Source organism: Cetorhinus maximus, chromosome 3 (assembly GCF_964194155.1).
Source record: "Cetorhinus maximus chromosome 3, sCetMax3.hap1.1, whole genome shotgun sequence".
NCBI lineage: Eukaryota > Metazoa > Chordata > Chondrichthyes > Lamniformes > Cetorhinidae > Cetorhinus > Cetorhinus maximus.
Genome location: NC_135881.1, coordinates 118,723,092 through 118,795,180, shown reverse-complemented (window position 1 = coordinate 118,795,180; position 72,089 = coordinate 118,723,092). Strand labels below are relative to the sequence as shown.

The 72,089-nt window shown below is 43.7% G+C and overlaps 1 long non-coding RNA gene across 1 annotated transcript; it reads right to left on the bottom strand.

The window, feature by feature from the left end:
* Positions 1–33,221: 33,221 nt before the first annotated feature.
* LOC144673100 (uncharacterized) lies at positions 33,222–56,502 on the bottom strand. Its single transcript, XR_013574257.1, has 3 exons — positions 56,437–56,502; positions 33,356–33,444; positions 33,222–33,263 (listed from the first exon to the last, which is right to left on the bottom strand). It is a non-coding gene; the product is annotated as an uncharacterized LOC144673100 (long non-coding RNA).
* Positions 56,503–72,089: the final 15,587 nt, after the last annotated feature.

Sequence of the window (72,089 nt, the reverse complement as noted above, 5' to 3'; positions counted from 1 at the left end):
TGCCATTCAATAAGATCATGGCTTATCTTCTTGTGTTTTGATTTCCACATTCCCATCTAACACCGATAACCTTTGATTCACTTGCCCAATAAGAACCTATCTACCTCTGCCTTAAAAATATTCAATGACTCCGCCTCCACTGCCTTCTGAGGCTGAGAATTCCAAAGTCACACAACCCTCTGAGAGAAAAATATCTCCTCAGCTCTGTCCTAAAAGGGTGACCCCTAATTTTAAAACAGTGCCCTGGGAGGTGCGCGCAAAAGTTGGAAGCGTGCCCACCGACAATTAAAAGGCCTATTAAGGTCATTAATGGCACAACTGTGTTTAATTTTACATTGCCCGTCCAACCTTGCAGTTGGCGGATGGGCAAATCAGCCAGGCAGCCTTTACATTTTTCATGAAACCTCATCCAAGAGTGGGATGATGTTTCCATGATGAAATAAAATAAAAGTATAGATTGGTGGATAGCATTTTCGTCATGTATATTTTCAGGTGCCTGTTTGGGGTGCTTGGACATTTTTTCTCTGCTTTTCAAAACTTTATTTCTGATTTTTCAGGTCTTCAGCTCCCTGAAGAGGCTCTCTGCCTTCAGGGAGCTTTGTCTCAGCGCTGGCCCACACCCGCGTTGACGTCAGTGCCCGACCCCTTCCTGCCCCCACCCCGGCAGCGCCGAGGGGGTCGATCGTGGTCGGCGGTCCATTCCCCGGCTGATCCCAGGCCTGCCAATCACACCTGCACCCCCCACCCCCGACCTAAAAATTCTGCCCACACCTTTCAAAGAAAATACATGGAGTTCTTCTTGTGTCAGTGTCAACAGTTACCCCTCAACCAACATCACCAACACAGATAATTTAGTCACATCTCATTACTGTTTGAGGGACCTTGTGTGTTAATTGGCTGACATGTTCCCATACAAAACTACACTTCAAAAAGGACTTCATTTTTTTGAAAAATATTTGAGTATGTCCTAGGTCTTCAAAGCTGCTTTGAGAATGTATTTTTTCTTTCTTTACAGCAGGCTTCTTGTTGAAATATACGGTGTTACATTTCACGTCAGCCTCTTAGATGGATGATTGTAAGTGATCCAGACTCTGCTGTCAGTTTCTTACATTTAAAAAGTTTACCTGGCAATGTCTTCAATTTTATGGGCTTTTTTTATAAAATATGGATCATTTTAATAATTTCATGGAGGCGTTATTGAAAGTATCTTATACTCAGTAAAACATTATCTTTTTTTCAATTCATTCACGGAATGTGGGCTTCGCTGGCGAGGCCAGCATTTATTCTCCATCCCTCACTGCCCTTGAGAAAGTGGTGGTGAGCTGCCTTCTTGAACCGCTGCAGCCCATGTGGTGTAGGAACACCCACTGTGCTGTTAGGAATGGAGTTCCAGGAATTTGACCCACAACAGTGAAGGGACGGTGATATATTCCAGGTCAGGACGGTATGTAGCTTGGAGGGGAATTTGCAGGCAATGGTGTTCCCATGTATCTGCTGCCCCTGTCATTCTAGGTGGTAATGATCGTGGATTTGGAAGATGCTGTTGAAGGAGCCTTGGTGAGTTGCTGCAGAGCATCGCTCAGATGGTACATACTGCTGCCAATGTGCATTCGTGGTGGAGGGAGTGAATATTGAAGGTGGTGGATGGGGTGTCAATTAAGTGGGCTGCTTTGTTCTGGCTGATGTTGAGTTTCTTGAGTGTTGTTGGAGCTGTACTCATCCAGGCAAGTGGAGAGTACTCTATCGCATTCCTGACTTGCGGCTTGCAGATGGTGGACAGGCTTTGGGGAGTCAGGAGGTGAGTTACTCTATGCAGAATTCCTAGCCTCTGACCTGCTCTTGTAGCCACGGTATTTATATGATTAGTTCACTTCAGTTTGTGGTCAATACTTTCACTGGTGTGTAGTGGCAGTAAAAGTGTGAATATAATTTTTTAACAACTGAAGTGCTGCTAGAAAAATAATTAAATAAGTTCTTACCTTTGGACCTAAGAACGTTAACATTGAGTGGCTTTGTACAAAATACGCTTGAAACAGTACATAGAAACAGTATTTTGCTGGCTTTGCTATAGCAACAGTTTTAATCCTTAAGGTAATCAAGTTTCACCCTCTTCTGTTAGTCTTTTAAACATTAAGACTCCTTCTATTCTTCCCTCAGACTTCAGTGCTAGGATACAGCTATTATTTTCCTCCATGGGATAGTCCATTCATTCAAACAAGCAATATCTTTTGCTGTTTACGCTCAAGTAAAGGGAGTTCAGAGGGTCACAGCTCAGAGTCTAATGCTGTTACAATGGTAAGAGCAAAGCAAAAAGTGGCAGTAGGCAAGAGGAGTTGAAATGAAAGTAAACTAGGGGGTTGTTGCTGCGTGCTTGTCCTATTAAAGTGTTTAATCCTATCTTTTAAAAATCTTTCCTGTTGGAGCACTGAATACATTTCTCGTTGAAGGCTAAGATAAGTTGTGACATAAATTTCTCCTACCTGTCACACAAAGCAATAGTTAATGCATATTTAGTGTACCTGCATTTAACTCTGTCCATATTAGTGTTTCATTTCATAGAGCACAACTGTAAGGCTTTCTCGATTTATATTTAACTCTATGTAAATACATATAACATCCAAATATTAATTTGATCCAAGCATTAAATTCCATTGTATTAAACCATTTCCTATTCATTCCCATTGCTTAGGATTCCTGACCCAAGCAAAACATTAAAATACAAAATCCTGATCCAAGCATAAAATGTTCCATAATTATCCAGTTTCTATATTTCAGCATATTAGCTATAGCCAACTTACTGCCAAATTTCATCTACAGACAGCGGCATCTTTTAAACCTTTATATTTATTAGGTGTTTACTATGTTTTGTTTGAGCCCAAGTTAACTAGCTTGTAGAACATTTTTGTCAATTGGCTATTTTAATATGCAATTGGCTTAACCTGGCCATCAAAACAAATTTGGGTTCCAAATACAACATCTCTTGACAGCGCAGAATTATAAGGGTGCAAATATGTCAGAAATGGGCCTCAATGTCTGATTTTCCAATCTGCACCAAGCTTCTTCTTAGAAAATTAGTCCAACATAGCTTTTCATGAATTAGTAACCAAGTAAGCCACCTAATTCAGCCAAGGCTTGCTGTATTAAACTTATCTAAATTAGAGAAAAGAAATACGAAATAGAACATAACGGAATTTGTTAAAATGTTGAGTGGCCTGGTTGACAAGGCTATAAACTTCCTATGTCACAGGTTATGGAAATTGAGATTAAGAAGATCAATGCTTGGTTGGGGATTGGTACAGGAAGGAAGGGCTCAAATTTGTGGGGCTTTGGAACAAGTTGTGGAACAGGGAAAGGCTATACTGAAGGCCCAGCCTTCACCAGTGCACTTGAGGAGAGGATAAATAGAGTAATGGGGTGGTGGGCGGGGGGAATGAAATTTATATGGCAAGGGGTGGAGAAAGTCTAGGTTTGAAACTGGAGAAATAGAGCAGGATTAATTAAGCTGTTGAATTTGAAGCAAAAGGCTTATCTTAAACAGACAATGAGAGCCAGACAGTGAGAACATATTTTCAGAAAAGACAGAGGCCATGAGCTAGTTAAAGATAAACAATAAGAATTTCCTCAAGGGCTCTCCTGCTCGACCGCTGTACCTATCTATGTGGTGTATCTGGAGTTCCTGCTCAAAGTATGGCAGCCGATTAGGTAAACCCCAGTGGAAATTCCTGGTGAGAAATGGTGTTATAGAAGGATGAAAGGATGCCTACAACTGAAATGAGAAAAACAGGAAAGAAAATGAGGTTCAAAGTTCAAAGAAATTTGAGTCAGTATTGAGTAGTGTATACAAAATATTTGTAATGCATTCCAAACTAATCTGGATTGTGAAAACAGTAATATCTGTGAGGGGATGAAAGCAATATGCTGCGGATGCTGGAAGTTTGAAATAAAAATAGAAAATGCTGGAAAAGCTCAAGGGGCAGAATTTTCCGGTTGGCATGCAGGGGCGGGCCCGACACGCTGACGCATAAAATAACGCGCGATGGCATTGGGCGTGCGTCCTGACGTCATTGCTCGCCATCGCAATATTTCGTTCGATGGGCGCGCGCCATTAAGAAATCAATTGAACCACTTGACGCTGCCCATCCAACCTTAATGTTGGCGGGCATGCGAAAGCCCAAGCGGCCTTCGCATTTTTCAGGCCTTTGAAGCCTTTATTAAATTAATTTTTTAAAATTAATTTTCATAAATATAAAAACATGCCCCCACTCATCTGACATGTTGATATAAATTTTTAAACCAATTCTTCAATTATTTTAATATCCATTCAACCTCCCTGAGGCAGCTCTGTACCTCAGAGAGAGTGCTGCACGTGCGCGAAAGAACGCTGGCCCCGACTCTCCCTCCTCCCCCCGCCCGCACAGGTAGCACTGAGCGTTACCAGCCACGTATTATACTGGGCAGGTCTTAATTGGCCCGCCTGTGTAAAATGACGACACAGAGCCGATCGCGGGCGGCGATCCCCGCTCGCAGGCGGCGATCCCCGCTCGCTCCCGCCCAGCCCTCCCACCATAGGAAAAATCCTGGCCAAGAGGTCTGGCATCTGTGGAGGGAGAAACAGAGTTAACATTTCAAGTCCATGTGACTCTGAAGAGATTGGAGCACCGAGCTAGGTTGGGTCACTCATCTCACTTAAACTTTAGCATACCACACATATCTCAAGATGTTACATATGTGCAATGCTATCTTGGTCACCTCGATCTGTATGCTATCAGCCACCATACAAGGAGGGCAGGAAAAACAATAGACCCTTACAGTCTCCAAACGTCCTCTGAGCTTTGCTCTCTTGCCCCTTGAATCATTAATGTCTTCAATGTTTCCTTTCAGAGAGAAGGTAAAAACACATATGGATCCAGGGCTCAATGCTGCCTTTGTCAAGGTCCTAATGCAATGGAGGAGGCGAAGGAGGGAGGGGCGACTCAGCACGCAGCCCCTGCAGGAGGGCCATGGTCAAGTGGAGCCACAGCATAACCAGGAGGGTCAGGAGGAGTGACCCAGACAATGGGGGCGACTCGCCAGACGAAGGGTTCATTGTCCAAGAGTCTCCTATTTACAAATGAGCGAGGGTCAATGTCGTGCACATCTGCACTTGTCCTGAGATCTGGTACATCACAAATGTCACATTCTTCGTGAAGACCTGATGCCACATGGAGTTGGAGGGTATCTCCTGACAGTGGCTTTGAAGGTGACTGCAGCACTCAATTTCTTAGCCTCTGGTTCTTTCCAAGGATCAACAGGCAACCTGTGCGATATCTCTCAGTCCACAACACATTGATGCATAAAGGAGGCCACAGATGCCCTTTATAGGAAGGCCCATCATTATGTCAGGTTTGTTCTGGACAAAGATAGCCAGGCTGCGAGATTCACTGGACTTGCCACCATCTCAGACTTCCCTAGAGTGCAGGGTGCAATAGACTGCATCTATGTGGCTATATGGGCTCCATAGCAGCAGCCCCTAATGTTTATAAACCGCAAGGGCTATCATTCCATCACAACTGGTGTGTGATCACTGGAAGCACGTTTGGTCACGGTACCCTGGGAGTTGCCATGACACCTACATCCTGAGTCACTCCCAGGTGCCTGAGATTTTTGAGGGGCCTTTATGTCTGCAGGTGTGACTGCTTGGGGATTACGGGTACGACTGAAATGCTGGCTGACGACACCGGTGCGTCACCCTCAGAGTTGTTCCGAGGAGAAGAACAACACTGCTCATAGCTCCACACGCTCTCTTATCAAGCAGACCATTGGGCTTTTGAAGATGCAATTCAGATGCTTGGACTGCTCAGGTGGCTCACTCCAATACACTCCCAATAGGGTTTCCTGCATCATCGCAATGTTTTGTGCCCTCCACAATCTGTCAATGCAAAGAGGTGAACCCCTGCCAGAGGATGAATTGGTGGAGGATGAGGGCTCATTACAGGATGAAGATCCGGAGGTCTAGGAACCTCAGGAGGCTGCTGAGGGTCAGTATGAGCGTGATCTCGCCATGGAGGAAGGACGAGATGGGAGACGGGCCTGTGATACTTTAATTTCTGACAGGTTCCAGGAACAGTAAAGTTAAATGAAGGAATATGGCCACATCTCTCCTAGCCCTCAATGCTATTTCCTTTCAACTCAGGGGATGTCCATCCACTTGCAGCGAGAACAAGTCCTGCATTCACATTGCCTCATGAATCACTAGGCCATGATCTTTGCTTTGGTCCGTGGAGACCTGTGAGTGAGCTCACTCAGAACTGAGAGCTCACTTAGGAACAAGATCAATGCGAGAGAAGGCTTGAAGCCTTCTAATCTAATCTAATGATGCAAACGCTGCTATGACTGAGATGTGGACATGCCTAGGGATCTCCTCCTCCTGTACATGTCTTTTCTTCTGCCACTACCACTGAGGAGACACAAATGCTGCTAGAATATCAATGCTGATGAGCTGCCCTCACTCAATGGTGTTCCTCGAGGAAAAAGGGTTAGAAACGCTTACATCACACATTTCCAATAAAGAATTAAACATATCTCCCTGACATCACACAAAGGGTGCAGAGATTAGTTCAACTGTGGTTGACATCACAGTAATGTGAATCTCACAGTGGGACACTATCACTGAATGGGTGAAAGGATAAACCTTGAAATAAGAAGGCTCCAAAGTACAAAATCGTAACAACTTCATTTGACAGGAACATTCACATCAAATGTATTAACAAAAGTGCAGTTTAGTTACATGCCTAGCACATCCATGACCCAAAAGTGATATGAATTTTTCTTAACTTTCCTATCTCTAGCGCTACACCTGGGTGCAGCCCCGACATCCGCAGCAGAGTTGGAGGCAGCCGCTGACTGCTACGTCCTGATGTCAGTGATGACCTTGGCGGACGTCCTCTGGTGGCCCAAGGCCTGGAGGGCCCCGGTCTGATAGCGGTCAACTGCGCAGGGGCATAAGACCAAAAGACGTAGGGGCAGAGGTAGGCCTTTCGGCCCATTGAATCTGCTCCGACATTCAATGAGATCATGGCTGATCTGATAATCCTCAACTTCACCTTCCTGCCTTTTACCCAAAACCCTTGATTCCCTTACTGATTAAAAATCTGTCTATCTCAGCCTTGAATATACTTAACGGCCCAGCCTCTATAGCCCTTTGCGGTAAAGAATTCCACAGATCGACTACCCTCTGAGAGAAGAAATTCCTCCTCATCTCTGTTTTAAATGGGCGACCCCTTACTCTGAGATTATGCCCTCTGGTCCTAGACTGTCCCACAAGGGGAAACAACCTCTCAGCATCTACCCTGTTACCTCTCATTCTTCTAAACTCTAATGAGTACAGGCCCAGCCAACTCAACCTCTCTTCATAAGAAACTCCCTCCATCCACGGGATCCACCTAGTGAACCTTCTTTGGACTGCCTCCAATGCTAGTATATCTTTCTTTAGATAAGGGGGCAAAAACTATTCACAGTATTCTAGGGTGTAGTCTAACTAGTGCCTTGTATAGTTTTAGCAAGACTTCCCTTTTTTTTAATACTCCATTCCCCTTGAAATAAGGGCCAACATTCCATTTGTCTTACCCAATACCGGCTGAACTTGTAAGCTAGCTTTTTGGGATTCATGCACGAGGACCCCCAAATCCCTCTGTGATGCAGCTTTCTTCAGTTTTTCTGCACTTAAATAATATTTAGCTCCTCTATTCTTCCTGCCAAAATGCATAACCTCACATTTTCCCACATTATATTCCATCTGCCCACTCACTTAACCTGCCTATATCCCTCTGTAGACTCTTTGTGCCACCCTCACCATTTCCCTTCCCACCTATTTTTGTGTCATCCGCAAACTTGGCGATAGTACATTCATTTCCCTCATCCAAGTCATTAATATATATTGTAAATAATTGTGGCCCCAGCACTGATCCCTGTGGCACTCCACTAGTTACAGCTTGCCATCCTGAAAATGCCCCCTGTATCCCAACTCTCTGTCATCTATTAGTTAGCCAGTCCTCTATCCATGCTAATATACTACCCCCAACACCATAGGCTCTTATCTTATTCAGTAGCCTTATGTGTGGTGCCTTATCGAACGACTTTTGGAAATCCAAATATATTACATCTACTGGTTCCCCTTTATCTATCCTGCTTGTTACCTCCTCAAAGAATTCTAATAAATTTGTCAGACATAATTTCCCCTTCATGAAGCCATGCCGATTCTGCTTGATTAGATTATGCATTTCTAAATGCTCTGTTATTACATCCTTTATAATAGACTCCAACATTTTCCCAATGACAGATGTTAAGCTAACTGGCCTATAGTTACCTATTTTTTGTCTCCCTCCCTTTTTGAATAAGGGTGTTACATTGGCAGTTTTCCAATCCTCTGGGACTTTTCCAGAATCTAAGGACTTTTGGGCAATTACTACCAGTGCATCCACTATCTCTGCAGCTATTTCCTTTAATATCCTAGGAAGTAACCCATCAGGTCCAGATGACTTATCGGTCTTTAGCCCCATTAGTTTCCCTTGTACTTTTTCGCTAGGGGTGGTTATTATATTTATTTCCACCCCTGCTTTTGCCCCATGATTATTTAGTATTGTTGGTATGCTATTAGTGTCTTCTACCATGAAGACTGATGCAAAGTATTTATTCAACTCCTCTGCCATTTCTTGGTTCCCCATTATTATTTCCCCAGCCTCATTTTCTAAGGGGCCGATATTGACTTTGGCCTCCCTCTTCCTTATTATATATTTAAAGAAGCACTTACTGTCCATTGTTATATTACTTGCTAGTTTACCCTCAAAGTTTACTTTCTCTCTCTTTATTATTTTTTTGGTCATCTTCAGTTGGTTTTTAAAACCTTCCCAATCCTCTGGCTTACTACTAATCTTTGCCACATTGTATGATTTTCTTTCACTTTGATACTATCCTTAACTTCCTTGGCTAACCATGTTTGGTTTATCCCCTTCCTACAATCCTTCTTCCTCACTGGGATATATCTTTGTTGTGAGTCATGAACTATTTTTTTTAAATGTCTGCCATTCTTCCTCAACCGTCTTTTCTGCTAAACTCCTTTCGCAGTCCACTTCAGCTAACTCTGCCCTCATTTCTTTGTACTTATTTAATTTTAGCATAGATGTTTCCAAACTAAGTTTGTCACTCTCAAACTGAATGCTAAATCCCACCATGTATTGGTCACTGTTTTCTAGGGGATCATTTACTCTGAGGTCATTTATTAAACCTGCTTTATTACACATTACCAGATCTAAAATAGCCTTGATTCCTGGTTGGATATTTCCTGATGTATTCTTTGTCCGACAGCATAGCTACAGTTAGGGGGCCTATAGACTACTCCCACCAGTGTCTTCTTCCCCTTGTTATTTCTTACCTCCACCCATATGGATCCCACGTCTTCCAATCCAAGATCATTTCTTGCAACCATACTTATTCCATCTCATACTAACAAAGCTACCCATCGCCCTTTCCTTCCTGCCTGTCCTTTCGAAAAGTGACATACCCCTGAATATTTTGTTCCCAGCTTTGATCTCCTTGTAACCATGTCTCCGTAATGGCGATAAGATCATACCCATTAATCTCTATGTGTGCCATTAATTCATTTATTTTCTTCTGAATACTACATGCATTTAAGTAAAGAGCCATTAATTGTGCTTTTTCACTATTTCTTCCGCCTTTGACCCTATTTGCTATTTTTTTTTATGTTTGTACAATCTATCCCTTCCTGTCACACTCTGGCTATCAATACCTAAGTAGCTGCCCTGCAACGCCACTGTATCCTTTTGCTTTGTAAGCCTACTTATCTCCTCTCCAGAACCCTCCCCACCTCCATTTAGTTTAAAGCCCTCTCTACAGCCCTAGTTTTTTGATTCACCAGGACACAGGTCCCAGCATGGCTCAAGCGAAGCCCATCCCACTGGAACAGCTCTTTTCTACAAGCGGCCTCAGTAGCCTGAGTAGCTGGAGTGGATGGGTCATAGGCAGGGGGGGTCTATGTAAGGCTGCACACCCTTGGGGTGACCTGAGAGGAGGCCCCCGGGGTGTCTGGCTGACATTCACCCTCCCTGTGGGTTCCCGAGGGCCCCGCCCTGACTCCTGCAGGAGATGGTGCACCTGGAGGGATGTCAAGGTGCCTCATCCCCATGTTGTGTACATCCTGATGGTGCCCACTAGGGTGTGTGGCCATGGACTGCAGGGCCGAGCGCAAATCCGACAAGACCTGCTGGACCAAGGTCTCCATGGTGGTTGCCAGTCTTCCCATAGTGACCCCGAGGCACGCGCATGTCAGAGCCACGATACCAGACAGAATGCGGATGGGCTCCTCCATCATTTGCTCTAGTCTGCTGAGTGACTGTTGAATCTCTGCCTGATGTTCCACTGCCTGTCGTTGCATCTCCAGCTTAGAGTCGGCGGCCGCTTCCAGAGACTCATCATCTGACTTGGACCAAGTGGGTGTCTGGTCTCTGCCTCCGACTGCTGCGGGGACATGTCAGTGAGGTGTTCCCCAGAAAGTGAGCCCGAGCCTAATCTACAGCTGTGCCCCACCGGCGTGTGTGTCTCTGAGCTGGTGGAGGGTGCGTGTGAGCACCGTGACGGTTCTTCCAGAGCTTCGTCCTCAGAAGAGATCCAGAGGCTCACACTGGTGGTGCTGGGATGGCTCGGGGGCCTCAATCTGCTGGTGCCTAGAAAATAGAAAAGAGAGTTTCAGTAAATGACTATGAGCTAGATAAGACTGCACGTGACTCACTGTGAGTGTCAGGATTTGATGAAGTGATGGAGCTGTGATCTGTACTGGGTTGGTGAGAGAGGATGATCTCCCCTTTCCCACAGGAGCGACCCCTGTCCTCCCCAGCCAGCTCATCTGGAGCTTCCCCAAACTCAGTGAGGGAAATGATATCGGCCATCCCTCCCCCGGTCGACGCTCTCTCACACCTGTTGTGCGCCAGCTTGGCCTGTATGAAGAATAAAGAAAGGCATGTGATGAGAAGGGATGGAGCAGAGGTTGGATGAGATGCATGTCCCCTGTGTGTGGTGAGCCCTCCCGAGAAGGGCCAGAGGTTGGAGTGTGAGCAACATGATAGATGGGATGGTGGTGATGTGAAAGTCTCGGTGAGAGAACGAGTGTTGATATGTGCCCCTGCTAATGGTTGTGTGAGATCCCTGAAGAGAGTAGCCATTTGAATGTATGATGCCATGATGAGAGTTTGATATTGGAGGGGGTTGAAGGATGACTTACCCTGGTGGAGCGGATGAGATCATTCATCCTCTTCCTGCACTGGGTGGCACTTTGGGCGCAGGTGTCAGCCACACTGACCTGCTCTGCTACGGTGTCCAAGGCCCAAGAGGTGAGGCTGCTATGCTTCCTGCAGCCATCTGTGGGGTAGAGCACGTGCAGACTTCTTGCACCCCTCTGGCCAAGGCCTGGAGGGCCTGGTGGGTGAAGCAGGGTGCAGGCTTCGTCTTGAGGCTCTCGGCCTTTCTCTTACGGGTTGCAGACATCTCTGGTGGGCTGGTGGGATTGAGATTGTGTGTTGGACTGGCGTTTAAATATAGAGCCTGGACCTTCAAACCCACCAGCTGACAGCGGCCGGATGAATCAAGTGATTCAGAGTGAAACGCATCTCTGCATAATTAATGAGGCTCCAAGCACAGAATTGGGCACGAGTTGCCGCCATTACAGGTGGCAGGCTGGGCATTGCCAAAACCACCTGCCACCACACTTAGTTTCCTTTTGGGAGAATTCCGCCCACTTACCCTGAATTAACTCAGTGTCACACACTTAGTCTTACACTTACACATGCACACACATGTGCACAAGCACACTCATACACACACACACACACACATACAAAGGTTCAATACAGATAACAATAGTACATTTTTACAGGTCACGCTTAATTCAATCTCCGATTTACAATTTCTGGCCTCCCTGGTGGCAGGTTTGTAGTTTCTTGAATGGATTCAATGATTTAAAGTTGAAGTGAGGGCCTTGTTAAGTGAAGGGTTCACAGCAAGTTGTGAGGTTTCTTGTAGTCGAATAACTAGGCGGTTGGTTCTCAGGTGATCTTTGAAACTGGTACAGGTTAAGCACTTTGGCTGCTTGATAACTTGCAGCTAGTTTCAGAGTCTGTTTCTCAGACTGGATGATGACTGGTGGTTCTTAAAAAGCAAAGATGACGCAGCCTTTCTCTGCAGCTGTTGTCTTCTTGGTGTTCTTCTGCAGTCTGCCCAGTTCTTCCTGTGTCTTGGAATAATAAACAATCTCAGTATCAGAAGTCAGTTTCAGTTGCATGGTCAACAGCCAACAACTTAAAGCTAAAAGGGCATATATATAATAGGAGATAGATGGTGGTCATTCTCATTTAACTAGTGGATACCTGGTCTCGTCAGCTTTCCTTTGTTGAACTGCAAACCTGGAAGCATAAAGTCTAAGAGTCCATTGACTCTGTGTTTCGAGTAAGCTTTAACATTGGCAGGTGTAAGTTCCATAAATAACATTTGTCTTGGTATGTGCGTTCCAGGAAGAGGCTCCCAACCATCGTCATCCAATCCAGAACTTTCCGGAAGCTTGATTTAATAAACGAAGGCCATCTGACCCCTTGGCGGCCATCATAACAATTTATCAGTGTTGATTTTAAACAAGTAAAAGATAGTTCCAGAAGTTGCCATAAGAGCTTAGTACATGTGTAAAGTTATGAATATGACATGCCGTGCTGGACATTACAGTCAACAAAGAGCTTCAGGTGTCCAGTACACAATTCACCAAAAGCTAATGCACAAAAATAATACAAAAAGTAATGAAAAAGTTTAAAAGAATGTTGTCCTTTAACTCACAGGGGGTTGGATCACAAAGAGACAGGAAGTTATGCTTCGGTTGTACAGATTCTTGGTCAGATCCCATCTGGAGCATTGCATTCACTTCTGACCACTGCACCTCAGGAATTCTATATTGGTTTCAGGATGTGTACAGTGCAAATTTACCAAAATGACACCAGAGTTTAGTGAGTTAAATTATGAGGACAGATGCATAAACCCCAGTTATATTTCCTTGAGCTCAGGAGATTGAGCAGTGATATAATCCAGCTGTTTAAAATGTTAAAAGGGTTCAATAGCTATTTCCTCTGATGGGGGAATCCAATATGAAATTAGAGCAAGACCATTCAGCAGTGAAAGCAAGAAGCTCTTCTTCACCAAGTGTAGCACAAGTACAGGTTTATTTCTATCAAGAAGCTCTGGATGCTTGGTCAATTGAAAACTTCAAGACTGAGATCAACAGTGTTTTATTAGTTAAGGGTAACAAGGAGTATGGTTCAAAGGCAGCTGAATGGAGTCAAGGCACAGATCAGCCATGATCTAATTGAATTGTGAACAGGCTTGAGGGGCTGAATAGTGCACTCCTGTTCCTATATTCCTACATGCAATGCTGCTTCCTAGATGGGTATGTTCATAATAGTACAATAAAGAAAGAAATTTGCTTTATCTCTGGGAAATGAAGTGAGAAAATAAAAGAAGCATGAGCAGGAGAAAAACTGGAAAATAAGAAAAACAACTGGTTCAGTGTAAGAATAGAAAACAAAATGAAGAATCAAAGAAAAAGGTTAACATTTTCTGCACTCAGCCCCTGTTAGAACAAAGGGACCACTTCTGGGTCAGGAACCCGATTCAGTAATTAACAAGCTTTGCTGATCCTCTTTCCCAGAGCAATGGCATTATCATCCCACCTCCGGGTTCTCCACCCAATCTGGGTGGACAGGTGGGATGAGGCATCCATTATGTCACAGAAAGGATTTTGAATTAAAAGGACCACAGCTTGGGTTACACGGGCTCAGGAGCCACTTAGTTTTGAGGCTGCAGCAACCACATCAAAGGAGAGGAGGCCTGGGAAGGCTAATCACTCTTACCTAGATTAGGCTGCGGAATCTGACGGACTGCAGTGAGGTGAGCTCTCCTCAAGGACATAAGGAAGAGGACAACCAAGCAAGTGTGGATGGAAGTGACAGAGAAAGTGAGCAGCTTGAGTGTGGTCCCTCCAAACTGGAGACAGTGCAGCAAGAGGGTCCATGACTTCAGGAAGGCAGGAAAGGTGAGTAGCATAACATTTTCAGGTGGCAAACACAACACTCTGACTTGCACAACATTCTCCAGAAGAGGTTGCCTCAGATCAACACATCTTGCAGCATCACTCATTATTCTCTCTGCAGGCACCTCATATCCCCATCTGAGCAGCCAAAACTCCCCTGCACCCTCACTCTGTTACCCTCCTACACCTATGCTTCTCAGTCATCATCCACAAAATCTTGTCCACCCCCCCTCTCCAGAAAAATTGATACGAGCACTCACATCTTCTCTGCTTTCTCTCTTTGCAGGAGAAGAGTGCACACAACTTGATGAGAGGCAGAGGCCTGAAGTGGGGTGGGGTAGGATGTGGCCCTCTAGAGATAGGCACATTATTAACCCTGGCAATGTGTGCCCACCCTGGCCTACTTGGAAGGTGGTCTTGTTCCAGGTGACTGCAGAAGTCAGTAATGGCCTGTCATGAGAGCCTGTGCCCTCTGGGACTCTGGTGCTCAGCCATGTTGAGAGAGATCGTGTTGGTGTCTTGCCTCCTTCCAACTGGATCTGTGTCCATCCCCCTGCCCTGTGGAATGGCATGCAGCTGAGGAGAAGACAGCTGGTGCTAGTGTTGTGCCTGCTAGTTCTGGGGCTGCTGTGGTGGTATTGCTTTTGCTCTTGCCCCTCATCAGAAGTGCAAAGTGGAGCTGTATAAGGTGCTCCCATGCCATGGTGAGGACTGGCAGCAGGGAATTGCAGTTGAAGATGAATGAAGTGCAAGATAGATGAAGTGCCTCACAAGAAGTCGTCAATCACCTGTCAAGCTGTGGTAGCACTCTGAGAGAAGAAGTGTTATGAACAACAGTTTATCATCTGGCCATGGCTGGAGCTCTGCAATTTCACTGCAAAAAGCCCCCAAGCTTGTCAGTTCACTAAAGAAGCCCTTCCCACTGTGCACTTACCTCAGTGACCCTGAAAAGTTGCTGACAGGGTCAGGCAACAATTGCCCTGGCTGAGAAATACAGAATTTAGGCTTAATTGGCTTCTTAACTATCTTAATAATATACCCAACAGATTAAAGGGTGTTCCACACTCACCTTCAATCCCACCCCACAAAAACCTGGAAGGGGGCAGGATGATATCAGGATCCTGACCCAAGGTAAATCTCAGGATATTCAACTGCACCCACACACCCAAATTCGTTTCCTTTTGTCTGGGAATATTCATTCCAAGGATGCTGTCTGGGAAAAATGTTCCATTAAATAAGAAGGAATTTGGCACAAATTAACTGGGTAAAAAAAGTGAACAAATTGCCTAACAAAACAGTAACCAATAATATAAGATAGAGTACAAAAGAAATATATTCCATTACAACTGATAATGGCATATCATATTCCTAACTTTTAAGATGCAAACCTTATTTAATTGAAATTGACTTATACTTTAAAAAGTGGACAATGTACTGCAAAGATGGCTGCCGAAGGTCAGATGACCTGGCTTGTGCATTTAAAGACTGCTTCACTGTCTCACAAAGACAAAGGGATACATTCCAGACCAAGAGGTATCAACTACACCCAGTCAGAGTCCATCTGAATTGAACTGAATGGATTTTTGCTGAAGCAAAGATGATTGTCTTAACCCCCTCAGGATTAATGTCTTCAAATAATAAACCAGGATTTGTCTAATCAACCCCGGACCACCACCATATTTGGAAAAGGAGCAGCCATTGTTAGGAGTCACAAGGTAAGGCAGCCATGTTTGTCCCTCGTAATATTTAAGTGCTATCTATAGAAAGACATAGCAGCAGAAAAGGCAATACATCTATGCTTTAAGAGCTGCAAGCTGTAACATCATAAGGTCTCCAAGCCCATTATTTTTGGGTCCACCAGTATAGCAGACTGACCTCTTGGTAACATGACTACAGGCAACTAACTTTGTAACCTTCAGAAAGTCCCTTTGAGAGAATCCTGAAACAACTTTGGTATAAGACTTTGGCTGTTGAATTCACCTAAACTACCCTTCAGGAGTGAAGTCTTTTCCATCAGGCCTGCAACATGTGTTTTCCAGAACAAGACGACCACATGAATTATGAATTGGTTCTTTTACTTATAACCTGTACATGTGAGCTATCCTCTTCAACTGTACTTTGCTTGACTGTGTTCGTGTGTGTGGGTGAACGCTGTAGCATTAGATTTTGGGGTGATGGTGTAAATAAACAACCCTCCTTAATTAAACCCACAAAAAGCTTGCTGCTGGTTATTCAAATTGTCCACACACTCAGAGATTAAAAACATACATATCTTCCTCTTAAAAGCTTACTGCTTATGGACAGTTTGGAAGGGAACAGGCATTTCACTGAGCTGTCTCTCACTCTGTCCATAAAAAATCCTATTCCCATAAGTAGTTACGGGATGCATTAAAAATAGAATTATGTAGATAGAGATTAAAACTAAATTGAGGCATAAGATAATCTTTTGGCTGAAATACTAAAGACATTTTGTGAGAAATGAGTAGATGAAAAGAGACATTAAAAGTGATCACTGAAAATATGAAAAGGCTAAAATATAATGGAAAAGGAATAATAAAGTATTTGTAAAAAAGGGAGGGTTGGATCAATCAGGAATAATCAAGGAAATTTCATTGCGTCTATTTTTATAAAGTGATGGTGGAAGTGAGAAAGAAGGTGGATCAAGAAGGCAAATAGAGCAATGGTTATAGTTAACTGTGGAAAGAAATTAGTTTTAAAAGTAAACAGTTGAACTGAAGGTGGATAAGTCACTGGGTCCTGATGATGTGCACTTCAGGCTGTTGAAAGAGGTCAATGGGCAGAATTTTGGGTTCAGCGGATGGGCGCGGTCAGCGGGCCCGGGATCGGCCGGGAAACAGGCCACAAGCCGTGATCAGGCCCCGAACACGATTTCACGCTGGCGGGCCAACTAAGGCCTGTCCAACATGAAACATGGCTCCCCACTGGTCGGGAAGGGCCTAGCGGGGGCAGGGGCCTGTCGGCCGCTGGGTCCAACCACCACCTGGCGGCCGGTTTAAAAATGGCACAGGCAGCCGCTTGAAGGCTGCCATGAAAGAACGTCTCCTCTGTGTTGTCAAAATTCAAGTTATGGAGCCGAGTGCAGCTGGACATGGCAGGCAGGAGGACAGGTCGTGTGGGCACTCGGTCCCCCACTTTTTGGATGAGTGCCTCGCCTTCCTCCTAGAGAAGGTGGCTGCCAGGAGGGACACCCTTGTCCCCAGAGATGGGAGGAGGCCACCGCACCTCACAAAGCGGCCATGGGAGGAAGTTACATGGTTAGCAGCCATGACGTGATGCGGTGCACATGGGTGCAGCGCTGCAAGAGGTTCAATGACCTGCTGCGCTCAGGAAGGGTGAGTATCGTGTTGTCATGGGCCAGTGTGCAGAAGTGTTAAGGTGTGGCCGTCCCCCAGTGGCCTCAGGGCTGCTATAGTCTCAGTGCCAACTGTCAATAACACCAGAACTGGCCAAGGGGATGAGCCCTGACTGCTTAGACTGAGTGCCTTGCGGCTTGAGGGCCACGACTTGGATGTGCCCTGCGAAGTCCTCCTCAGCTGGGGTTAGCCAAGTTGCAATGGTGCTGCAGGTAGAGAGTGGACTAATCAATGCCCCTCTGTTGTTTCAGGAGAAGACAAGCCATAACCAGGTAGAGAGGTCACGTACTGCGGTTGCCTGCCCAACCTGCTGCTGCTGGCCAGGTTTGAGCAGGGGACCCTGGACGTGGGGGAAGCCAGCAATCACTGCAAAGTCTGGCTCGCTCAACCTGGCTGGCCTCGCCTGTACGGTAAAGAATAAAGGTCAGTACTTGCCTGAACAGAGCCTCTGTCACCAGCTTGATGCAGTTGTGGACGGCTGATTGGAAGACTCCACACAGAACACCCACTGACCCCAAGAAAGAGATGAAGGTATCTAAGTTGGAGGCCGCTGTGATCTTCAGAGCCACTGGCATGGGGTGTACACACAGGCACTCGGAGCTGATCTCAGGCCCAATCATCTGATAAATGGAAGTCATGGTCTCCCTTGAGAGGCAGAGCCTCCTTCGGTATTGCGCCTCAGACATATTGAGGTAGCTGCATCGCTGCCTGTAAACCCTGGCAGCTGGATAGTGGTATCTTTTGTGGTGCCTTCCGCCTTGGACTTCCTGCTGGTCCTGCGCCCCTTGTACCTGCGCCTCTCCTCCCACAGGTCACTCCTCTGGAAGCTGCATTGTGACACCTGGCCTCCTCTCCCTTTTGCCCCTCTCTTCCTCCCTAGAGGAGGTGCCACCAGTGGTGACCACAATTCCCATTACCAGGGTAATGGAAGGCTGCCTGATACCTGCAAGGGTCCATACAGTCTGAATCCTTTGGAGGCCTTGGAGACACAAAAAAGTCCTGAAGTGAAGCCTGCAAGTGCTAAGGATGAAATCCTGAACATAGATGAAGCTGCCAAATGCCAATAAGCAACCAGCAGCAAACTATCTCCAAACTCCTCACTGCTCACACTGGCAATGCTGCCGACCATTTTTGTCCCACCCTTGGATGAGGCTTAGCAAATTGTAGGCAACTCGCCTGCCCATTGTGCCTGTGCGACGAGCGCAATATCGCACGGGCAACGTAAAATCCAACTTAATTACCTTTTTAATGGTTTTAACTGGCCGTGTAATTGATGGCAGGTGCGGCTCTGACTCCCATGTGCGGCCGCCAGCTGAAATATCATGCATTATTTTACGCTCAAGTGGGTCGGGCGTGTGCCCGCCTGCTCAGCGGAAAATTCTGCCCAATGAGAAAACAACAGACGCTTTGGTCACAGTTTGCAATGTACAAATTGTGCCAGTGACTGGAAAGCTGTAGATGCAGCACCTTGGTTCAAGAAAGAAAGAAGGTAACTGTAGACCAATCAGACTCACGTTAGTTATGCACAAATATTTTAACCTGCAATTAATAATAAAATTGATGAAAATTTAGAAATGCATGAATTAATAAAAAAAGGATTGCCATAATGGGACTTTACATGAAACCTGTGATTAAAGCAACATTTTTTGTGACTCATTGAATAGATAGATTTCAATACATGTATATGATTTTCAGAAGTCTCCAGATAAAATGTGCTATAAAAAGCTTGTTACAATAATTCAGTGCATGATATAAAATGAAATGTAGCAGTATAGAAAGGAAGTTTGCTAATGGACAGGAAAACAAAGATTGGGTGCAAATGGGCGATGATTCTAGATTGGGGGAAGGTTGTCAGTGCTGCAGCCCATGGCCAGTGCTGAACTCACTTTAGTTCTGATTTAGATTTGGGCTTTGGAAGTGCAATTTCAAAACTTGCTGATGACACAATAACTTGACAACTACTGAGGACGATAGAAGACTTCAGGAATTCAACCATCCAAGATATTTTTGATCTTCAAATTCTGGCCTCTCAAGCATCCCCAATTTTAATTGCTCCATCATTGGTGGCTGTACCTTCAGGTGTTTAGGCCTAATCTCTGGAAATTCCTCCCTAAATGTCTCCACCTCCTTTATCTCTTTTTCTGTGTTTGAGAACTCATTAGGGTTTTGATGATGGAGGAGGTTCCAGATTGAAAGGGTGGTTGGATCATGGAGGGGGGGTTTGTGTATCGGGAGGTGGGCCTGTATCATAGAAGGAATGCCAGGACCATATGGCTTGGTGTTCTGGATTGTGGGGGAGAAGTGGTGGTCCTGGCCACAGGGTGTGTCTCGGTCTCAATCACTGGGGGAGGCTCTGATGATGGTATGGGGGGGGGTCCTGATTGCAGAGTATTCTGGATTGCAGGGGGTGGCTTCCAAAACATGAGGGCTCTTGATCGCTGGGGCACAGGGAGAGTTGCATGGTGATCTTGTGAGGTCAAATATGGCGGGGGAGCAGATGGTGGTTAAGGGATGCTGGAGCAAATGTATACAGTTAGGCAGATACTCTTAAGAGTACATCAGCAGCTAAGGCCAGAGTTTGCAAGAATGGTAAAAAGCCAGAATTAAAGGCTCTGTATCTGAATGCATGCAGCATTCATAACAAAATGGATGAATATATAGCACCAATAGAGATAAGTATGTGTGACCTAATAGCCATTTTAGAGATGTGGTTACAAGAAGTCCAAGGCTGGGACCTATTCAAGGCTATTTGACATTTCAGAAGGACAGGAAACTAGGAAAAGGTTATGGGGTAGCTCTATTAATTAAGGATGACATTAGTACAGTAGCAAGAGATTACCTTAGTTCAGAAGATCAAGAGGTTAAATCAGTTTTAGTAGAGGTAAGAAATAGCAAAGATAAGAAGTTACTTGTGGAAGTAGTTTACAGGCTCTCCTAACAGTAACCACAGCACTGAATAGAATATACAGGAAGAAATAATGGAGGGTTGTACAAAGAGTACTGCAACAATGATGGGTGATTTTAATCTTTATATAGATTGGATGAATCAGATTGGCAAAGGTAGCTTGGAAGATGAGCTCATAGAGCGTGTTCGGAACAATTTCTAAGAACAGTGTGTTCTCGTGCCAACCAGAGAGCAGGCTATTCTAAACCTGGTAATGTGCAATGAGACAGGATTATTTAATGATCTCATAGTAAAGGAGCCTCTGGGCAACAGTAACCATAGCATGATAGAATTTCACATTCAGTTTGAGGGTGAGAAGTGTGGGTCTAATCTAGCATCTTAAACTTAAATAAAGGCCATCATAAGGGTATGAGGGCAGAGTTGGCTAAAGTGAACTGGGAAAGTAGGTTAAAAGGTGGGACATAACTCTTAGCAAAGGTATATTTCATTGGGAAAGAAGACTATGCGAAGGATGCATGATCCCTGGTTAACTAAGAAAGTTAAGGATAGTATCAAACTGAAAGAAAAAGCATGCAATACTGTGAAGGTTGGTAGTAGGTCAGAAGATTGCACAGCTTTTAGCAATCAGCCAAGAATGATGAAAAAAATGAGGGAGAAATTTGAGTATGAGAGAAAGCTACCTAGAAACAAAAACAGATACTAAGAGTTTCTATAAGCATTTAAAAGGAAAAGAATAACTAAAGTGAATGTTGATCCCTTTGAGGGTGAGAATTGGAAATACATAATAATAAACATGGCAATGGCAGAAGTGTTGAACAGGTATTTTGTGTCTGTCTTCACTGTAGAAGACACAAAAAAAACTTTACCAAGAATATTTGAAAATCAAAAGGTAAAAGGAAGGGAGGAATTTAAAGCAATCAGAATCACTAGGGAAAAGGTACCGGAAAAACTATTAGAATTAAAGGCTGACAAGCCTCCTGGACCTGATGGCTTTCACCCTAGCCTCTTCAAAGAAGTGGCTGTTGAGATAGTAGATGCTGGTTGTGATCTTCCAAAATTCCCTAGGTTCTGGAAAGTTCCCAATTCATTGGAAAATCACTAATGTAACACCTGTATGTAAGGAAAGAAGAAGGTAGAAACTGTAGGCCAATTAGCCTAATCTCTGTCATAGGAAAAATGTTAGAAACCATTATAAAGGAGGTAATAGCAGGACATTTAGAAAATCAATCAGGCAGAGTCAATATGGTTTTGTGAAAGGGAAATTGTGTTTGACAAATTAACAAGTTTGACAAATCAAATGTTCTTTGAGGAAGTAACAAGCAAGGTGAATAAAAGGAAACCCGTAGATGTGGTGTATTTGAATATCCAAAAGACATTCAACAAGATGCCACATTAAAGGTTACCACAAAAAATAAGAGCTCATGGTGTAGGGGGTAATATATTGGCATGGATAGAGGATTGGTTAGCTAACAGGAAGCAGAGAATAGAGATAAAAGGGTCATTTTTGAGTTGGCTGGTTGTTACCAGTGGAGTGCCACAGGGATCAGTGCTGGGGCTCAGCTATTTGCAGTCCATATCAATAACTTAGGTGAAGGGACCAAATGTATGGTGGCTAAATTTGCTCATGGTAGGTAGGAAAGTAAGTTGTCAAGAGGACATGTAGGCCAGAATTTTCTCATCGGCGATTTGGGGGCGGGGCCCGCTCACCGATGGGAAAATGATGCGGAATGACATCGGGAGGAACCCCCGACGTCATCCCGGTCCCTTTAAATTTTTAGGAAGGCGGGTGGACAGCGAAATCAGCTGTCTGCCCGCCAACCTGTCAATGGCCAATTAAGGCCATTGACAGGCTAATTAAGATCATTAAAGACCTGCCCGTTCAACCTTAAGGCTGGCGGGCAGACCAGGAGCCCCAGCGGGCTCCAGATAATACATGAAACCTCACCCACTGGCGGGATGAGGTTTCATGTCCATTTTTAAAAAGTTTAATAAAGTTTATGTCGTTTTTATTAACATGTCCCATCTCATCTGACATTGTCACATGAGGGGAACATGTTAATAATATTTTTATTTTTCTATTTTTTAACTTTTGTGCACTGTCACTAATCTCCCTGAGACAGCACTTAGTCTCAGGGAGCAGTGCACTCTTTCGCGCACACGCGCGAAACAGCGCACTTTGACAGCTGGGGATTCCCTTCCCACCCCCCCCCCCCACCCCCCCCACCGCACAGGAAGCGCATAGCGCTTCCTGTCAGGAAGGCCGCTGGGTGGGCCTTAATTGGCCCGCCCACTCAAAATGGTGGCGGGCCTGTTTCAGCGGCGGGGGTCAGCTGTCCGCCCGCCGCTGAGCCAGTGGGGCCCGCACACCCAACAAGAGCAAAATTCTGCCCATAGAGTCTACAGAGAGATTTAGATTGGTTAAGTGAATTAGCAAAAAATTGTCAGAGAGAGTATAATGTGGGAAAACGTGAATTTCCCCACTTTGGCAGGAAGAATAGCAAAGCAGTATATTATTTGAATGGAGAGAGATTGCAGAACTTTAAGGTACAGAGGGATCTGGGTGTCCTGGTACATGAATCACAAAAATTTGTAATGCAAGTACCACAAATGGAATTTTGGCATTTATTGCAAGGGGATTCAAGTATAAAAGAAGGGAAGTCTTGCTGTAGCTGTACAGGGTGTTAGCTAGACCACATGTGGGGTACTATATACAGTTTTGGTCTCCTGACTTAAGAAAGGAAATAATTGCATTAGAAGCAGTCAGAGAAGGTTCATTCAACTGATTCCTGGGATAGAGGGATTATTTTATGAAGAAAGGTTGAACAGGTTGGGCTTATACCCACTGGAGTTTAGAAGAATGAGAGGTGGTCTTATTGAAACACATACAATTTTGAGGGGACTTGATGGGGTGGATACTGGGGAAGAAGTTTCCTCTTGTGGGGGAATCTCAAACTGGGGGTGCAGTTTGACAATTAGTGGCCTCTCATTTAAGACTTTGATAAGGAGGATTTCTTTTCTCTGAGTGTTGTTAGTATGTGGAATCCCTTCCCCAGAAAGCAGTGGAAGCTGGGTCATTGATTATATTCAAGGCTGAGTTAGATTTTTGATCAACAAGGGAGTCAAGGGTTATAGGGGGCAGACAGGAAAGTGGATTTGAGGCCACAATCAGATCAGCCATGATCTTATTGAAAGCCCGAGCAGGCTCGAGGGGCTGAATGGCCTATTCCTGATCCTATTCCTTGTGTTCTTGGTGGTGGGGGGAGCAAATGGTAGTGAAAGGAGCAAAGGGTAGTGAGGGGAGCAGATGTTGGTGAAGGGGAGGAGATGGTGGTTAACTTAGGAACATTCAGGTCACGGGTGGGTGTGGGGTTTTTAGGTAAGCTTGTTTGGCTTTGTGGAAGCACATCTGTTTCTCATGTTCCACAAGGAGTGCTCTAAAGGCATTTACCTCATGCATTCAGCCCCCCTTGCCTTCTTTAAGCTGCCAATTTTCTCAAGACTGGGAAACATGGCCACCTATGGTTGAAAATAGAATAACTGTTAAACAGAAGGCACACAACCTCATTGCAGTATTTAAATGTCCAACCTGCTTCCCGCCTATGTTAAAACCAGAAGTGAGTGGGTTCAATGCCTATTCCAGATTTTTTGCACTTTAGCCTCTGACATGACCTCTGTTTTGAGAGTTACAATTCTACCCATAAGCAGGGGAGCAGAATGGACAGAGAGGTGAAATTTAATTTGAGGCAATAAATTTTTGGAAGAAAAACAACGAGTGGGAATATATACTCTAGGGAAATGCACAGAAGAATATGGATAAGGAGAGAGACCTAGAAGTTAAAATATATAATTCCCTGTAAGTAAGAATACAGGTACAATCATGGCCAAAGTAAACAGTTCATTAAATTATTATTACCTTCCATTTCCATTTGAAACTGAGAATATGAGTCATCAGTTCATTGATACTGTCAATGAAATTTCTTACTCTTGTCTATTTGATCCAAAACAAGGTCATAGAAAGATGAACAGTCATTACTGAAAATATTTTGTGAAATCAATGCTGTTTTCCCTCCCAGAAGTTATCTGAAGCAATCTACTAATAGGTTGGCTAGTCCTTCAATTTAATTCTGTCATAACCCCATATCTTACATATGGGGAAATTAAGGATTAACTTTGCTCCTCCGCTGTTGGGTGTGTTTTGTGCATTCCTTGGATCTGGTTCTTAAATAAATGTTATTGGTGCACCCCTGGTGGTTTCTGTTACTGTGTAAGAGGGCAATTGATTTCAATTTAAGTTATAGGATAACACTGCACTTACTTCATTTTCAGCAACAACACAAATTCTCAGAGTTGGCACCACAGGGCTAAATTTTTCCTTCACCCTCCCTTCCTCCAGGCACAAATCATGCAGACTGCATCAAGTGCACTTTACCTAATCCGACCTGGCCACGTTTGCAAATTCATATCATGACTCAGGGCCCTAGGTAATCCAATGTAGGCCCAACCCTTGACTTTGTGGATACTGTTTTTGAACAATACCCTAAGAGGCTTCTAGGTTCTAAGATCGAATGGCAGACCTGAAAAATAAAAGGGCACTTAGCTTTTTGAATCCTCCATGGGCTTCCTCCATGTTTCTTTCAACTCCTCTGATCTGATAGGGAAGGACCAATCACCAAGAATAAAACCTATTTCTTCTGGGCATGTTGCCTAACGGCATCCACCCAACTTTGGGAGAGGAAAATAAAGTAAGATGCACGATTATACCACACCTGTTTCATTTCTGTGTGTGTTATGGCATAGCTGATGGTAAATGCTGGGTTGTTCAAATCCCAAAGGGAAACTTGAAACAACTGCCACAACTTGTTTTCCAATTTGTATAAATTTCGAGATGCGTGCCTTGAATTCAGTATTATTAAGACCACCAAGTCTTACAGGTTTTATAAAACTAAAATAAACATTTATTAACAAGAAAAGTGATTTTTAAGCACATGTATGTCTAAAAATTACTACTATAATAACTTCTAAATCCCCTACTTAATCTGACTCCCATTTATACTTTCATTTAAGGCAACAGTAAGACACATAGATTTTTTTAAAAGACCCAGGCAAGGTGCTACACAATACCCTGACAATCCATTTCAAAGTGAGTTTCCTTAACTTCAGTTCAGCAGCTTGAGACATAGATGCTAAAGGCTTTTAAAATTTTTTAGATCCTAAAGTGCCTACCCTTACACACAGCCTTCACTCCTTTATACATATTTTCCCCTTTGAATGCAAATTCCCATTGTTTCACTATGTCTTTAGACTTTACCATTCTGATAATAAAAATCTCTCATAGTACTAAGTTTTACTAGTAATCTTTAGGAAAAATGCATACATTGTTTCTGAATTTCACCTGGCTAGGTGACACATTTCACTCCCTCTTTTGAAAACAATCTAGCCTGGTTTATTTAAAAATGCAAATGTTCTCTTTACTTCTTATATGTATCTACTTAACATTTCAAACCTAGCTTATCTTTAACACATCAAAACCTTCAGACCAGCTGTCTTTAATTCAATTAAGTCTCTCACACACACACACACACACATAGTCACAGAAATCATTATTTTATCATTATGAGAATTATTATATCTTCCTGACAGTGTGTGCCAAATATTTGTGTTTGCTTTATCCTGACCGCCTCATCCTACAACTAGTTTCACATTGTGTAACACAGACCAGCTACAGAAACATGGCTATCGGGTAGAAATCAGAACCCATTTTAAAAGGTAGCTTGTGTCTTAGCAGACCTGTAAGCCCATTTTTTGATGCTTTTAGCCAGGTGCAAATAGGTAGTTTTAAAGTTCAGTTTGATAATTAATGTAGCACTGGTAAACATGGTTGTTCAATCATATCCTTTTTTTCATTCATTCATGGGCTTCGCTGGCTGGGCCAGCATTTATTGCCGATCCCTAGTTGCCCTTGAGAAGGTGGTGGTGAGCTGCCTTCTTGAACCGCTGCAGTTCATGTGGTGTAAGTACACCCACAGTGCTGTTAGGGAGGGAGTTCCAGGATTTTAACCCAGCGATAATGAAGGAACGGCGATATATTTCCAAGTCAGGATGGTAAATGACTTGGAGGGGAACTTCCAAGTGGTGGTGTCCCCATCTATCTGCTGCGCTTGTCCAAGTTGAGATAGAGCAGTATGTGGGGCAGAATTTTACATTCAGCATGCAGGTACGCGCCTGACACGCCGGAACACTAAATGACATGCGATGGCATTGGGCGTGCGTCTCAACGTCATCGCAAATTCGCACAATATTTCGTTCGGCAGGCGTGCGCCGATTGGCGGGCAGGTGAAAAGGCCAAGAGGCTTTTACGTTTTTTAGGAAACCTCATCCATGAGCGGGATGAGGCTCATGCTTTATTTTGAAAATAAGAACATGTCCCATCTCATGTGACACTGTCACATGAGGGGACATGTTTCATTAAATTTTTAATGTCCTTTTATATTTTTTTAAAAAGCGCTTCAATCTCCCTGAGGCAGCTCCATGCCTCAGGGAGATTGAAGCGCTCTTTCGCGCACATGCGCTGAAAGAGCACTGGACCTGACTCTTCCTCCTCCCCCGCCCACACAGGTAGCACTCAGTGCTACCTTGCATGATCCACGTGGGCCTTAATTGGCCCGCAAGCATGAAATCGCGGTGCGGAGCCGATCATGGGGGGTGGTCGGCTCCACGACAGCCCCTGTTCGCTCCCACCAAGCCCGCCCGACGACTGGAAAATCTTGTGGAATCACAAAGTGGACATATGATCCTGATCCCGGAGGGAAATTAAGGATAAAATTTCTCATGGGAAGTAGCACAAAGCAAGCAATAATGAAGCAGCAGCCAGCCTTACACTCTGCCTGACAAACTTCAATGGAAAAGAAAACCAGACAAGGTGTAAAACTGGCGGCTGATTTGCAACCTGTTTTACACTGCTGTTCAAGATCAACTTCACCCCCAAAGTAATTGAGCTGCAATAAGGAACATGACAGATCATAAACTGACAGGCTATCAGAGCATGGAAGAAAGAACCACAAGGACCATCAAGCCTGATATTCCTTTAAGGGTCAGTCTTGGCTTACTGGTACATTCGCACCTCTGAAGCAGAAATTTGTGGGTTTAAGCCACATTGCAGGTGTGAGCCAATAATCTGCCCCTTCTGTACAGAACTCAGGGAGTGCTAAACTGGCAGAGATATTGGGCTGAATTTTGCCAGTCACAGTGAAACCCCATCACCTAGGCTAAAAGCAGGAGGCCACCCTCATTTTGGCTTGTGATGGGACCTGAGGCGGCATATTGTTGGTGGCTGCCAATTAAGGATGGCAGCCCACCTCCAAGAGCTGCTGGCCCAGTCATACAGCAGCCACGCCAGTGCCCAGCTACAGGGAGAGGGCGCTTCAATGGCAAAGCACCCTCAAAGAGAGGCCAAGGGTCAAGAAGGCTGGTGCACATGGCACATGCACAGACCAATCCCAAGTGTTTAGGGAAGGGGTTTGTTGAGCACTGGCAACACAGTTGCCACGAGGGCGACCATTGTCACTAGGGATGCCCTCCGTTGGCCGTAGAGGACTCCCCCACCCCAGCGGTCTTCCCATGCAGTGGCAGGCCTTCCCACCATGGGCAAAATGCTCGCTAGAAGGTGCCCTTAACTGACCACTTAAGTGGCTTCATTGGCCTCCTGATAGGTGTCTGACCACCAGCTTTCAGCCACTGGTGACATGGTGTCATGACAGGAAGACATCGGGCTCTACACCTATGCCTTCCCTCACCATTTTGCCAGCCCTGCCACCTCCTAGTCCAACCCCAAAGGGTCCAGAAAATTCAGCCCGTTGTCTTTTGCATGAAAAGTTAAACTGAGGCTTGCTCAAGTGGACATAAATGATTCCGTGGCACAACTTGAAGAAGAGCAGGGAAATATTGGCCCTGGCTAACATTCATTCTTCAAACAAAGCCACCAAAACAGACTTGCTAGTAGCTTCTCATCTGTGTAAATTAGCTGCCATGTTTGCCTACATTACAATATTGACTTGGCTTCAAAAAGTAATTAACTGTAAAACACTTTGTGATGTCCTAAGGGCGTGAATATAAATACAAGTGCTTTCTTTTCCATAGAAATATGTTCTCCACATTATGAACAAAACCCCGTATTGAAAAAATGCTGGGAATGGGGAGGGAAGACACTGGGGTAATTCTGGGATTTGAAGTGGAGAAAAACCAGGACACGTCTATAGCCAAAATTTGGTGAAAACACTGCAAATGTGGGGAAGCAGGAGGAAAGGTTGCTGTGCAATTCAGGCAAAAACAAGAGGCAACTATAACTTGGATTCTTAACCATATCTACTGGCTTATGACCCCAAATTATTCCTTTCACTTGTCTCTGAATCCTCTTCAGAAGATTAATGTCCTTTTGATGAAATCTGGGCATTCACTTGATATAGTTTTCCCGTGATTTTCTGTCCATTAAAATTATTCAGTGGAACTTTGTGAGGCCCATGGCTGGGATGTGCCTGAATTCATGGTATGTGATCCAAGTATGAACCTTTCTGAACTCATAGCACAAGATAAAATTATGGTCTTACTAATGATTTATAGATATTTCCAAGAAGCTAGTTCTACTTAATATCAAATGTCTTGGAGATACAATGCAGTGTTTAATAATTATTGTTCATGGATTGCCTATATTTATTGGAAACTTTCAATAAATGATCAATAATTGTCATTTTATTTTTGCTGTTTGATTATTGGATACTTCTATTATCTACTACATTAACAAACTAACAAGGCAAGATGACCAGGTCAAACCTGACCAGATAATTCTGTTTAATGCACATATTATGAACATCAGTATACACAATTTCAAAATTATTATCAGTGTTTTGAACTCTCAGCCCCGATTTTGACAGGGATCAGGAAACCAATAATGTAGGTAAACCATCCTAGTTTCCAGCCCAACACCTGGCCATATTAGCTGCCTGGTTGGTGGGCAGGAGTGGGAATTTAGAAGCAGGAGTAGAGGGAAATCTTTGTTGCATGGATGGGGAGATTGGCCACAACCCTGAGCCTCCTGATCCGTGCAGAATTCGGTCAACCAGGAAAACTCTGGGGTGATGATAGGCTGAAGGTAGGCTGTGGCTGCAATTGGGAGAGTTGAGCCTTGGGTTGGAGAGGCCCTTGTGAGAAGATTGGAGGAGCAATTCTGCTGGCCCTGACCCATCAGGAGTGCAGAGACAGGCAGCATTTTAAAATGTACCTAGACCTTTCATGGCTGCAGGACATCCACTGTGTTGAAGTAAGCATTGCATTGTGGTACCAATGGTATCAGTCCCAAGTGGGTCCCTGCCTGCTTTTAATGAGAGCTTCGCCCAGGGACTGAGTCATGCTGTGAGTATCATTATAAATATTAGCTGGGGCGGGGTTAGGTTTGCCAACCCTCCAGGGTTGGCCTGGAGTCTCCAGGAATTGAAAATCAATCTCCAGGACCCCCTCCCCCATCCATTTGCTTTACATTTTTCTGATGTAACTTTATATGTAATACTTTAAGTTGTTAGGGACTATGTGGCACAATAGGTTACAATATTCAGGGGATAGGAGTAATGAGTGTGCTGCATGGGAAATCAACACCTTCCTTGTGGGGCCCGGAGGAGAACTTACTTTTTTGGGCCCCTTCCAGCCTGATCTGCTTCTTCATTGGTTTGCCCTAGTGGGAAACTCACTGCTATTTCCTACATGGGCCACAGATTTAAATTGCACCTGTTGAAACAGACAAACATCACCCCACTCCCTAACCTTTTTCTGGTTTTGGGTCCCTGCCTTTCCTGGAACTCCATGCTTGAATCCCTTCAGTCAGCCCCTGCCACAGTACCAAAACGGATCTTAACATAGTCACAAATGACATCCTATATGTTTGCAACCATGTTAAAAATGTTAAACATGTCCTTCCTCATCCTTCTCAACCTGCTTGCAGCCTTAGCAGTGAGTTTCCCACTAAAGAAGGTGTTAATCTCCCATGCAGCGCACTCATTACTCCTATCTCCCGAATATTGTAACCTATTATGCCACATAGTCCCATATAAAGTTACATCAGAAAAATGTAAAGCAAATGGATAGGGGGAGGGTGTCCTGGAGATTGATTTTCAATTCCTGGAGACACCAGGCCAATCCTGGAGGGTTGGCAACTCTAACCCCACCCCAGCTAAAATTTATAATGATACTCACAGCATGACTCAGTCCCTGGGCGAAGCTCCCATTAAAAGCAGGCAGGGACCCACTTGAGGCTGATACCATTGGTACCACAATGCAATGCTTACTTCAACACAGTGGATGTCCTGCAGCCATGAAAGGCCCAGGTACATTTTAAAATGTTGCCTGCCTCTGCACCCCTTATGGGTCAGGGCCAGCAGAATTGACCTCACCATCTCCCTCTTTCGCCTCTCCTGTTATCCAGCTGGGTGGCACTACAATCACCTGATTCCATTCTTTACTATCCAATCATAGCCAGATAATCACTTGCAATGGGTTCTCTTCCTGGTACCAAACAGTTAGCTCTGGTGTCCACCACGAATCTATCCTTGGCCACCCCCATCTATTTCTCATCTGAATACTGTACTTCAGCAGCAGCATTCAAAACTGCAATATCAAGTTTCACATGTACATTGATGACGCCCAGCTGTACCTCATCACCCCTCTCCTGACTCCTCCACTGTCTCACACTGCTTGTCCAACATCCAATTCTGTATGCACAGCAATTTCCCCCAACTAAATATTGGGAACACCAAAGCCACTGTCACTACCACAAACCCAGTCCCTAGCCACAGACTCCATCTCTCTCTCCATGGCAACTGTCTGAGGCTGAACAAGATTGTCCATAATCTTGGTGTCATTTTTGGCTCTTAAATGAGTTTCCACCACTTATCTGTACATCACTAAGATTGCCTATTTCTATCTATGTAACATTGTCTGATTCTGCCTTTGCCTCAGTTCATTTGCTGCTGAAACTCTCATCCATGCCTTCGTTACCTCGAAACTTGACTATTCCAATGCATTCCTGGTTGGTTTCATTTTTCCAGTCTCCATAAACTGAAGGTTGTCTGGTTGCCTGCATCCTAACTTGCACCAAGTCTTGTTTACCGCTGTGCTCATTGACCTACACTGGCTCCTGTTTAAGCAACATCTCCATTTTAAAATTCTCACCCTTATTTTCAAATTCCTCTATGGTTTTGTCCCTTCCTACATCTGTAATGTCCCCCAGTCCTACAGCCCTCCGAGATATCTGTGCTCCTAATCCGGGCCTCTTGTACATTCCTGATTTTAATTTCTCCAGCATTGGTAGCCCTGCCCTCAGCTGTCTATGTCTTAAATCTAGAATCCCATTTCTAAAGCTCTCCGCCTCTCTACTTTCTCCCCATTTTCTTCCTTTATAATGCTCCTTGAAACCTCCCTCTTTGGCTTTGATTTTGGTCATCTGTTCTAATCATACTCCTTATGTGGTTTGATGTCAAACTTTGCTAGATAACACTCCTGTAAAGCACCATTGTACATTTTAATATATTGAAGGTGCTACATAAATGCAAATTGTTGTAGTTGTTGTTGGGTCTTACCGTTTACTTAGTTGAGCATATAAAAATTGCAATTGGTTGGCTTCAAGGGGCTTACGGGAGATAAATAAGCTGGGGTATTTTGACTGCTCAGTGGGGCAATGTTAGCACTTTCCATTGACAATGTGCTAATTGCGATATATTTGGGACCTTCAATTGAATGCTAAGTCTGTGTGCTCACTGCATCTGTGTTTACATACTCTCTGCATCAGTCAGGGGGCCTGCTCTGGACTCTGTCAGCTCTTTTTAGGACAAAGTCTGTAGGAGCAAAACCAAATTTTGTGGTTAAAATCAGCTGCTCCCCAGAGAAGAGCTGTGCAAAATCCTGCCTTTCGTTAACAGTTTAAAAGGGGATAGACTGGTAACTATTTGTTAGTCTAGTGATATGAGGTTTGCAGAAAGCGTGAATGCATGTGACTGTTGATAAATTGCTACACACAAACGATCACTAATAATTTCTATCAACTGACAGTGAAATGGCAGTATTTGCTGTGTATTGTTCCAAAAACAACATTTCTTGCTAAAGCCTAGTTCTCTCTACAATGACAGATTGGAATCAATCTTAGCAAAGTGGATATGAAGAGATATTTTAAGGAAAACAGCTTGAACTCACGCAGGAATATTATTTCCAGTAAGTTGTGAATTTATGTGGTTTCCACCACTCTGAGCCATACAAGCACACATCTTCCACCCTTAACAAAAATAGAATCTTTTTGCTATCAATAATATTACATAATTTATCCACAAAGATGAGTACGGATGCAAATAGGCACAACAGAATGTGGTTGTGTGTCTAAATCTTTGTATCTGTTATATCTTATGTAAATTTAAAAAGCACAGCATATGGATGATAGATAGTGAGTGAAACAGATTCCGAGAACAAGCCACCTGCATTACTTCTTTTGACACCTTTTCTTCAAAAAGTGTAATTTCTTTTTGAATTTATTCTCTATTGACTGAATTATACAAAATTCAAAATAACTTGCGATTAGTTTAAATTTCTTTTGCATGGAACAAGTCATGAAAATGGAAAGTGCTGGCGGAGGCTGGTTTATGCTTGCCATCTTCCATATCCTTGTTCACCAATCTCACTTGATGCAATGTTGGAGCAGTGCTGAGGAAGAATCTTCTATTTATGGGAAGGAAGGAAATATCAGAAACAGACCATCCCAGACTGCTCTCGTGCACTTTCCAGCTTCTCGTTTCACAGTGGAATTGGCAGAGGTCTGGCAGCATTTATACTCAAGTGCCTGAGGAACAGATTAGTAGGATATAGATTTATGTTCACAGTTGCACATGGGTTGAGTTCAGATGAGGGTGTAGGAATCAGAAGGTGACTCACCTGTATAGGCTACTTTAAAGCAATTTCCAACAGAAGTCCAAAGTTTGAAGGCTTCTTGCCAGTCTTTTTGGTTGGTGAATGTTGAGTAACTATGAGATTTACAGAGGGAAGAAGTAAGATAAATTAAATATGTGGAAACATTGCTAGAGTAGGAAAGTTTGGTAGAAGAGCAAACTCTGTACGGAATTCAAAAAGAAAATGTGCATGACTTTTGTGTTAAGTCTGAGAACCCAACTGCATCATCGCATCTTAAAATTGGATATATTGCATTTTCAAAAAATAGAAAGATGCAAAAGAATTCAAGACTGGATACCAATAACTTTTGTGAACCTTTCCCCAAAAATGTTCAATAAAAATATTCAACATTCCAGTATGCCGTAACAAGTCTGGTCTGCTTATGCAGCTTTGTCAAGTACAGTTAAGACTTGTCAAAATGAATTACAAGCAATTCATATGATATCAGCATACCCTATACAGACCTGCAAAAGTCATTTGATACAGTGAAGCAAAAAAATTATCATGAGTAAATTCCTGCATAATCAGCAACAAAGAACCAATTCAGATTCAAGCTCTTAACAGATGTCTGGGAACACTTAAAGATACACAGTCACCAATGTTCCCTGTAATTTCCCTGCACTGCATGGCCTGTTTGTTGTACTGCGTAGTCCCTTTAAGATTGCTGCGTGACATCTTAAAGGGAACACTGCTTGTGCATGGCTCAGTTGCCCCATGTGGCATATTCCCGACTGTTGCATGGCCACATACCTGTGCAGCTGGGAGGGAATGTTGACTGTACCTGTTATGTGGTTGCCTGAAGGGTAAAAAATTATTTAAGTATTTCTAAAGGCTGAAAATAGTCATTAAATATATGAGGTGCAGGCCACCTTCAGGATCCTGGAGGACTATTAGTATCTTAAGGCAAAAGTTTTGTTGCTTTGAAAGTTGTTGCATTATAGTATGGCAAAGATCTCCCACATCATTTTTGGTCAGTTGCCCCTTGAATAGTTCCACCATCCAAAGAAACATTACCATGGAGTAGGGAGATGAGGAGACCCAATCACATCCAGTGGCAGAAGAAAATTGTTACAAGTTTCAGGTCTAGACTAAACATTTTCTCAGATCAAATATCAGGGGTCTCTTCTGTGGGCAGACCACACATTCATTACAAATGGTTGTCTACTTTTACTTTCCAATGTGTCGTCATAGAATCATGTGTCTTGGAATCATAGCAATGAAATTCCTCATTTTGTGTCCTGGAATCTCACATACCTCCACATGTGTTTCCACAGTTCTAGAACAAAACAGGATTGCATTTATATAGCCTTTAACAACCTCAGAACGTACCAAAGCACTTTACAGCCAATGAAGTACTTTTGAAGTGTAGTCACATTGTAAAGTAGGAAACCTGGCAGCAATTTGCATACAGCAAGCTTTGACAAACAGCAATGTAAACCAGATATGCGATGTTGATTGGGGTTAATTATTGGTCAGGACACCTGGAGTAACTCTTGTGCTCTTCTTTGAAATAGCACAATGGGATCCTTCATGTTCACCTGAGAGGGCAGATGGTGCCTCGGTTTAATATCTCATCAAAATACAGCATGCCTGACAGTGCAGAACTCCCTCAGTTACTGGATTGTCAGATGTTGTCTATATGTCAGCTAGATTTTTGTGCTCAATTCCTAAAGCAGGATTTAAACTCATAGGCAAGAATTTTACATTCGGCATGTGGGCACTTGCCCGACACGCCAGAGCGTTAAATGACGCACGATGACGTCGGGCGTGCGTCCCGACGTCACCACACACTGTCACGATATTTCGTTCAGTGGGCACGCCCTGGTGTCGGCTGCGTGTCCACCGATAATTGAAAGGCCTTTTAAGGCCATTAAAGACCTAATTAACTTTAATGTTGTGCTGCCCGTCCAACCTTATGGGTTGGCAGGCAGGCAAAAAGGCCAAGTGGCCTTTACATTTTTTAGGACACCTCATCCCTGAGCGGGATGAGGTTTCCTAAAGCTCATACAAATTAAATTAAAAAACTTTCTTTTGCCATTAAAACCATGTCCCATCTCATGTGACACAGCCACATGAGGGGACATGTTTCATTAAATTTTTAATGTCATTATTACTTTTCTTAAAAAGCGCTTCAATCTCCGTGAGGCAGCTCCGTGCCTCAGGGAGATTGAAGCGCATGCGCGAACTGCGCGCTAGACCTGACTCTCCCTTCACCACACCCAAGCCCGCACTCAGCACTACCGCTCGCGATCCACGCAGGGCGGGCCTTAATTGGCCCACCCGTGTGAAATCACGGTGCAGAGCCGATCGCGGTCAGCTCCCCGACCGCCCCTGCTTGCTTCTGCCGAGCCCGTATGCCGAATGTAAAATTCTGGCCATAATCTTTTGCCTCAGAAGGAGAAGTGCTATAAAACTGAGCCACAGCTGATATTATCAGATTGACAAACACTCTAGTGAAACTAGGCAAATTGGAATCGCTAAACTGATTTATTCTATAAATACATATTAACAGATTATAATTTTCAGTGCATTTTAATCCAGTTTGAAACATTCCTCTTAACAGAGAAAATAACAAACCATGCCACATAATCCTTGTTAAAAGGTTAAATTCACTTTACATACTAGCAAATTCCTGAACCCTAGCTGGCCCAAACTGTAGAAACAGAGTTCTCCCTCTGTCTTTGTTTGTTTCCAAATTTGAACTTCTGCAGACTGTTTTCTTGTCCAGATCGAGAGTAAGTGAAACAGTTAACCACTGCAGTTGAAAATTCTGTCCACCTTCATGTATCAAGAGAGCAGGATAATTTGGGCGAGCCCAGCTTTTCTGGAAATTCATCTATTTATGAATTATGACTTATCTATAAGGCCAACAGAACTCTTGTCAGCAGAGGGCTCACAGGGAGTTCATTCTAGAACTTTCCAAAATCACAATCAACAATAAGCCAAAGGCAATTGTTTCCATAGGGATTACCTTTTAAATAGTTACTATTGGTTCCTTGAAGAAAATGATATCCTACCATGATCCCAGCTCTTGTAGGAATATGTGTTACTCCAAGATACGTCAGCAAACTGGGACAGGGGTTTCTGAAGCACCTAGCAGATGGGGTTGGCTGCCCCAAATATGAAAATGACCACATCCAAACAATTTGGAATGGGATCAATGGCTATCTCCATTGGTTTTCATTCCCTTGTATGTTTGACGATAGAATGGGACTCCCAGAATTTCAGCCCGATAATACCTAAAGCATACCAAATGCCAATACACATACTTCCACAACCTTCCTGAGTCTGGTAAATGTGGTAATGTTACTGGAATAGTGATCCTGAGGCCCCGATTAATGCTCTGCAGATGCAAGTTCAAATCCCACCATGGCAGCTGATCACTAGCAGGAATGTCCTTTTCCTCCTTAAGCTTCAAGTGATGAGCCAATTCTGCAATGATCTCTGCTTTCTTAACTCCTACTTTTAAAATAACCCTCATTTCATCTGCTACAGGCTTCAAGTTATCTTTAGTCAACTATTCCAAAGCACTAAAAGACAAATCCTTCTCCCCAAAAAGCCCTAAGCATAAAAGGCTTTGATTTCTCAAAGAATACAGCAAAAGTAAATGTGAAATCTTGTTTCTTTACATTCTGGAAGTTCCAGTAATTCCAGCTAAATTTGGTTCAGATGCAGAATGAGCCCCCACTTTTGTTATAATCCTCATGGAGACCAAAAACCAAAAGAACTGAATTTACCGAATGACACCAACAAGAAATCCAATAGCTTCTTCACTTTCAAATTTCACTTTTATAACTTTTACTTTAACAATCAAACAGAAGTCAACAAAAAATAAACACGAGTTAACATGCAAATTGCATTTAATAGAAACAATAAATTACACTTTAAATAACAGGTACAACAAAGATAGACTACGCAGGTTTACTGGCAGTGCACTTAACATATATGGCACTAGCTTCCTTCAAAGCTCTGAACTTTCTTTGATCAAATTCTGCTTCTTTTCTTCACAGATTTAGCCTGATCCCCAGCCAACAGCAGCAACCACAGGCATGGTCTTCAACAAAATGGCACATGTCTGCAGAACCTCCTTAACTCAGTTCAAAACAGCCTTGATGGTGTGGATTCCCCAGAGTCACCATCTTCTGACTACTCCGTAATACCCTGGTGCACTGTATGGCCAGTTCAGGTAAACAACTGAAGCAGCAGCAGTGACTTTATTTCACTATCATGCTGCTAAATCCAGCTTTCAGGTTTCCATTCTTTCAGCTGTCTCACACACACAACTTTCCACAGCCCCCCTGCACTGGTCCTGCTGAAATCTGATTTCTTGAGTGTTCTGTATTTCCTTATTGGCTTCAACCAGCCTCTGCTTCCTGAGCAACCCGAGGTCACAGTCTGATTTCCCAGAAGTCTGATGTCACAGCCAGGGACCCAAAGTCACAACCACTTTTTTCCCAGAAACCTAGGGCAGGATATTGAGGTTGGCGAGCAGGGGGTGCGGGGCCCGCTTGCCGACGCATAAAATGATGCGGGATGATGTCGGCAGAACTCCCGATGTCATCCCGCGTCATTTTAATTTTCAGGTCGATGGGGGTGCAGCCAAATCAGCTGTGCACCTGCCGACCTGTCAACGGCCAATTGAGGCCATTTAAAAAGTAATTAGAGCCCTGATGGACTTCAGAAAAAGCATGAAACCTCATCCATGGGTGGGATAAGGTTTCATGTAGGTTTTAAAAAATTTAATAAAAGTTTACTTAAAAGTGAAGGACATGTCCCAACTCATGTGACACTGTCACATGAGGGGACATATCAGGGAAATTTCATTTCTCTATGTGTACCATTTTTAAATTTGGCGCCGATCTCCCTGAGGCAGCACTTAGCCTCAGGGAGATGAGTGCGCTCTTTTGCGCGCATGCATGAAAGAGCGGACTCCCAGCTTAGGGAATCACCCCCCCCGCACAGGGGGCACATAGCACTTCCTGGTGGACGTCACGCTGGGCGGGCCTTAATTGGCCCGCCCACGTAAAATGGTGGTGCGGTCCTGATCGGGGGCACCGATTGGAGGCGCGTCTGCACGTGACAGCTCCCAAATGTCCCTCCCCAACGGGGGGAAAATTCTTCCCCTGAAATTTTAGTTTCCCTTTCAGTTAGGTGCTGTCTCAAAAAAACACAGGTTTTGAAAACAAAGTAAATGAATACAACTGCTCACATATGCTTCCCCACTGGCGTCATAAACCAGAGATTTCATCACAATATTGAATACAGGAAAACTAATCATACCAACGCATAAGAGGCTGACCTCCCTGTTTGGTAAGGTCAGCTCAACAACATGTTTTATTGGTGTTCCCAGTATTTCACTGAAAACAAACCAAGATAGGAGATGGGATGCTCTGTGCCAGAAACTCTTAAAGATCTCCCAGCTAATTTAAGGGTGCATTTGTTCTTCTTGTTAAAGATGGTTTGTAGTAGAGCAACCATGCTCAATGATAAAGGCAGGATATACTGTAATTACTCATCAGGTTATGCAGCCTCTGTGGTGAAAGGATGCCAGGGTTAATGTTCCATTGACCTGACATGTTAACCATACCTTCTTCTCTCCACAAATGCTGCTGAACCCATTGAGTTTTTCCAACATTTTCTGAATTTATTCCAGATTTCAAGCACCGACTGTGTTTTGCTTTTAATCCCAATTAGTGACTAGACATAAGAGCCCTTGTGGCAGGAAGTTCAGCCACAATGTGTTACTCTATTTGCTGGAGAGAGCTATCCAACAATAAAGAGCATGGACAGACAGCATAGCTAGAGATAATGGATCAAGTTAATGTAATCTTAGCTGTGACCCACATATGGGAGCAGGTGAAATATGTTTTTTCTTGGCCTGCGCAAGATTGCCAAGGTAGATATACAATATGTAGCAAGCTTCTTCAATGCTGCTCACCATCACAGATGGAAAATTTGGGGAACCTTTCCAACCACTGATCTTGCTAAATATGCAGACAAGCTCATTTTACTCTGCTCCACTGCCATGTTGCATATCACATTGCTGCCCATGTAGGCTATTAAATTGATCAAGTATTAGGCATCCAGGAGAATGTCAGCACAGTGTTCCTCACAGCCACATGATCACACAAGCTTATAAGTTGTATTGTGTCCAAGACACTTTGATAGAGCAAATTTTTTGTTTAACAACCTTTTCCTTCTAACATATATTTCTTTTTTTATCTGCTTCAGGACAGATGAGATTTTCAGTGAGGAGCATTGGCAGCTTCACAAGCACTGCAATGCAATCGTTTGCCAGCTGTTTTTCAAAGGGGATCTTGCTGCACACATTGTGGTACATTTTCTTCTTTTTCCCTGCTACTTGCCGAAGAGGAAGAGGAAGAGGAAGCCAGCGAGCCAGAAGGAGGTCATTAACCTAGCACCCCACAACGCTCTGTGCCATTCACTTCTATATTGATAAGAATGATCATAAATATGTTCATTTTAGAGGGAGTGGGACAAATGTATTAGCAGATTGCAGGAGGGAACATCTGATAAAGCACTGAGCATGATTGAGAAGGGCAAAGTGCAACTGGAATTGAAGGAGACACAATCTGATAGCTGGAGATTTGGTGGTCTCCTGTCATCGAGGCAAGCATAGATGCCCAGTAGCACTTCACCTTACTTCCTTTTCTGTATTGGGAAACATTTAGAAGGAGCACATTATTAGTAAGTACCGGGCATACACATTACACCTAGGGGGTCAAGCATGGTTGATGAAACACCTCTACAACCCCATCACACCTGAGCGACACAGATACAATGATAGCCATGGAACTACCATGAACATCAGAGAACACATATCATTGGCATTTTTAAGTAAAGATTCAGATGCCATAATCACTCTGGAGATTGGAGAGGTCGGTAGTGGTAGGAGCTCCCTACAAGATGGCAATGTGGGTCATGTTGCATTTGTTGCATTCTCTATAAATGCAAAGAATTGGAGTTGGCACCGCAACAAGAGGTGTCATCAGGTGAAGAGGAATTGGATGAAGATGAGAGAGAAATACAAAGAGAGGCAGCAGAATACACTACCTGGACTAACTGAATTAACAGTGAAGAAACCTGCTCAAACACCTATCAAATGGCATGGCAGGACACATGACCTTGCCTTCAATAACTTACAAACTTCTACACTAGTTGAAGGGCGATTTCAGTGGACATCAGCTAAATATTTTTTGAAATAAGCAAATGGTTTTAAGCAATTTCACTAATTGATTGCTTGTTATCTCTGCCAATTTTCTCTTGTCCAGAAGGTGATTATCTCTTGCATCGATTTAGTTCCATTGGAATATGTTACCAAACATTACATTTCCCCAGTTGCAGTTTTTATGTGCCTTCATAGTGACAGTTGGGAGGCTACTCAAACAACACAGAGATCATAGCCAAGCTCAATCCCATACACACATGCACCATAAAGTGAGGGGAACTTTTCAGTTCATCTAACTCATCCCTCCATTACCAAGTTGTAATTCCCTTCTCAGGACAAAGCAGAAGTGATGTAGAAAGTTAGCCAGCATTCAGGACCCATTGATTAGAGGCCGGTCAGAGAGTGACATGGAGTGTTCAGTGTGGCCTGGATTTCTCTTCCATTACTCTGCCCCAATCAGGTGGATTTCAGAGGAAATCAAGCATTGAGAACTACCTCTGCCCCATCCTCAATTTCTCTCACCTCCATCCCCAAGATCACCAGTGCCCACTTCTTCCCAGTCTGCCACATATAAAGGCTGATGGGCAAGTGAGTCCCAGGCTCCTGACATATTTTCCTGCTTTCCATCCCTTCTGCCTCTGGTACCTTGGTACCACCAGATGAAGCCTGGTAGTAGTGTGAAGGGTAGTGACAGGAAGTTTCCAAAGTCTCTTGATGGTGGGAGAGGGTTCTTTAGTGGTTGCCTCCTCTTGTATTTTCTGAGGCCTCTCCCATCGAACTTGCACTTAGCTGCTGAGGCTTTAAGTGGAACAGTAGCTCCAGTCCTTGAGATCTTTCTGCTCCTTTAATGCAATTCTTGTCTCTTATGCTGCTCCAGTGACATTCCCAAGCCACCACAGCTTGGGCCACAGCCTTTTCTGGGAGGTTTCCTTCCAGGAATCCAACATGAGTGACAATGCCCCAACCCAGGAAACAGCATTGGGATCATGATGGGTTTGGGGTGGTGAACATAAGTCCAGCGCTAACCCTGTTAGGACAAGAAATGCAAGATCTAGTCCTATAATTCTGCTCTGCTAGCTGTGTGGCTCCAAGCAGATACCAGTCTTAAACTGCTATCTATTGTATGATGATGCTTTTAATTACTTCCATAGAAGCTACAACATGGAAGCAGGCGGTTAGTTTAAGCAGTCCATACTGATATTTATCCTCCACATGATAGTCCTATTCCATTTGTATTCCCTGTTTCCATTTCCCTTACTCCATTTTCTTTTAGCCATCTATATAGTCTATTCTTAAGTGTTAACAAGGTTTCTGCTTCAATCACTAAAATTTCTCATCAAAGTTATGCATAATTAGCCATAATCTCAATATTAACATTGCACATAGCTGAAGCCTGATTCAACTGGTGTAAAAACATTTTATGGACCTGATGTGCAAGTCACTCGAGCCTTCCTTGCTCCCTTCTCAGCTCTCAAACTCCCCACTCCCCACCCCCATCCCTTAGCTTATAATCTAAATATTTTTGCTAGACCTAAGCATAGGAAATTGACAATGTTTGATTTGATGTATGTTTTATTAGAGTGCTTTTACAGTGGTTGGAGGAGAAAGCACTTCTCAAGTACTAGAAGGTCAATGTGTGAGTATTGAATGGGTCCTCTGTTCTTCTGGTACAAACCAAATGAATAATTTCACAGCATTACTTCAGAATTTGGCATTGCTAGCTTTGTTCTTTGGCATGCCAGCCTCAGCAAATGTATACACTTGCAATAAAAAAAAGAAAAACAAATGAGTTCAATCGGGTTTTTTTTTCTTTCCATTCATAAAATGACAAAGCTTAAAAAAGAATGATGCAGAAGCGCTCATAAATTGACCAGTTTACTCAGTGTAACAAGAGGGAATTCAGCAAAGAAAATAAACAGGTCCCCGGGTTGCTCGGGACTAACCTGCTAGTCAGACAGTTTCCCTTTAATTTAGTTCAATGTGCGTGTGTGCACTGGTAACGGTGAAGGGGTCAGAGGAACTGAAGGCTCGTGGGATTCCTAGGACTCCCACAGCCAGAAGCACAGCTGTGCAAACAGTTGCAGGGCTTTGGCAGGGTGGGCTGGTGAATAAAGCTATGAATGCTGAGAATAAAATTGACATATATACCCCCTACAAAAATCTGAGCTTGACAGATGTATAATTCTTTCACCCAGCCATGGATTCAAGTGATGCCTTCATAACCTTAAAATGTTGCAATAATTCCAATCATATATATATATTTATATTTATATAATATACATGTGTATATATGTATGATTTATTTCCAGCAAAACTATCAATAATAATAGGTGGAGATAAAAGTAATTGATTATTATAACTGCAAGAATGCTGCATTATAGATTGTTCCTTAACTTACATGGCCACATCCTTATGTTCACTTGACTACCATATCCAAAACCTGAAAAAAAATTAAATCTATATGGCATCAATCATGTAAACTGAAAACAGCTGTGACTGGCCTTCTTATCGCACATACAGAGCCCTACATAAGTAGCTAAACTGAAACAGTGACCAGAGCAAGGAGCAGTCCAACTTTTGAGTCATTCATGGCACTAAAGTTCTTTCATGGTTTTCCTTTCTGAATCCATACTTCAGCTGGTAGTTGGGCTGAATGGCTAAGCTTGGATCCCTTGTGGCTGTGTCTCTACTGGAAACAGGTGAGTCCAAAATCCCGTAAGGCAAAGAGGCTCACTTCCACAATCTTTCCACAGAAGAGGTCCTGCTGTTCAAAATAAAAGGCCTTGTTCCTAGTGTTGGTTGGGTCAGGTTGAGAACTCATGGGTGGGTCCTCCTAACTCACCTGATATTTCTTTCAGGTTAAGGTAGTGTGGCAGGTAATTGTCAAGCTTCCAATCACAGGAGAGCCCAACTCTTTGATGCATTATGACCTGAAGTGACCTTCAGTCTCAAAATGTGCTCCCATCCATGTAACTTATTCTTTTAATAAAATAGGAAAGAAGGGGTTAACAGGCAATGCTTGACTTTCCTTGAGAGGGCCCCTATTATCGTAATATATCTTTAAGGGATAGCAGCATACCATTGTAGAATAAGGGTGTTCAACAGAGCAAGAGTTAATGTGGGACTGAAGAACAGTCACATGATAGTAGACTGTGTGTGTATTAGAGACTGGAAGGAGCCAGGATGTAAACAGCACCCTGTGCATGGCAGTACCTTGGATATGTATATAGTTATGGGTTAACAATAAATGGTTTATGTTCAACCACACAAGCTTCCAGACATTTACGTGAGACACCAAACAACCTTACAACATGGTGGCAGTGAAGGATGGACCCCAAAATCCCAGGGAAGATGGAGAAGGAATCTATATTCTCAAAGCATGAAAAACTAAAAAAACAAAAGCCTGACCTGGGAGATATGCATCTAAATTGAAGGCACAGTTGAAAAGCGCCTAAATAAAAAAACTCCATTGCAGACTTGAAGGCTGAAGGACTCCATCAGGGCACATAGAGGTCCATTTCCAGACCTCGATCAAAGGCACAGTCAAGGGATCTAACTAGATGAGAAAAGTGCCAAGCAAAATTCAAAAGATAAAGGGAAAAAAAGCTGAAAGGCAGCAGAAGAATGCATTGTGCAGATGAAAAGCCAGATCTGATCAGATGCAGAGGCGGAGTCAAGAGACCCCATCATATCACAAAAAGGCTGAGCAAATTTCAAAAATAAAAGGAAATGGCTGAAAAAATGAATAATCCACAGTGCAGATGGAAAGAAGAACCTGAGTGAACGCAGAGATAGAGTCAAGGGATCTAGAAAAAGAAAGCTTATGACAATCACACAAGACTCACCACTGTAGAAAGCCTTGAGGAGTATAGGAAGTACAGGGGTGAAGTAAAAATGGAAATTAGGAAAGCAAAGAGAGGATACGAGAAAATATTGACAAGTTAAATCAAGGAAAATCCTAAGATGTTTTACCAATACATTAAGACCAAGAGAATAACTAAGGAAAGGTAGTGCTTATCAGAGATGTACATGGTAACTTGTGGGTTGATGCAGGTGTGGGCAGGGTTCTCAATGAGTATTTTGTCTCTTTCTTCACTAAGGAGAGGGATGATGCAGATATGCTAGTTAAAGGGGAGGAGTGCGAAATACTAGATACAATAAGCATAGTGAGAGAGGAAGTACTGGAGGGGCTGGCATCCTTGAAGGAAGATAAATCACCAGAGACAGATGGATTGTATCCCAGGCTGTTGAAGGAAGCCAGGGAGGAAATAATGGATGTTCTGAGGATGATTTTCCAATCCTCACTGGATACAGGCGCGGTCCCAGAGGATTGGAGGTCTGCAAACATTGCACCATTATTTAAAAAGAGTGCAAGGGATAGGCCAGAAAATTATGGGCTGGTCTATCTGACTTCGATGGTGGGAAAATTATTGGAATCAATTCCGAAAGACAGGATAAACAATCACTTAGAAAGGCTCGGATTGATCAGGGATAGTCAGCATGATTTCGTTAGGGGAAGGTCCTGTCATGTACTAACTTAATAGCATTTTTTGAGGAAGTAACAAGGAGGATTGATGAGAGTAATGCAGTGGATGTTGTATACATTCATTTCAGTAAGGTATTTGACAAGGTCCCACTTGGCAGACAGGTCAGGAAAGTGAGACCTCATGGGATACAGGGCGAGGTGGCAGATTGGATTCAAAATTGGCTCAGTGACAGGAAACAAGAGTAATGGTCAATGGACGTTTTTGCGAATGGAAAACAGTTTCCATTGGTGTTCCACAGGGATCAGTGTTGGGGACCTTGCTGTTTGTTTTATATATTAATGATTTAGGCTTAAATGTGGGAGGCATGATTGGGAAATTTGCAGATGACACAAAAATTGGCCGTGTAGTTGATAGTGAAGAGGATAACTGCTGATTCTAGAATGATATCAATTGATTGAGTGGGTGGAGAAGTGGCAAATGGAATTCAATCCATAAAAATGTGAGGTAACGTATTTGGGGAGGGCAAACAAAGCAAGGGAATACTCAATGAACGGAAAGTTATTGAGAGGGGTAGAGGAAGTTAGAGATCTTGGAGTGCATGTCCACAGGTCCCTGAAGGTGGCAGGACAGGTGGATAAGGTAGTAAAGAAAGCGTAAGGAATGCTTTCCTTTATTGGACAAGGTATTGAATACAAAAACAGGGATGTAATGATGGAACTGTATAAAACACTAGTTAGGCCACAGCCGGAATTTTGTATACAATTCTGGTCACCATATTACAGGAAGGACATAATTGCTCCAGAGAGAGTGCAGAGGAGATTTACAAGAACGTTGCCAGGACTTGAAAATTGCAGCTATGAGGAGAGATTGGATAGGCTAGGATAGCTTTCCTTAGAACAGAGGAGGCTAAAAGGTGACCTAATTGAGGTGTACAAAATTGTGAGGGGCCTAGATAGAACAGACAGGAAAGACCTAGCTGAGGGGTCAATTACCAGGGGGCATAGATTTAAGGTGACTGGTAGAAGGATTAGAGGGAACATGAGAAAAAAAATTTTCATCCAGAGGGTGGTGGGCATCTGAAATTCACTGCCTAGGTTGGTGGTTGAGGCTGAAATTCATTAATTATTTAAAAGATACCTGGATCTGCATCTGAAGTGTTGTTTCCTACAAGGCTATGGACGAGATGCTGGAAAGTAGAAATAAAATGAGCGGCTAGTTTCTTTTTTCTCTTTTTGGCCGACGCAGACATGATGGGCTGAATGGCCTCTTTCTGCACTTTAACCTTTCTATGGTTCTATGGTTCTAAATCACTAGAAGGGTGAGCAAAATGCAGCAAAAAGCTGAAATTTCCTTTTAAAATATGCAGCAAATCAGGATCAGCACATCAAGATTGCAGCTGGAAGAATGCTGCAGCAACACGCCCACAGCTGGCACCATAACATGTGGTAGCTGAACTGGGGTGAAGAAAAAAGGCTTTTAAAAATGGCAGAGCGTGTTTAAGAAAAAATTGCCTTCCACTGTCTTTTCTCTGATTTAGAAATCCATTGGAGGGCTAAGGGCTCTTATTTTAAACATTTTCTTCAGCGTTAAACAGCCGATAAGTTAAAAAATAGGCCTGTGGCCGCAGTGGGAGCCTGCCAAAACTGACAAGATGAACAGGTCTGTAGTTCCCTGTTTTCTCTTTCCCTCCTTTCTTAAGTAGCGGGGTTACATTTGCTACCTTCCAATCTGCAGGAGCCATTCCAGAATCTATAGAAATTTGGAAGATAACCACCATGCATTAACTCTACAGCCATCTCTGTCAACACTGTGATGTAGATCATCAGTTCCAGGGATTTGTTAACTTTCAGTCCCATTAATTTCTACCTTTTTACCAATATTTATATCATTCAGATTCTCGTTCTTGCTAGTTCTTGGTTCTCTAATATTCCGAGGAGACCTTTTGTATCTTCCTCTGTGAAGAGAGACACAAAGGACGGGATTGTTCCATCCCACCCGGGACAGATTTCCCGGCAGCCGGGAGGATCCAGCAACAGGCAAAAAGTCAAAAATCCGCTGGCTTGCAATTCTCCCAATGGAATGTTTATTGTGGGTCTGTTATCCCGCTGACTAGTGGCTTGAATTCCATTTGCATTCATTAACATCTCATGAATGCTCGTTAAAACAGCTGCTCACCGGAATCTGGTCACGCCTTCCAATCTTGGTTCACGCCAGCGGGAAATTACATCAGCCTCAAGCCCGTTTGAAAAGGGGAGGTGTGAACAAGTTGGACCTCAGAACACTGGCAACTTCGAGGTGAATGGAATATATATAGACTACATGCCATAGCACTGCACCGGTGTTGTAGCGATGAACGCCACACTGCTGGGGCTGTAGGGTTGATCTGCTCCTGTTCTTTGTCTACATTGTTCCAAGGAACACTGTTGTGCTGTGGTACTCATGCAGGCCTCCACTTTCAGAAATAATTCTATCTGGCTATCATTCCATCAATTTACAATTAGTGTGTGATCACCGGAAGCACATACTGTATGTTTGAACATGGTACCCTGGGAGTTGCCATCACTCCTACATCCAGAGTCACTCCCAGATGCCCGAGATGTTCGAGGGGCCATTATGTCTGCAGGGAAGGCTGCTTGGGGATAAGGGATACCCACTGACATGCTGGCTGATGACACCGGTGCGTCACCCGCAGAGTCGTTCTGAGGAGAGGTACAATGCTGCTCACAGCTCCACATGCTCCCTTATAGAGCAGGCCATAGGGATTCTGAAGATGCACTTCAGATGCTTGGACCGCTCAGGTGGCTCATTCCAATACACTCGCGACAGGAGTGGGTGATTTCAGTGAACCCCTGCCAGAGGGTGAACCGGAGGAGGATGAGAGCTCCTTGGAGGATGAAGATCCAGAGGCCCAGGAACCTCAGGAGGCTGCTGAGGGTCAGTATGAGCACGATCTCACCATGGAGGAAGGAAGACATGGGAGACATGCCAGTGATTCATTAATTGTTGACAGGTTCCAGGAAGAGTAAAGTTAAGTGAGGGAATATGGCCACATCTCTCCTAGCCCTCAATGCCTTTTTCTTTCACCTCAGGGGATGTCCACCCACTTGCAGCGAGACCGAGTCCTGCATTCACACTTGCCTCATGAATCACCCTTTGCTTTGGCCCGTGGAGCCCTGTGAGTGAGCTGAATCAGAGTTGAGAGCTCACTTAGAAACAAGATGAATGTGAAAGGAGACTTGAAGCCTTCACCGCCATCTAATGATGCAAACACTGCTGTGACGGAGATGTGGACATGCCTAGGGATCTCCTCCTCCTGTGCATGTCTTTTCTTCTGCCACTACCACTGAGGAGACACACATGCTGCTAGAATATCAATGCCCTCACTCAATGCTGTTCCTTGAGGAAGAAGGGTTAGAAATGCTTACATCACATATTTCCAATAAAGATTTAAACATATCTCCCTGACATCACACAAAGGGTGCAGACAATGGTTCAATTGAGGTTGACATCACAGGAATATGAATCTCACAGTGGGACACTGTCACTGAGGGGGAGGAAGGCTAAACATCAAAATAAGAGGATTCCAAAGCACAAAATCACAACGCCTTCACTTGCCAAGAACATTCGCATATCCATCAAATGCATTAACAAAAATGTAATTTATTTACATGTCCAGCACACCTGTGACCCAAAAACGACATCAATTTTTCTTCACTTTCCTAACTCTAGCATTATACCTGGGTGCAGCCCCGACATCTGCAGCAGAGGTGGAGGCAGCCTGCTGACTGCTACGTCCTGATGTCTGTGATGACCTTGGCAGACATCCTCTGGTAGTCCGAGTCTTGGAGGGACCCGGCCTGATAAAGGTCACCTGGTCAGCGGCAGAAGTGCCCTCGGCAGCCTGAGAAGTTGGAGTGGATGGGAGTCACGTGCAGAAGGAGCTGTGGGTGGCTGCAAACCCTTGGACTGTCCTGAGAGGAGGCCCCCGGAGTGCCTGGATGATGCTCATCCTCCCTATGGGTGCCCGAGGGCCCCAGTCTGAATCCTGCAGGAGATGGTGCCCACCAAGGTGTGTGGCCGTGGAGTGCAGGGCTGAGCACAAATCCTGCAAGACCTGCTGGACGAAGGTTTCCAAAGTGGTCGCCAGCCTTCCCATGGTGACCTCGAGGTGCTCGCATGTTGGAGCCGTGACATCAGACAGAACACGGACGATCACCTCCATCGTTCGCTCTAGTCTGCTGAGTGACTGTCGAATCTCTGCCTGATGTTCTGCCGCCTATCGTTGCATCTCCAGTATTGAGTTGGTGGCCGCTCATCATCTGACTCAAACCGAGTGGGTTGCTGGTCTAAAGTAGCCGTCCAAGTACTGGAGACCTGGGCTGTCCCTGCCTCTGACTGTTGCGGGGACGTGTCAGTGAGGTGTTCCCCAGAAAATGAGCTCGAGCATAATCTACAGCTGTTTCCCACCGGCGTGTGTGTCTCTGAGCTGGTGGAGGGTGCGTGTGAGCACCGTGACGGTTCTTCCAGAGCTTCGTCCTCGGATGTGGTCTGGGGGCTCGCACTGGTGCTCAAATGGCTTTGGGGGCTTCGATCTGCTAGTGCCTAGAAAATAACAAATAGAGTTTCAGTAAATGAGCATGAGCTATATAAGACTACATAAAACTATAGCTATATAAGACTACCACTGTGATTGTCAGGATTTGATGGAGTGATGGAACTGTGATCTGTACTGGGTTGGTGGGAGAGGCCGATCTCCCCTTACCCACAGGAGTTGATCCCTGTCCTCCCCAGCCAGCTGGGCTGCAGCCTCCTCAAACTCAGTGAGGGAAATTATGTCGGCCATCCCTCCCCTGGTCGACGGTCTCTCACACCTGTTGTGCACCAGCTTGGCCTGTATGAAGAAGAAAGAAAGGCATGTGATGAGAAGGGATAGAGCAGAGGTTGGGTGGGATGCATGTCCCCTGTGTGTGGTGAGCCTTCTCCAGAAGGGCCAGAGGATGGAGTGTGAGCAACATGATAGATGGGATGGTGGTGATGTGAAAGTCTCGGTGAGAGAATAAGTGTTGATATGTGTATCCCGCTAATGGCTGTGTGAGATCCCTGAAGAGAGTAGCCGTTTAAGTGCATGATGCCATGATGAGAGTTTGATATTGGAGGGTGTTGAAGGATAACTTACCCTGGCAGAGCAGATGAGATAATTCATCCCTTTCCTGCACTGGATGGCATTTCGGGTGCGGTTGCCAGCCGCTGACCTGCTCCACGATGGCCTCACAGGCCGGAGAGGTGAGGCTGCTGCACTTCCTGCAGCCATCCCTGGGGTAGTGGACTTGCCTGTGCACCTGCACCCCTCTGATCAAGGCCTGGAAGGCCTGTGGGTGAAGCAGGGTGCTGCCTTCCTCTTGAGGCTCTCAGCCTTTCTCTTATGGGTTTCAGACATCTCTGGTGGGCTGGAGAGTGTAAGATTATGTGTTGGACTGGCATCTAAATATGGCGCCCAGACATTCGAACCCACCAGCTGATGGTGGGCGGACGAATCAACTCCCGACCCGCCAGGTGATTCAGACCTATACAGACCTTTGCATAATTAATGACCCTCCAAGTTCAGAATCGGGCGTGAGTTTCCGCCATTTCGGACAGCGGGATGGGCGTCGCTGAAACCGCCCGCCACCGCACTTAGTCTCGTTGATGGATAATTCCACCAAAGTATTTGTTTAGTCTCTCTGCTGTTTCCCTATTCCCCATTATAAATTTTCCTGCCTCTATCTGCAATGGGCCCACAGTTGCCTTTGCTAATCTTTGCCTTTTTACATACCTATAAAAGCTTTTACACTTCGTTTTGATGTTTCCTGCTAATTTACTTTCATGTTCTATTTTGTCTCTGTTCATTAGTTTCTTGGCCCCCCTTTACTAAATTCTAAAATGCTCCCAGTTCTCAGGCTTACTATTTATTTTTTGGCAACTGCCATGACTGGTCCCAGATGAGGTCCCCAGTTTGTTAATTTCCTGGTCGAGATCCCCAAGTTGTTCTGACCGGAACGGGACCCCAGTTTTGTTATGATCCTGGGTGAGGAGGAATGAGCTGGTTCCCCTCTTTATTCAACCCCTTGGTTGGCTGCAGCAAGTTTAGTTTAAAAATCATTTCCCTGTGGATATCCTTTCCCTGTTCAAATGTATGTACATTTTATAAGTGACCAATTTAACCAGGCTTTCTTCAGTCAAAGAAACAGTAAGTTTATTTGTTACTAAAACCAAAGGAAAAATAATGACACCCACATGCACACTTTGATCAGAAATGAGAGAAGTTGGGAGTCCAAATAAAAGCTTTAAAATATACATATTGGTCCTTGGCTTGTCTGTGAGGCATGGATGATAGTTGGTTCTGGCCATTCAGTTGGGTGATTTCAGTAGAGCTGACTTTGTCAGATTTGCAGTCTGTTGGAGACACTTGTTGGTTTGTCCCAGGGATGGATCCTGGTTTTCTCTGCAAGGTAACTGAAGAGTCTGTCTTGTTTCTTTTTACTTGTGGTCTCTACTAGAACACACTTGCCACCACCACCCTCCGCCCACCCCCAGCATGAGAGAGGGAGAGAGATTGTCTTTGCACGGGTGACTGACTTGTGTTTCTTCTTATTTCTGTCACTCACAAACGCTAGTTTGTAGCCCGCTTTTTAACACATTTGCTTGCATATTCCCGGGAGGGGAAATAGTCATCTCTTGCACCTAGAGTCTGTTTTTCTTTCATCTCAGACCATTTTACTCATTCTGAGATATAAATCAACAGGAGATGGATTTTTGGATGTCTGACAAGTTAGGAAACAATCCCCATTGTCTTCACAGCCACAGGAGATTAAAGTCCAGTCTTTTGCATTTTTTGTACCCTTCTTTCAAGTGTCTCTGTTTGAAGTAGGCCTTGACACTTCTTCAGGTGCGACATTCCATGTTCCTTCAGGACAGACCTGTCAGTAAATCCACATAGGAATTTTCTAGAAAGTGGTCACTTTACATTATCAGCCATCTTTTGTTCAATATGTACTTGTATTTCTTTTAAAAACACAGGTCTTCCTTAAAAAAAGCTCAATGTGCCCATAGGTAGTTGGTGACTGTAGCCCACTGTTGTGACACAACTTTGTAAGCCTCTTCCTTTGATCTAATACAATTTTCAATTTCTCTTGTTAGCCATGGTTGGATCGCTTTTCCTGCTGGGTTTTTGTGTAACAAAGGAATGTAAATTTACTGTAAACCATGTATTAATTCCTAAGTGTTAGCCACAGCCTTTTTACCATCATACCTTTTCATGTAGTTTCCCAATCTATGACAGCCACTTGCCCCTCATACTTTTGTAGTTTCCCACGTTTATATTTAAGACCCGGGATTTGGATTGATCAACATTACATTTAAACCTTATGTAAAGTTCTAACATAACATGGTCATTCATCCCCAGAGGTTCCTTTACAATGAGATTATTAATTAGTCCTTACTCCTTATATAATTCTAGATCTAAAATAGCCCATTGTCTGGTTGGTTCCTCAACATACTGTTCTAGAAAACCTGCACAACATTAGTGCTAATTAGATTTGCCCAGTCTGTATATAAATTGAAGCCCCCATGATTACTGTATTACCCTTGTTACATGCACCTCTAATTTTCTGATTTTGACTGTGCCTTGCATTATCACTACTGTTTAGTGGCCTATAAGCAACTTCCACCAAAGTTTTCTGCCCTTTGCTGTTTTTTAGCTTCACCCAAACTGTTTCCACATCTTAATCTTCTGATCTAAGATCCTTTCTCACTAATATACTGATCTCATTCTTTATTAACAGTGCTACCCCATCTCCTCGTCGTTTTTTGCTTATCCTTCCTAAATGCTGAATACCCTTGCACATTCAGTTCCCAGCCTTGGTCATCCTGGAGCCACCTCTCCATAATTGCAATTAGATCATACCTGTTTACTTCCATTTGTGCCGTCAATTCATCTAAATTGTTGCAAATGCTGTGTGCATTCAGATAGAGTATCTTCAATTGTGTCTTTTTTATTACTTCCACAACCTCTAGACTTATCTGCTCATGGGCTTTTAAGTTTAAGTGCTCTGTCCTTTCCTGCCCCATCAAAATTTCCAATTCGCTTATTTCTACCTTGCTGTCTTGCATTGTCCTCTTTCTTTAATTTATCACAGCTCCCCTCACTTGATCCCTCTCCCCCACCTTTTAGTTTAAACCTCTACCGCCCCAATTATATGACTTGCCAGAACACTGGTTCCAGCACCGTTCAGGTGAAGACCATCCCAACGGTACAGCTCCGATTTTCCCCAGTACTGGTGCAAGTGCCCCATGAATCCAAACCCATTTTTCACACGCCACACTTTGAGCCACACATTTAATTCTCTAATCTTATTTACCCTACTCCAATTTGCTCGTGACTCAGGTAATAATCCAAAGATTATTATCTTTGATGATCTGCTTTTTAATTTATCCCCTAGTTGCTCATATTCTCTAAGCAGAACCTCTTTCCTCGTCCTATCTATGTCATTGAAACCTAGGTGGACCACCCACTGCAAATTGCTCTCCAGCGCAGAGCACATGTCCTGAACCTTGGCTCTGGGCAGGTCAACTCAACCTTCTGGGCTCACACTCTCAGCTGCAGAGAACTGTGTCTACTCATCTACTACCCCCTACTACCCCCTACTGCCACTGCATTCCTAATAACTCCCCCTGCTTGAATGGCTTCCTGTACCACAATGCCATTGTAGTTTCCTCATCCACCCTGCAGTCCCCACATGCATCCATACAGCTGCAAGAACCTCGTACCTGTTGGACAATTGCAAAGGCTGAAGATCACTTAGCTGCCTCACTCGCAGTCTCACACTCCTGTACCGGATCATGGTTCAAATCAGATGACCCTATCCTAAGGGATGTGACCACCTCCTGGTACAAAGTGTCCAGGAAACTTTACCCCTCCCCAACGTGTCGCAGTGTCTACAGCTTGGCCTCTAGCTCAATGGCTCTGAGCCAAAGCCCCTCCAGCTGGAGACAATTACTGCAGACCTGTTTGCTCTGGATCATACAGGTGTCCATGAGGCCCCACATTCTGCAGCTGCCACACATCGACTGCCCTGCTATCTTTATAGTGTTTAATTAGTTAATAATTTTACTGATCAAATTTTAATTCATATCTAAAGTCCTGCCTGTGCTTATATTCTTATTATTTTGATAAATGTTCTACTTGCCCCGATTAAAATTCTCTACTTAAGGTAAGTAGGAAAGACTCAACAGCTAATCTAATAGGATTTACAATTATGAATAAATCTCACTATTTCTACTATTAATAAAATCTGACAATTACTAAAATTACCTGAGTTTTGAAAGATAAATGAGTAAAATACAAATCCTGTTTCATCAGTTGTTAGTGGTTATTAAACGGTAATCAGCAGGCCATTACCTTGTTTGGCCTGCAGCCGTGAAACATCATGAGGCCTAATGCTGAGGACTCCCAGGGCCCCTCCCTCCCCACTGTACACCATTCTCCCACCAACTCTGGTGGCTCTGTCCTGCCAATGGGACAGGACATATCCAGGAATGCTGTTGGAGGAGTCTGGAACAATTGGCTGTAACGTATGATGCGGGGAGTGTGACTTTGTTGCTTGACTAGTCTGTAGCCTGAGGTAGATGCCAGGTGGTCAATCCGGTTTTGTTCTTATTCAAATTTTTCGTAACAGTTTGATACAACTGAATGGCTTGTGAGGCCATTTCAGAGGGCAGTTAAGAGTCAATCACATTCACAGAATCACAAAGTGCAGAAGAGGCCTTTCGGCCCATCGAGTCTGCACCGACACGTGAAAAGCACCTGACCTACCAACCGAATTTACCAACACTTGGCCCATAGCCTTGAATGTTATGACGTGCCAAGTGCTCATGCAGGTACTTTTTAAAGGATGTGAGGCAACCTGTCTCCACCACCCTCCCAGACATTGCTGAGGGCCTGGAGACACAGAGACACAGAGATGCTAGACCAGGTAAGAATGTCATATTTCTCTCCTTTAAGGGCATTAGTAAACCAGGTGGGTTTCCACAGCAATCCCATAGTTTCATCGTCACTACTACTGAGGTTAGTTTTTTTATTCCAGAATAAGTATTTAATTGAATTTGTGTCTCTGAAGCATTAGTCTGGATTTATGGGCTATTAGACTAGTAACATTACCACTATGCTACCTTTCTCGGCATATGGAATAAATCGGCAATCCTCAGGACATCCACAGACAAATGTTTTCAGTTTGAAGCTGTTTCGCTGATGTGAGGATTTGGCTGACAGTTCCAGCATCAGTATTGCACCTCCATCTTGTGCCGCCTTCTCCTTCTCCATTCACTTCAGTAGCACATATTTTTCACAGTAAAACCTGCTGTTTCCCTTCACTTAGGGCACTCTGATTGTTCCTCCCGAGTCTGTAGTCCACCCACTATCCTTAATTGGACAGTGCTCTCGGCTTTTTAATTGGCCTTCTCTGGAAAAATCGGATCCACTGTCCTGCCTCACGCACTTACAGGTTCCCAACCCCAAAATCGTCCCGAAGTCAGAATCATCACCCTATCGGCAAAATTCAACCTTTTGTTTCAGGACTGCCAGCATCTTCCAAGTCTCCATTCTCCTTCTTCTGCCCAAATACCAGCCCAAAGGCAAGCACCTTGGAAGGCAATAGATAGCAACGTAGAGGGTAATCCATAGGGAGACATACAAAGCACAAGTGAGCAGTGGGACCTGAGCGGTGGTTACTCCACCACACGTCTCTACAGAGGTGGTCATAATGCCATTCTTTGCTTCCTTATATGCATTAAGCTTCGATCCCCACTATCCTCACCACTGTTCCAAAAGCTTCCATATTCCAGACAACTGACTTTCAGAATGTACTTCTCAGCTTGAGATCATCTACAGCCTCACCGATCCCTGCCTCTGTGATTTTCTCAGCTCTACACACCTTGCTCATCCTCTCCAATATCAACCTATTACTTGTTGTCTATTTCCTGTATTCCACCTCTCCAGCTACCTTGATCTCATTCTATGGAACTCCTTCTCTCAATATCTTTGCTTTTCCATTTCCTTCACTAAACTCAAAAACTTTTATGGTTAAGCACTCACCCTTCTTAAATCTCTTGCCCTTCTTCGGTGGCCATTTACTATTCACCATACAATGATGCTTTCTGAAATGTGTCTCTGTATAGAAGGAGCACTATAGAAATGTAAGCTTTTGTTGTTGCTGTGTGTATGTGTAGGAAAGAAAAATTGCAATCTTATAGGAGATACTATTGCATTTTGATGTACCTAATATCAAACTCTATTATTTGAATCTTGGTATCACAGTCACACAGTGCAAGAGAGGAAGATGACTCGTGAGGCTCACCTAACCAGATGAAATAAGAACTGTCAGTTAAAGAATGCAGCACAGGATGGCCATGATCCACTGGTCACTTATGGGAATAAAGAGATGTAGATAAATAGGCGACAGTCTGGTTTGACGTGGATGAGCTGCTTTTTCAATTGCTTTAATGGAAAAATAATCTGAAGTGATGATGCCAACAGCATTTTGATAATATAAACAGAATATGTAGGAGGACTGCCAAGGACATTGCACTGATGACCTGAATTTTCGAACACAAGCAAGAGTTTATGCTGATGAGTCACTTGTTGAATATTTTTATTATCTGATAGCTTTCTTCTGTGCATTATTTATTTATTTTAATGGAGTACAATTCACATGATTAATGCTACTTTATGATACCAAACTTTAAAAAAATATACATCATAGAAGTTATTGACGTGGGGCACCTTCAGTCTATTCAGACTCCCTCCATTTTGTGGTCTTAGTGTCAAGTGCCGTAACAGAAGCTCTGATTTTAATTCAGGAAGTAAGCATGTGGGGCTGGCTGATCAGAGGTTGAGGCAATGAGAAAGCCATGCTGACCTTGGGAACATGAAATTTTCAGTCCTGGCCAGAAGTCAGTCTCCAGCCCAAAATGAGTGGGAGGTGGCAGTTTGCCGACAGGAAACAATAGATTGTCAGGTGACAGGTGGTTGTTGTCAGAAACAGAAGCATAAGACTCTGCCTCTCAGATAAATCACAGGGACAGGATTAAGGAGGATCTTATGATTGGGGGTTGTGCAGGGGAAGAGTGGAAGCCTGGGGCAGGGGAGATCTAAACATGCTATGTTTAGCCCAGGGGAGTAATCTTACTCCTCCTGGTCCCAAAGAGAAATTTAAAAAGGTAAAAAGACTTCCCTTTTTCAGATCCTTCTGGTCCCAACTCCTCTTCCCACTAAGTTGGCCGGGCAGGAAAGTCACAAAAGCTACCGTCCAGTACTGGATGTTGGATTAGCAGGTCTGATAATTTAGCAATAGTGGATGAGTCAAAAGAGCCGATGGTGAGGTAGAGCTGAGTCTCATCAACGTACATGTGAAAACTAATGCAGTAGTTTCAGATGATGTCGCTGAGGGACAGCATGTAGATGAGAAATAGGGAGAGGCCAAGGATAGACCCTTGGGGGACACCAGAGGTGATATTCTGGCTTAGGGCGAGGGAGAGAAATCATAGGCTCTGGTGCCTATTCTCTTTCCGGGCTCCTTATTCTGCACCCGCACCCCCCCCCCCCCACCCCCCAATCACAGAAAGGTCCGAGTAAAATGATAATGCCCATTGTTGGCATTTAGTCACAAATATCATCTGATATATATGCAGTATGAGTCATTAATATTAAGAGCAGCAACGATATAATGCAACATTAGTTTGTGTGCGCCCTATAGTTGATCCTACCGCAACTATTAAACATCAATCCCAGGGTCCCCTAGCCCCAGGGCCCCTGTGTTTGGCACCATCTGCACCCCTCTCTCCAAAAAAGTGCAGCACAGAGGGATCTGGGTGTTCTTGTGCATGAAACATGAAAAGTTAGCGTGCAGGTGCAGGAATGTAAATAAGAAGGCAAATGGAATTTTGGCCTTTATTGCTTAAGGGTTGGAGTTTAAAAGTAGGGAAGTCTTGTTACAACTGTACAGGGTGTTGGTGAGGCCGCAACTGGAGTACTGGGCAGGTTATTACACTTGATGTGCGGGCGCGCGCCCGACACGCCTGAGAGTAAAATGATGCACGATGGCTTCGGGCGTGCATCCCGATGTCATTGCGTAGTCTTGCACTATTTCGTTTGGCGGGCGTGCTGGAGTCACTGCCTGCCCGCCAATAATTAAAAGGCCTATTAAGGCAATTAACAATCTAATTAAATTCAAATTTACGCTGCCTGTCCAACCTAATGGTTGGTGGGCAGGCGAAAAGGCCAAGTGGCCTTTACATTTTTTAGGAAACCTCATCCACCAGCGGGATGAGGTTTCCTAAAGCAAATAAACATTAAATAAAAACTTTATTTTTGAATTAAAAACATGTCCCAACTCATGTGACAGAGTCACATGAGGGGACATGTTTTATTAAATTTTTATCCTCTGCATTCTTTTTTTACACAGCGCTTCCATCTCCCTGAGGCAGCTCTGTGCCTCAGGAAGATGGAAGCGCTCTTTCTCACAGGTAGAGCTCAGTGCTGCCGCTCATGATCCAAGCAGGGCGGGCCTTAATTGTCCCACCTGCATGAAATCGGTCGGCTTCCCGACTGCCCCCGCCAAGGGCAAAATCCTGCTCAATGTGTACAGTTTTGGCCCCTGTATTTAAGAAAGGATATACTGGCGTCGGAGGCAGTTCAAAAGAGATTCACTAGGCTGATTCCTGGGATGAAGGGGTTGACTTATCAAGAATGGCTAAACACGTTAGGCCTTTATAAAACTTTATATATATAACTCATTAGAGTTTAGAAGAATGAGGGGTGGTCTTATTGAAACGTACAAGATTCTGAGGGTGTTTGACAGATTACATGTTGAGAAGATGTTTCCACTAATGGGGGAATCTTGAATTAGGGGACATAGTTACAGAATAAGGGGACACTCATTTAAAACTGAGATGCAAAGGAATTTCTTCTCTTAGAGGGTAGTGAATGTCTGGAATTCTCTACCCCAGAGAGTTGTGGAGGCTAGATCACTGAAAGTATTTAAAGAGGTAGATAGATTTTTGAAATATTGGGGAGTTGAGGGCTATGAAGAGCTGGCACGAAAGAGGAGTTGAGGCCTGGGGCAGATCAGCCATGATCTTATTGAATGGTGGGGCAGGCTTGAGGGGCTGAATGGCCTACTCCTGCTCCTATTTCTCATGTTCTTATGTTTTCTCCAGGACCATTCTCTGGCTATGATTCGATAGATAAGAATGGAACTAATGAGTACTTTTCTTGTCAGCTGGTTGACAGTGGAGAGGCATTGGAGGAGGGTGGAGTGGTCAACTGTGTCAAAGGCTGAAGACAGGTTCAAGAAGATCATCAGCATGTTTAAAAAGGACTCCTCTAGCTTCTGGCAGGTATCCCTGTTTCTGCTCAAATTGGCAAGCAAAAATCAAATCAGTTCCCATTGGCTACTTCTCTTCTTTCTCCTCATATGCAAAATATAAGGACATACAAAACACTGCAAACAAGGATACTAGTCACCCCAAGCACTGCAGGGACCTAGCCCAATAAAAGCTTAAGTGTATTTAAGACTGAGATAGATAGGTTCTTGATTGGTAAGGGGATCAAAGGTTACGGGAAGAAGGCGGGAGAATGGGGTTGAGAAACTTATCAGCCATGATTGAATGGCGGGGCAGACTCGATGGGCCGAATGGCTTAATTTCTGCTCCTATGTCTTATGGTCTTATGGTCTTAAGGCTTGTGAATTCTCAAGCAAACTCCAAGATCCAAAGACTCGCTAAAGTACAATAGTCTTCCAAAGAAGTCTTCCTTTTCAGTTCTGCTGAAGGGCCATGAGGGCTCGAAACGTTGACTGATTTCTTCTCCACCGATGCTGCCAGACTTGCTGAGTTTTTCCAGGTAATTCTGTTTTTATTTTGTTTCCAAAGAACTTGTTGCCTGTCCCTTTAACAACTGGTGCTGTTCTCATGCAGTCTTTGTCACCTGAGAGCTCAGTTTTCACTTGACCTCTGACTACGGAAAATGAGAAAAGCTCTTCACACGCACTTCTGAAACCATCTACATGAAAAAAAAATTTGCATTTCATAACACCTTTCACAACCTCAGCATGTGCCAAAGATCTTTGCAGCCAGAGAACTGTATTTGCATGTGATTTTAATAGCAATGCTTCTTTGAGGAGCAATGATGCTCTACACAATTGGAGCAACATTGAGGCAATGCAAAGCAGATGTAGAACTACCATTCTGGCTCAATATCCTTTTTTATTCTCAAATGTGCATCCAAGCATAGGTGCCAGAGAGGAATAACAAGGCTATTGAATGACCACCCTTGTGAGTGATTTGGCAAGCATTACACAAACTTACTAGTCACACTAATGAGGTTCTTCCATCCAGCTCATACTACTTTAATAGTATTCTCTACCTAAAGGAAAAATAAAAAGGAGAGGGTGTATTGACATTTAGACACACCCCAATCCAAGCTCCAGAGCACTTATGCTGTAAGAGATATAAAAATAACTATGGAAAGATTAAGAGGGAGAATTTTCAATCTCCCTCTGTGGCTTTGAAAGAATATTGGTGGAAACCCTGGGGAAGCTTCATGAATGGCTATTTCTTAGCTGTTTCTTTAAGTGTTCCACCAAACTTTCAATGAAGTTATGGCAGTAGATCAGGAGTACCCCACAGAAATTCCTGGTGCTTAGTTTCAATGTGCTTCAAAATAAAGAAACTGGAAAGAACAATATCTGACTGTGGGAATTTGGCAGAACTAAAACAGATTTTCCTTGCATCATGTTATTATTCATGTTTTCATTGCACAATTTTTAAGAATGTACTTGTTCCCTTTTTTGGGGCCATGTTTCCTGCTTCATCCAGAGTTTTGGCCAAACTAGCTAAGCAGGGCCTGTAAAACACTTTGCTTTCAGTGGCGAACTTGTCCTGAAAGATTTTTCTTCACCTTAAAGATGAGTTACTTTAAACCCTTGCTCAAATCCCAGCTAAAAGTTAGTAAAAGCAGGCAAATTGGAATGACTAGCATTCAATATGCATAAAACCAGTTTGTGAGTCCAACTTTCTTTTACTGGGGAATTTGTGATAAAATTTAAACTCAGCCATGACAAGACTAGCAAATGATAAATCAACAATATTATGTGTCTCAGCAGAATGAACATTTTCCTTTTGCAATATCAAATTTAACTAATTAAGAAATAGCAGGGCAGAATAAACAAAAACATGTTAGAATTATTATTCCTGTTTTATTTTTCAGTTTTCAGAAATATTTCAACCTTTCAGTAAAACCAATGGTGGCCCTGATCCAAAGACAGAAGAAGTTAGACTTGAAATTACTCAGTCCGTCTAGTACACTCCACAGCATGAGTGCAGCAGATGGCCCTGAGATTTGGTGAGGACATGGATATGTTGGGTTTGAGACCACACTTGAAGAAATACCTTTTCCTGTAGGCTGAGCATTTAATGGAAGAAAGAAATTGCAACAATGCTAGAATTTTTTTAATCTTGGCAACCACTTGGAAATGATTGATGAATGAAGCTGAAGTAAAACCTTTTTTCCCCCAACCCTCCCTCCTTTTATTGATGCTTTTGCCTTTTCTAGACATATTTCTCATCTGTACATTCATCCCATCTTGATTGTCAAAATCATTATCATCTTGCACAGAATAATTAATCACATATGCACCTTTCTGGGAACAGATAAGCCCCAGTCTTAAATGGGGCCAGTGGGGTATGAGAGGTTGGTGCTTAAGTTAAATACTCGCAACCCCCGTCCCCATCACTACACATCACCAGGTCACCAATGTGAGACCCAAGTCATTTTAACTCCCGGGTCTCATTTAAATCCTCCAGGCCGAATTGCTGCCTCACACCAGCTTCAAGGATTGTTTTGTTGTGTGGTTGGGATCTAGGCAGGGGCTTTGAGGATTGACTATTCTCCCAAAGTATGCTGCTTGAGTCTGTAGTCTCTTTAAAACATTACTCTTTATCTACAACTAGTATTTACACATTTGGATCTCTACACGAAGTTGGACCTCCTCTTACTTCCAGATCTCTCTTACTTCTCAGTGACATTATTATTACATCAGTATTATGTATGCTTCTGATGTTAACCCTTTACAATGATGACAGGCCAATGGATGTGAGTTAGACAAATGCAACAGGAGGCTGCCACTAGGGACCCATGGAAACAGCCTTCAGCAGTCATTTGGGGGAATGGTGACTGTAGGCAACCATGGCCACGGGAGGGAAGCTCAGGGTTCTAGGTTTCCTTGAGGGCCCATAAGAATGTCTCTACTCCTTCAAGCCCACAAGGAAATCTTTTAAAACTAAATTACTTATCTTTTCAGCCCTATTCTGGACCTGGTATTTGTTCACACCTAGCACTCGAGATCAGAAGTTAGACACAGCTATTCCAGGTTAAAATGTAGTCAGTAACTGAATTATCAAATCATGGCTTTTGAATTTCAGTGAAACTGGTGTCTGCCTGATGCAAAGGCTCACTGGTCAGCCCGAGCATGGGTACTGTTAAAATGATACACAACGTGAGACCAGCAAGGGTTCAAGTCAGTAAGACATTGCAAGGATATTCACCCCTCCACATGTGGTATTTTCATTGCCTACAAGTAGCCAAATAGAACCCGTTGCTAGGCTCATTTGGTATTTCCTCTGAGTCAGCAGAAGTTGTGGGTTTGTGCTCACTTCTGGGGCTGCATTTTACATGCACTTGTCAGGTGCCTTTTTGGTGGGGTGGCACGTGAAATAGGGCGTGTGGCCACCCCATCACCTTCCTGCCCACACCCATGGTTACCCACATAATACGTGGGGTGGGCAGCCCACCTGCCATATTTAAATAAATTATCAAGCCAATTGACCCCAATAACATGCTGCCCACGCCATAAAGCAATTTGCATGGGCAATCGGCCTGGGGTGGGTTTTTGAAAAGATTTTTTGAAGGGCAGGAAGGAAGGGGAGTACTATCTTCGGGGGAGTGCCCTTTGTGGATTGGGGGGCAGCCCACCTAATATAGAACCCCCTTTCATCCTAAACCTGCTTTATTAAACACACCACCTCCACCAGCAGCCCCCAACCCCCTCCGTAAACTGCCTAAACTCTCCCAACCCAAGACCCCGGACTTACCTGGCACCGGGGTCCATGGGCTTTCTTCTTGTTCCTGGATGCAGTCCTGGCAGTATCCACTAATACTGTCTTGGCGCTGCTCAGACTGATGGAGCTGCCAGCCAATCAGATTGGCCGGGAGCTCCTGAGGGTGGGACTTCCTCCGCAGTGATGGAAGAAGTTCCACAATGGCCCAATTTAGCCTGCCCACAATGATTCATAGCTGCAGGGTAGGCTGATGTGGAGCAGGTTGGCTCATGCCAACTTTACTTCTGGGATTGAGGGGGACCAATGGCGATCCATCCACAACCAACCCCCACCAACCCCCATAATATTCTGCCCACAGTCTTCATCTTACAGTCAGTGTTGGAACTCATTGCACTACTGAGGGAGTGTTGCATTGTCAAATGTCCTGCTTTTAAGATGAGTTGTCAAACCAAGGCATCTTCTGCCTGCTCAGGAAGTTGGAAAAGATCTCATTTCACTATTTGAACAAAATCTGAGGTATCCTGGCCAATATTCCCGCATCAACTAACACCACCAAAGCAGGTTATTTTGTTAATCATTTAGTACATGTGGGAGATTGCTGTGAACACATCAGCTGCTTCATATGCCCATGTAACACCAGTAACCACACTTCAGAATCAATATTTTGGTTGAAAGTCCTGTGGTTGTGCTATAGTGCTATATATGCAAGTTCTTTCTATTAGTGCATTCTATCTGCAAAGCTTTTAACCATTTTTGTCAAAATTAACCACTGGTCCAAAACTATCTTTCTTAGTTGATGGATAGCTGTGAAGCTTTATTTTATTTTTTTTATTCATTCATGGGATTTAGGCATCACTGGCTAGGTCAGCATTTATTCCCCATCCCTAATTGTCCTTCACAAGGAGGTGGTGATCTGCCTTCTTAAACTGCTGCAGTCCATGTGGTGTAGGTACACCCAGAGTGCTGTTGGGGAGGGAATTCCAGGATTTTGACCCAGCGACAGTGAAGGAACAGTGATAAATTTCCAAGTCATGATGCTGTGTGCCTTGGAGGGGAACTTCCAGGTGGTGGTGTTCCCATCTGCCTGCTGCCCTTTTCCTTCTAGATGGTAGTGGTTGTTGGTTTGGAAGGTGCTGTGTAAGGAGGCTTGGTGAGTTCCTACATCTTATAGATGGTGCACACTGCTACCACTGCTCGTTGATGGAGGGGGGAGTGAATGTTTGTGGATGAAGTGTCAATCAAGCGGGCAGCTTTGGCCTGGATAGTGTAAAGCTTCTTAAGTGTTGTGGGAGCTGCACTCATCCAAACAAGTGGGGAGTATTCCATCACACTCCTGATTTGTGCCCTGTAGATGTTGGACAAGCTTTGGGGAGTCAGAACGTGAGTTACTCACCACAGGATTCCAAGCCTCTGACCTGCTCTTGCGGCCACAGTATTTATATGGCTAGTCCAGCTTAGTTTGTGGTCAATAGCAAACCCTAGGGGCAGAATTTTTCGCTTGGCGTGTGGAAGCGTGCCCGACCCACTCAAGCATGAAGTAGCGTGTGATAACATCGGGCGACTTCATTACACACTTGCACGATATTTCGGTCGGCAGGCACACACAAGAGTTGGAAGCACACCCGCCGACAATTAAGAGGCTTATTAAGGCCATTCAAGTGTAACTAGCAGAGATTTTTCGTTGCCCGTCCAGCATTACGGTTGGCGGGATGGCGAATCAGCCAGGCAGCCTTTGCACTTTTCAGGAAACCTCATTCACAGGCGGGATGAGGTTTCCGTTATTAAATTTTAAAAAAATGCATGGACAGAATTTTCAACTCGTATATGTTCAGGTGACTGATTCTGATGCGTGGGCATTTTTTCCGGATTTAAATCTGTTTTTATTGCATTTAAACTTTTCAGCTCCCTGAGGCAGCTCTCTGCCTTCAGGAAGCTTTCATTCCACGCTCCGCACGCCTGTTTGGACTTCAGCACTCGCCCTCCTGCTGCCCCCACTCCAGCAGCGCTGAGCTTTTCAGACTGTATATCACACTGGTTGGGCAGTGATTGGGCAGTCAATGCGAAATCACTGTTAGGGGCCAATCACGGTCTGGAGTCCGTTCCCCGGCTGTTCCAGGACCCGCAGATCGCGCGCACCCACTAAACTAAAAATCCTGCCCCAAGATGTTGATAGTGGGGGATTCAGTGATGGTAATGGCATTGAATATCAAGGGGCAATGGTTAGATTCTCTCTTGTTGGAGATGGTCATTGCCTGGCACTTGTATGGCACGAATGTTACTTGACACTTGTCATCCTGAACCTGGATATTGTCCAGGTCTTGCTGAATTTGGACACGAACTGCTTCAGTATCTGAGGAGTTGTGAATGGTGTTGAACATTGTGCAATCATCAGCAAACATCCCCACTTCTGACCTTATGATGGAAGGAAGGTCATTGATGAAGCAGCTGAAGATGGTTGGCTGAGGACACTACCCTGCGGAACTCCTGCAGTGATGTCCTGGAAGAGAGATAATTGACATCCAACAACCACAACCATCTTCCTTTGTGCTAGGTATGACTCCAGCTAGCAGAGAGTTTTCCCCCTGATTCACATTGACAACAGTTTTGCTAGGGCTCCCTGATGCCACACTCTGTCAAACGCTGCCTTGATGTCAAGGGCAGTCACTCTTACCTCACCTCGGGAGCTCAGCTCTTTCGTCCATGTTTGAACCAAAGCTGTAATGAGGTCAGGAGCTGAGTGGCCCTGACGGAACCCAAACTGGGCATCAGTGAGCAGGTCATTGCTAATCAAGTGCTGCTTGATAGCACTGTCAATAACACATTCCATCACCTTGCTGATGTTGGAGAGTAGACCGATGGGGTGGTAATTGGCTGGGTTGGATTTGTCCTGCTTTTTGTGTACAGGACATTCCTGGGAAATTTTCTACATTGCCAGGTAGATGCCAGAATTGTAGCTGTACTGGAACAACTTGGTTAGGGGTGTGGCAAGTTCTGGAGCACAAGTCTTTAGCACTGTTGCCGGCATATTGTCAAGGCCCATAGCCTTTGCAGTATCCAGTGTCTTCATGTGGAGTGAATAAAACTGGCTGAAGACTGTTATCTGTGATGCTGGGGACCTCTGGAAGAGGCTGAGATTGATCATCCACTTGGCACTTCTGGCTGAAGATTGTAGCAAATGCTTTCAGCCTTATCTTTTGCACTGATGTGCTGGGCTCCCACATTATTGAAACTGGAGATATTTGTGGAGCCTCCTCCTCCGTTGAGTTGTTTAATTGTCCACCACTATTAATAACTGGATGTGGCAGAACTGCAGAGCTTACATCTGATCCATTGGCTGTGGAATTGTTTAGCTTCATCTATCACTTGCTGCTTATGCTGTTTAGCACACAAATAGTCCTCTGTTGTATCTTCACCAGGTTGACACCTCCTTTTTAGGTATGCCTGTATGCCTGGTGCTGCTCCTGGCATGCCCTCCTGCACTCTTCATTGAACCAGGGTTGATCCCCTGTCTTGGTGGTAATGATAGAGTGGGGGATATGCCAGGCCATAGGGTTATAGATTGTGGTTCAGTACAACTCTGCTGCTGCTGATGGCCCGCTTCGCCTCATAGTTACCCAGTCTTGAGTTGCTAGATCTTTCGAAATCTATCCCATTTATTATGGTGGTCATGCCAATGGAGGGTATCCTCAATGTGAAGACGGGACTTCATCTCAACAAGGACTGTGTGGTGGTCACTCCTACCAATACTATTGTGGACAGATGCATGTTCTGGAGGCAGGTTGGTGAGTGTAGTAATTATGGTTTTATTTAGTGTGTTATGTACCTTTAAGAATAATACGTATTAGGAAAGATCACATGATCTGTAGTAACCAATAGGAGAGTAGCACAGGCTACCTCAGCAGACAGTGTAAAGATTAAGTTGGAGTTGAAAGCACAAGCTGAGTATATTGTAAATAAACTTAATGTTTCCACTAAAGAAGTGTCTGCAGATTAACTCTATTATTAACATCACAACTCAGCTTCCTTCCAACAAACTGGTGATGAGGATAAAACAGGATTGAGCAGAAGCAATCAGGTTAAAAAGAAAGCAGCACTGTACTTCGCCCAGTGATCGTAAGTAGAAAGCTCCATTAGAATTGAATAAATTACCCCCTCTCAAAATGCCGCAGTTTGGGAGAACTGATCCTTTTGAACCAGCCACAGACGATTGGTCTCATTACATAGAACGCCTCACATTCTTTTTTCAAGCGAACAAGAATGCGGGGGGAGAGAAGAGATGAGTGATCCTCTGAAGTACATGAGGGAGCAAAACCTACAGTTTGATTTGAAGTTTGATGGCACTCAGTGCCTCAGATTTGAATAATTTCAATGAACTGTTGGACCTTGTGAAGGGTCATTTTCAACCAAAGCCCTCAGACATGATGCAGAGGTTTAGGTTTAATTCAAGAAATAGATTCCCAGGTGAGACAATTGCATGCTGTGTGGCAAATTTGAAGCAGCTAATTGAACATTGTGATTTCGGTACTTCTCTAAACGACATGCTCAGAGATCATTTAATGTGTGGTGTGAATGAAACACTATTCAGAAAAGATTATTGTCCGAAGTGAATTTGGATTTCAGGAAGGCGCTAGAGATAACGCTGGCCATGGAAAGCGCAGTATGAGATTCAAAAGCAATACAGGGTGTGCAAAATGGTGCTGTGCTCCACATCAGGCAGGAAACTTCAGCTGAAAAGGATGCAAAAATGCGAGACTCTGCCGAGAAGCGGGAAACAGCCATCGCTAGCCGAAGAATAAGAAAAATAACTTAGCAACGAAATCTAATAATAATTTTTATAGAGGTGGAAACAATCAGTCTTTTAGCAATTGGCAGTTTAAAAAAATTGAATGCTACTGTTGTCACATAAATGAATATATAATGAGGCAATGCAAGGAAAGATTCAGGCAGGCTTGTAAACAAAAGAAAAAGCCCAATGAAATTTACAATGTAGGAAAGCCTGAAACAACAAATTCAGACATTTACTAATTGTTTAATCTGAAAGTTGGAAATACAGAGCCAATATTTGTCACAGTGAAAGTAAATGGCAAACCTGTTTGAATGGAAGTGGACATGGGGGCTTCCACTACAGTACTTGGGGAACATACCTTCAGATATCTAAATAATGGTGAACATCAGTTAAGTTTAGAACGAACAGCTACCAAGCTAAAAACATATACGGGTGAAGATATTCAAGTAAAAGGCATGAGCAGAGTAACTGTCCATTATGGAAGCCAATTGGCAAAGCTACCACTGTTAGTATTGAGAAGCAGAGGATCAAAGCTTCTAGGGTGAAATTGGCTAAGGGAAATCATTGATTGGCCACTGAGATTCCAAAAGGAAGCTGGAAGCGTTCCAGTTTTGAAAAAGGAGTGTGTAGTGACTTAACAACCTGAAGAAATGCAGGCTGTCTTAAGCCAAAACCTGGAAGAACAGCAGAAGGAACTCAAAGAAACCCCGCTTGATGACAGAGTTCGAGACGAGGTGAGCAACCTTCGCAGGGAAAAAGAAAACTTGTTGAAAGACCTTCACACACATCAAGATTCCCTCAGGTCAAAGTTTGTACCTCTGGGAAAATATGAAGAGAAACAGAAAATTCAGCTCTTCTCTGAACAAACTGAAGAATGATTTGGCAGAGAAGACACAACAATGTTCAATTTTCCAAGAGGCAGCAAACAAAAACAAAAAAGAGATGGAAGAGTTGAAGAATCAGCTAAATGAAGCCAAAGAGGCTTTGGAAGCAAAAGTCTCAGAATTTCCCAAGAAGCAGGCAGATAATGAAATTTTGGGAGACTCAGCCACTGAGCTCAGATAAGTTGAGCTTGCATCTGAGAGAAGTCTGGCCAACAGTGAAGTCAAAAAGATGGTGAGGATTAAAGTCAGCACTAGAAAGAAGAAGGCACGTAGAAAGAAGTGCCAGCAGGGCTTCAATTCTGGCAGCATACAGATACGCTTTCATACATAGGCCTGGCAATCAAATCGCAAACACCGATGCACTTAGTCATTTGTCTTTACAAGAAAATGATGAACATGTCCCAGTTCCACAGGAACTTGTTTTACTATTACATTTCTTAGATTCCTTACCAGTATGCACTCGATAGATCAAAGAATGGACAAGTCAGGACCCAGTCCTATCACAAGTACGAGAACAGGGTTGCATGGTTGGTCACAGGAACCTGTATCTAATTAAATGAAACCGTACTTCAACAGAAGGCATGAATTAACCAGCCATTAACCAGGCATCTTATTGTGGGGAACACGAGTGATAGCTCCTCCAAAGGGAGGGTAGCTACATTTAATTGAACTACATAGTGCCAATCCAGGAATTTCCCGAATGAAGTCCATTGCATGCAGCTACCTATAGTGGCCTGGGATGGATGATGAAATAGAAAGCATAGTGAAGCATTTTGTGCAATGTCAACAACTGCAAAAGTTGCCATTCTCAGCCCCATTACATCCATGGTAGTGGCCAGGTGGACCCTGGGTGCGGTTACATATTGACTACGTTGGGCCTTTCCTGGGAACAATGATTCTGCTCATTGTCGATGCCCATTCAAAATGGTTGGACGTATATGAGGTGAAGTCACCAACATCGAGCGCTACAATTGAGGGACTATGTCAAAGTCTTGCCATTCATTGACTAGAAGCAGTCATTTCTGATAATGACACGGCATTTACGAGTGCTGAGTTTCAACGGTTTATCAGTCTCAACAGTATCACTCATGTAAAAACTGCGCCATACCACCCTTGCTCAAATGGACTGGCTGAAAGGGCGGTTCAAACTTTCAAGGCAGGCATGAGAAAGCTAACTGGCGATTCCTTGGCAACCAAGCTAGAACGCTTTCTTTTTCATTACAGGACTACGCCTCATACAACAACAGGTGTCACACCTGCAGAGTTATTGTTGAAATGCTGTCTCAGGACGAGATTGAGCTTAATAATGCCGAATCTAGAGGGGAAGGTGGAAAAGAATCAGGGAAACCAGAAAACTGGACACAACTGGCATAGTCGCAAGAGGAAATTTACCGTGGGAGAGCTGGTATACATGAAAAACTTCGGGGAAGGACCAAAGTTGTTACCGGGTGAAATAAGTGCAGTGATTGAACCTCTATCTTACCACATGGAGGTGGAAGGCCGGATCATCCTGTAAACATGCGGAGCATTTAAGGGCAAGAAAGAGAAATCACCAAGATTTGTTTCCACTAGTGATCATGACCGGGTCTGCGTTTCCTGTTGAGAATACTCAACCCAGGACTAACATGTCTGACGTTCCTGTAAAAGTTGAGGATGCAGAACTGCAAGTGCCCACTGAAACGCCTGATGTTCAAGTAAGTCCGGAAAAGGAGGTTTCTGACAAAGCACCTGAAGTTGTGGAGCTGAGACGTTCCACATGTACTAAGAAACCACCTAAAAGACTGAACTTGTAAATTCCTTACTCAATGTAAATATTATGTTGTCCTGAAAAGTTATATTTTGTAAATATAATATGTAAAGTTGAGTTAAAGGGGGAGGAATGTAATAATTATGGCTTTATTTAGCAGACAATGTACCTTTAAGAATAATACGTGTTAGGAAAGATCACATGATATGTAGTAACCAATAGGAGAGTAGCACAGGCTACCTCAGCAGATGGTGTAGAGATAGAGTTGGAGTTGAAAGCACACGTGTAGTTGCTGCTGAGTATATTGTAAATAAACTTAATGTTTCTACTTAAGAAGTGTCTGCAGATCAACTCTTTTTATTAACAGCACAACTTGGCCACCTACAACAGTGAAGATGAGGTCAAGTATGTTTTTCCCTCTTGTTGGTTCCCTCACCATCTGTCACAGACCCAGTCTAGCAGCTATGTCCTTTAGGACTCAGCCAACCCCCTCCTACTGTGCAGCCACCTCTGCTGGATTTGTCCTGCAGGTGGGATAGGAAATACCAAGGGATGGTGTCTGGGACATTGTTTGCAAGGCGTGTTTCAGTGAGTATGACTATGTCGGGCTTTCCCTTGACTAGTCAGGGAAACCAGAAAACTGGACACAACCGGCATAGTCGCAAGTCTAGTAGTTTTTGCATTTAGGTATCTTTTTTCAGCCACTGAGCCAGTTAAATTTAAACACAACTTAAGTCAATTCATCAAATAAAGCAAATACCTTTCTGATATATTTTAGACTAAGTGACTATATGTGTTTTGTCTCCCTCAGTGGTGAGCTCAGGTGAATCTGTCTAGTGCCTTTTGTATGTGGAGAGAATCAATCCTGAGCATGGGACAGTTTAGCCCACAGTATCTGGTATTTTTATTAGCCATAGTAGTTGGGATAGGTTTCTACTTTCACCAAAAGAGTAAAAAAATTAAATTAACCACTGTTGAACATTCACAGAAAATGTAGGCAATCCATGCTCAAGTATGCTTGTCCCGAGATAATAGAAGTAGTTTTGGATATTGGATGATTAAATTCATAGGTGAAAAAGTTAACACAGTAATTACAGAAATACTGATCCCATTAATTCCATAAATCTACTGAAGCATTTTTAAAATGCCATCTCTCTACGATTACTAATGAAATTTCCTACCTATGTATAACCTAATTAAGAAAATGCAATACAATACACTTGCAACATCACAAACTATACATTGCATTAATTTCATTCCTTAGAAAATCAGTCAGATTAAATCATCTAATTTTTATTTTTCTATCAAAACTGACATAAATTCTTCCTATATTTTTGCAGCATTAACAATTTACTACATTGGTTTTAGGGCATCAGGAGTCATAACCACTCTTACAAAGGGAAAACAGTCACATTTTGATCTCTTTAGCTCCAGAAGCAATGCTAATTCTAACATATATTTCATATTTTAGATGAG